The sequence below is a fragment of the Oryza sativa genome, chromosome 7 (assembly GCF_034140825.1).
Source record: "Oryza sativa Japonica Group chromosome 7, ASM3414082v1".
NCBI classification, from domain to species: Eukaryota; Viridiplantae; Streptophyta; class Magnoliopsida; order Poales; family Poaceae; genus Oryza; species Oryza sativa.
Genome location: NC_089041.1, coordinates 24,779,032 through 24,844,399, shown reverse-complemented (window position 1 = coordinate 24,844,399; position 65,368 = coordinate 24,779,032). Strand labels below are relative to the sequence as shown.

Genomic DNA, 65,368 nt, shown 5'->3' with positions numbered 1-65,368 from the left:
TATAATTTTCATTTGGCAAATATAGTGATTTCTTAATGAGAGGATGCATTTTACAGATGTTATTACTGTGAGTGACCTTTTTCATTTACTGTCAAATTTGTGCCATATAAATGAAGAGTTAGATTGGAGTAGGAGTAAGTTTTGACCATATATAGCTAAAAAATACTTACTAAAATACCAAAGATAACAATTATTGTGAAAAAAAACTAATAATGAGGTAGCAATGAAACCATGTTTGTCACCCTATATTAGTTACCTAGAGGACGAACAGAGGAGCTTGTAGAAACGACTCAAAATGGGGATGAGAGCGCGGAAATTTCCTTGAAAAGGATTATCATATCACTTGAGAGTGACACGATATGGTATCTACTACATTGGTCTTAAAATAAGTAAAATTTTCAACCATCACACACATATCAATAGAAAACAAAGGACTATAATATCCATACTTTATCAAATCTCAATACAATTATTTGTCACGTTGTCTATTACCAATACAATTATCTCCTACTTTCACAAAATCCAATGCAATGATTACTCTAAAAATAAACTTAGGGACTGAGGAAGTAGTTGTAACCAATAATATTACAAGTATATCACCATAACTCCTATAGACGAGTCTATCCGTAATTACTTGTGTTTGTTGGAAAAAGGCAATAGAAATATACTAATGCCTAAACACCGAAAACGACGATATATTTAACTATTTGCTACTCTTATGAGTGGCAATTAAAATTTATCCCTTAACCCATATATGTTATAGATCGCGAGTGGTTTTTAATTACCACATCTTAAAAGTAGCAAATAGTTAAATGTGACTATTTTCATCACAGCTTCCTTCCCAGGTCCCAACGTGCTCGGACGACTCAAAATCCCACCAAACAGCGGAAAAAACCACACGCTCCCGGACTGGTTTGGACTGATTTCGCAAATACGGCGAACGCGACGCACCCAGCCGCAAACCCCCCCCCCCCCCCCCCCCCCCCCCCCCCGGGCGCCGGCCGCCACCCCTCCGCGTGCAAATCCCGCGAGAAAGGCGGGTGTGAAACGCGAAAAGGCCCCCCTCCCCCCCCCCCCCCAACCCAACCCAACCCAACCCAAACCCCCCACACGCCTTCGCTTTCCCCTCCACGGCCACCGCTTTCTCTCTCTCTCTTTCTTTCCACTGTCCCCTTTCGCGGCCCCGCCCGCCCACAAAAACTCGTAAAAAAAACCCCACAAACACGTACACCCGCGCCCCCCGCACCCGCCATCCCCACCGTCCGCTCCCCAATCCCGCGGCTCGCCTCGCCCCAGGCCCCGCTCCCTCGTACGTACGGAGTACGTGTGCGTGGCCAGCGGGGGGGAGTTTGGGGCGGTCAAACGGTCGGAGAAGCGAGAAGCGATGGGTGGATTGGTGGCGTACGCGTGGAAGGATGCGGATAGCGAGAGCGGCGGCGGCGCGTGCGAAGGTTGGCTGGTTGGGCAGGGCAGCATGCACGCTGGGCTCTCTCTCGTCTCGCCTCGCTGCCGAGACGACGCAGGCGCGAGCGCGAGCGCGAGGCGTAGTAGTGTGTTGTTGTTGCCGTTGTTGCGTGTTGGTGTTAGGCCACACGTGCTGGGAGCCGAGATCTCGGTGCGGCGCGCGTCGTGGAGTGAGACGAGACGACACGAGACGCGGTGGTGTAGCAGTACTAGTAGCTCTCGTGCGGTGGTGTCGCGCGCGGCGGGCGTGCTGGATGGGTCGCGTTTTGTTTTTGTGGAGCACGTAACTTTTTGGGGGGGAGTTAGGTGACCTGTTTTGTCGTTGTTTGTGGAGAGAAACGATAAGACGGCCTGGCGTTGCATACTGATACTCTCTCATTCTCTAAATATTCTTAATTTTTTTAAACATGTTTAACCATTTATTTTATTTAAAATTTTTTTAAATATTATTAAAAAATAAGTAGTAGTATATTTAACGATAAATCAAATGATAGAAAAAGAATTAATAATTACTTAAATTTTTTGATTAAGACAAACAATTAAATATATTTAAAAAAATCGACGATATTAAATATTTAGTGAAGGACGGAGTACTTGCTAAGCTTTGGCCAGGGCCGGCCCTGGCCCTATACAGCCGAGGCGACCGCCGGGGGCCCATGATGGTGGGGGGCCAATACCTAATACTAGTAGTATAGTATTTTATCCGATGTTAAGATCAATGAATTTTATTCGGAATTAAAGGTGTTACAAGTGAGTTTGCCAGATTCTTCGATGTACGCGCCTGAGATTCTGAAGTTTGTTATGGATGCAGATTTCTATCCACATGTTTCAGTTGCCTATCAAATTCTCTTAACCGTACATGTGACGGTAGTTTCAGGTGAAAGAAGCTTCTCAAAATTGAAGTTGTTGAAGAATTATTTGAGATCAACTATGTCGCAAGAAAGGTTAAATGGCTTGGCTATGTGCTCCATCGAGAATGATATCTTGGACACTATTGATCTTAATACCGTTCTGCATTATTTTGCATCAAGAAATGTCCGAAAAAGTATCTTTTCATGGGAAGGAATTGATATGATGGATTTCTAATCTTCATTAAGTTAATAAATAATGATATTAGTTATAAGTTACAAATATATTATTATTTTGGTCGGCTTTATTTCTTGATAATTATCAGACATGTTAAATTTAATATATGATATTTTTACAAGTAAAATTAGCGTTTATATATATCATAAAATTTTATATATAACTTAGAAGACCCATCACGATAAATTTATCTAAGGCACTTAAAATCATAGGACCGGCCCTGGCTTTGGCATGCACGATCGGTCGATTGCTTGCTTGCTTGGCGGGCTTTGGAAGTTTGGAGTAAAGAAGAGAGACGGCGCAAAGGCAAAGTGGTGGTGAGCAGCAGCCACGAACGGGAGGAAAAGAAAAGAGAAAGTGGTCGTCTTTTTTTTTTTCTTCTTTACTCTACGAGCATATCAATAAGTTCCTGTTGCCCAAGCATATCAGGAACAGTGACTTCCTTAATTGCCATCGAGAAAACAACACAGCGCGGCGGTCGCCCCGATTGCGGGTACGCCCGATAAAATTCAATACGATTTTGCTATATCTCACTCGAAAGATTTTTTCTTATCTCTCACTCGATTTTCTCACTTAAATTTACAGTGCATTTTCTTATAAGTTACAGTGTAATTTATAAAACTTACACTGTAACTTTTGTAAGTTGCACTGTAATTTTTGAATCTTCGCATGTAAATTTTAAATTTTGTATTGGATTTGGTCTTTTTATCGAGGATATGGTAATTTAGTGTCCATTATGGTGTTTCTTAATTGCTTTTTGCTTTTTATTATATCTATCAGATTTTAATCCAAAGATTAAAAATCTGTGTGATACGATCGTAAAAATCTTTCGAAAGATGTATAGGTACTCCCAATTCAATATGGAGTACTATAGCAGGTTTTCAATACAGGAGTAGTACAGTTTTTTATCGTTAAACACTTTTTTTTCATACTTCCTCTATCTCATTTAAAAGATTAATGTATATCCATATTTATCACTAGAATTAGATTTTTTTTAGACAATTTTTTTTCATACTTCCTCTATCGCATTAAAAAGATTAATCGTATATCCATATTTATCATTAGAATTAGATTTTTTTTAGACAGGGAGAGTGCGTACTATGCCCATAAATATCTTAGGCCTTGTTTAGTTCCCAAAAAGTTTTTTCCAAAAACATCACATCGAATCTTTAGACACATGCATGAAACATTAAATATAGATTAAAAGAAAAAACTAATTGCACAGTTAGGGAAAAAATCACGAAACGAATCTTTTGAGCCTAAGTAGTCCATGATTAGCCATAAGTGCTACAGTAACCCACATGTACTAATAATTAGGCTCAAAAGATTCGTCTCACGGTTTCTAGGTGAGTTATGAAATTTGCTTTTTTATTCGTGTAGGAAAATCCCTTCCGAGTTCCGATATCTGGTCAAACATCCGATGTGACATCTAAAAATTTTCTTTTCGTGAACTAAACAGGCCTTTAGTAGCATATAGTGTTATTGTGTTTGGATGAGAGCAAATTTTATAACAGAATGACTGGTATCTCTAATTGTATTCTCATTATCAACTAGAGTTACAGAGTAGCATATATAATACATTGTCTCTAATACATTAGCTTTAATACAATATAAGTTTTTATTTTATTCACTTTCATCTAATCCATTGCTACCCTTCTCTTTTTTTCCCTTCCTTATATTTGTGAATATGATGTCTTTTTCATGTGGGGTGACTCATTCTCTCTTTTTACTTTTTTTGCCTATCTCTATGTGCCATCTCGAGGCTAGTGTACAAGCATGGATGGAATGGTCATATTTTAAATTAGATGAATGGGATGATATATTTCTAGTGTTCTAAAAATCAACTATAGACATCAACTTAGTGTTAGGCGAATAGTAGCCGTCACGACTTACCCCTAGTCGGCAAGTTAAGGCGGGAGATTTGTCTCGGCAGGCACTAAGACCATGTGGGCGTGTAGTAGGCAACAAAATGAGTAGGCGTTTCATCGGGAAGGAAGAGATCATGAGGAGGCGAGAAAAGAGAGGAAAAATCAAGAGGATGGAATGATTAGGGTTGGAAAGGAAATGGGAATCATACGACTCCGATTTAACGGTAATATATCAACTCTATTGGCCCATGAAAGCCAATAACAAGGATTATACTAGAGTTTTGTTTCTTTCCTGTTCACAGTTCACCTTTGCCTTTCTCATTCTCCTAGCAATAGACGACATGCTATGGTGGTTATGCACAGTGCACGCCAACGAAAAGATCTGGCTTGGTGCCCTACTTTTTTTTCTCTCTCTCTCTCTCCCTCGCTTTCTTCCTCCTCTCTCTGCTCTCGCCTTCTTACCATCTCACATTCCTTAAGGCCCCCTTCATTTTGCTCTATCTCAAACGGTCGTTGGCGCTAAATAGGGTTAGGCACTAGTTGACGCTTTCTTGAATCATATATACTCTAAAATTATTGGGGCATATAATTTTTTTTCAATATTATTTAGTCTCTCGTTGATGTTGCACCCTAAATAAACAAAATTCATCAAATCATGCCCTAGGATGTCAATTCTTACTATATCTTTCTTTTTACTTCAAAGGTCCATACACTGGCCCGACAATTCTAATTTATCAATAAAAATACAATTCAACAGAGTTTTTTTTAAAAGATTTAAAATGGGTGAAGTAAATCTATTTTATTTTCTCGGAAACGAGTATCCTCTTCCCCTGTGTGAAGGAAAGAAAAAAAAAGAATAATATCAGAAATGTTTGCTTTACTTGGGCCATAATCGAAACATCGAATACAATGGGAGCGGATACCAGCCCAACGTAAAAAAAAAAAGAAAAAAGAAGAAGAAGTCCACACCTCTCCCTTTTTCCGTGCAAAGGGTTTAGCGATCCGGAGCAGCAGGTGAGGCTGCGTGGGGTTTCTCTCGTCGTCCCCGCCGCGCCGCCGCCGCCGCATCCTCCGGGTGGGTTGCCGCCGCCGTCGGTCACCGATCCTCCCAGTCGAGGTGAGCACCTACCGTCTCCCCTCCCCTCCCTCTCGATTCTCCGGTCTCCCTCCCCACCCACCCAAATACCCAATCCTCCCAGCAGTTTTGCCATCTCGCCATCGACGTGATCTGACGAGCGAGGCTCAGGGGAAGAGCAGAACAGCCTTCCTCCCTCCCCGACTCGATTCGCTGCTCCTCCTCTCCTCCGGTCTGATGCATGTGGGAGGACAGTGGGAATGTTCTTTCTTCTCTTTCTTTATACAAATTTTGCCATAATATAATTATATCCGTTTATAGTGCTTGAACCAAACGCCGCCTTGGTTGAGAGATGGCTTTCGCTGGTAGAGTTGTGAATGCGCTCAGGAGGACTTCGGTCTCGTCCAACCCGTCGCTGCTCCAGGCAGTAAGATGCATGTCCTCAAAGCTTTTCGTTGGAGGTATGTTCCAAATTTGGATAATCGAACGCACGTTTCTGATGCCATTGATCGAAATATCCGATGTCATTTTGATCTACATGTGATTTTGTAGGACTTTCGTATGCCACAGACGACACCACCCTCAAGGATGTGTTTTCTCACTACGGCGATGTTCTTGAAGGTTTGCTTGTCTGATTACTATACGACTCACACACTGATTTTTATGGCTTGTATTTACTTGAAAGCATGTCGGGTGAGTAGTTAATGCTTTCTGTTTTCTTTGGATTGGATTCAGCTAGGATCATCATTGATAGGGACACAGGAAAGTCAAAAGGGTATGGATTTATAACTTACACATCAAGCGAGGAAGCTGCGGCTGCCGTTACTGCCATGGATGGCAAGGTGATCTTTCAGATAATATGGCTTTGTGTCTGTTTGCTTTCTGCTATATATACTGTGCATTAGCATTACCTCAACTGTAAAGCAATTCAAGACTTTAAGATGCGTACATTCACTTGAGGAATAACTTGTTCATCCCTCAAGCTTCAACAAATAGCTTGATTTTCGCTGCTATCTTTTTCAAGGCACTTGGCAAGTGCTGAAATCATGTATACTTATCATTTTTTTTGTTTTATTTGGTCAGAAGAGGCAACACAATTAAGCTATCGCCATCCCAAGCAATATTGAGTTTTGCAATTAATTAATCTCAAAAAGTAAAATGTTAATTGGCACTAAACCACTAACCCACCCACTGAATACTACTGCATTTAGCCTCTCTGGCTACATTTGAAATTTTTTGATGATTGCCATGTTTAGATTTCAGCTGACCATGTTATCAAATTGTTTTCCTTTTAGCATATACCGTACTAAAACGGTTCTATTTACGTGCGGGATGTATAAGAAATGGGCTTAGTTGACCCTGATATGCTAGAGTCAGGACTCTTGGACACTAAAGCATTATTGCTGAGTCCACCTCCAATGATCCATGGACACTACCAGAGCTACAAAATAGTTCAGCTGTAAATCATCTGCACATTAGAGTGTGTCTATTTATGAGATAAATGTTTTAAATATTTAGAGTGTTTGTATTTCTTTAATATTTGACAGGATACAAATCATCATAATTGAACTACAAATTTGTTTTGGTAGTCTGCTTTGTTGAGACTTCATTCCTAGGTAGATTATTGATGTTATAAGGGTATATTGTTTTTCAAACATAATATTCGTCTTTTGTTGTAAATATTAAACACTTCCCCTGATTTTAGGATCTTCAAGGACGAATTGTAAGGGTCAGCACCGCCAATGACCGTGCTGGTGGAATACGTGGAGGTGGTGGATTTGGCGCTGGTGGTTATGGAAGTGGCGGTGGATATAGCAGTGGTGGTGGATATGGTACTGGTGAGTATGGCAGAGGTGGTGGATATGCTGGCAATGGTGGATACGGTGGCAGGGCTTCTGAATATGGTGGTTATGGTGCTGGGGGATACAGCAGTAGTGGAGGCTATAATGCTACCAGTGTTCTTCATGGAAATGCTGGTGGCTACGGTAGCTCTGGTGTGTCCCATGGAAATGCTGGTGACTACAGAAGCTCTGATGTTTACAATACTACCAACACCTATGGCGCTGGCAACTTCAGCCATAGTGGTCAGTCCGGTGGCAGCTTCGGTGGAAACAACGGTGGAATTAGTGGTGGATGATTTGGTGCCGCCGGTAGCAGCAACCTCCACAACTCTGCCAACTTCAGCCATGGTGGTCAGTCCAGTGATGGTGGCAGCAACGGCGGCAACTCTGCTAGCAACTTTGGCCAAGGTGGTGGCTTTGGTGAAAACAGTGGTGGATATAACAGCGGACAATTTGGTGCCGCGGGTCACAGCAATGGCGGCTACTCTGCCAGCAACTTCAGTAATGCTAGCTTTGGTGCAAACAGTAGTGTATTTAGCAGTGGACAATCTGGTGCCACCGGTCGCAACAACGGTGGCAACTCGGCCAGCAACTTCAGCCTCGGTGGCAGCTTTGGTGCAAACAATGGTGGAATTAGCAGTGGACAATTTGGTGCCGTGGGTCACAGCAATGGAGGCTACTCTACCAGCAACTTCAGCCGTGGTAGCGGCTTTGGTGCAAACAGTGGTGGATCCAGCAATGGACAATATGGTGCCGCGCATGGCAACAACGGCAGCAACTTCAGCCACGGTGGCGGCTTTGGTGCACAAATGGTGGGTATAGCAGCGGACAATTTGGTGTTGCGGGTGTTGGAAATATGGTCATAAATCGGCATATTTTAATCCAAAATGTTAAGACAATAATCATGGCATAAACAGTGTAGGGTGATCTAGTGAGAACATGTAACAGTAGCAAACTATCATGCGCATCATGAATATCAGGAACAAGAGCATAGCATATCAGGAACAAGAGCATAGCAGTAACGCAGTAGCATGCTAAAGACATCATGAATATCAGGAACAGGAGAAGGATATACCCGAGAATGGCCCTCCGCTGGATTGTGAGGCAGAATTGCCTCCGTTGGTGTTGTTGTTCGCGGCACCGGCTCCAGGCGCACCACCTCCGGCTCCAGCTCCAGGTGCGCCATCTCCTCCAGCAGCTCCAGCAGCAGCTCCGGCTCGAGGCGCAGACATGGCGATGGCGAGGATGAGCAGTCGTGTGGGTAGCACTCCCCAAAAACCTGATCACCCGCCTACCCGGTGTAGATCTCAGGCGAAGGTGTGGTTTCGGAGGCCCTGCTCCTTCCGATCTCTCGTGCGCGCAAGCGATCAGAAGCGAGGAGAGCAGCACAGGCGCGGAGGAGGAGGAACTAACACCCGGGAAGGAAGGAAGCGAATCGTTCTGATCGGACTCACGGCAGTCGTGGGAACGTGGGTTAGTGGTTGCAAAAGAGTAGCGACGTGACGCACGCACGCACGCATGCCCGCCAGCCACGGCCTCGGCCCGGCCCGGCGCGCGCGCGTGTGGCTTTCCGACTCCTACCTCAACCAATCAACAGGGAGCCTCCAATAACTCCCTATTTAGGTTGAGATATTCCTCGCTTAAATCCTGAGGTGGTATTATTATCCTTAACACTTATTATGGGCCTTTGAGATTTAATAGAATATATTGGGTCTAGCCCAATTATTATAACAATCCCCACCAAATTTCAAGGCTCATAAGAAATGTTTTCAATGTTGTGCCTGTTTGATATACCAGGGTTTAGGTGGAGACTGTTAAGTTGAACTTCCACCTAGGAAATGAGCTACATCAGACCACAATTGAACAATGGACTATGCCTTGAATTGTCAGTTTTGTGTGATCAGGTTTCACTCAGAACCTTGACTGGTACTGGGCTGCCGTTCGCATCCCCTCTGTTTGGAGCATATAAGTCAAACTCCAGGCCTTTTATGAGTATCTAGAGATCGCCCAAACCTCATAGACTGTGACTAGTAGTCGAACTCATATAGGTGTGTTCCTTCTGAGATGTTCTGCAGGTCAACATCTCTGCTTGGAAAAGCCACTCGGATCACATTAAGGCATGAGCCATCCTACCATGCAGGAAAGAAGAGAAGTACATCATAAAAATGAGCCATTTTCAAGGGTCTCTTCTCTCAGTCACACAATAGTTTGTTTCGCCATCCAAATTCACGGGATCTCCGATCACAATGGACAGGTTTCCACTATTGTGCAACCTTAGGTGGGTATCAGGCCCATTTCCCTCGATGCACTGTCTATCACATTACGTGGTAGCCCCTTGGTAAACTGATCTGCCAGATTTCTAGCCGTTTGGACATAGTCCAATGCTATCACTCCGGAGTTTTTCTGCTTTCTGACAGATTTCAGTCTTTTCTTGATATGCCTAGATGACTTCATGTTGTCCTTTGAACTGTTCACTTTAATAATCACTGTTTGATTATCACAGTTCATTAGGATAGCTGGCACTGGTTTTTCAACCACCGGCAAATCCATCAGGAGTTCACGAAGCCACTCGGCCTCAACTGTCGCAGTATCTAGTGCTGTAAGTTCTGCTTCCATAGTTGACCTCGTTAAGATGGTCTGCTTGCAAGACTTCTAGGAAACAGCACCACCTCCAAGTGTGAACACATATCCACTTGTGGCTTTTATCTCATCAGCATCAGATATCCAGTTTGAGTCACTATACCCTTCTAGTACTTTTGGACACTCGGTATAGTGAATTCCATAGCTCATAGTGCCCTTTAGATAGCGCATTACTCTTTCCAGAGCCTGCTAATGATCATCTCCCGGATTTGAGACAAACCGGCTCAGCTTGCTTACAGCAAATGAGATGTCAGGCCTCGTTGCACTAGCCAAGTACATCAATGAACCAATGATTTGAGAGTATCTCAGTTGATCCCTTGCTATTCTTTAGTTTTTCCTTAATAGCACGCTGGGATCATAGGGAGTAGGAGCTGGCTTGCAGTCACTATATCCAAAGCGACTCAAAACCTTGTCTACATGGTGGGATTGCACAAGTGTAATCCCACCCTCATCTCCTCTATGTAGTTTGATGTTAAGAATAACATCAGCCTCTCCCAAATCCTTCATTTCAAAACTCTTGGACAGATAGTCCTTGACCTCCTCAATCACATTAAGGCTAGTCCCAAAGATCAATATGTCATCGACATATAAGCACAAGATCACTCCTTCTCCCCCACCATAGCGATAGTACACACATTTGTCAGCTTCGTTCACTACGAAGCCTGCAGATGTAAGCGTGGTGTCAAACTTCTCATGCCATTGCTTAGGTGCTTGCTTGAGGCCATACAAGAATTTTAACAGTTTACACACCATTCCCTCCTGACCTTCTAGTACATATCCGTCTGGTTGATACATATAGATCTCCTTCTCCAGCTCTCCGTTTAGGAAAGCTGTCTTAACGTCCATCTGATGGACGAGAAGACCATGAGAGGCTGCCAGAGCAAGTAGTACTCGAATCGTGGTCTAGCGAGCAACTGGTGAGTATGTGTCGAAGAAGTCCTCGCCTTCCTTTTGGGTATAACCCTTGGCCACAAGCCTTGCCTTGTACTTTTCAATTGTACCATCAGGCCTAAGCTTTTTCTTGAAAACCCATTTGCATCCTACGGGCTTGCACCTATATGGACGCTCAACGACTTCCCAAGTACCATTAGACATAATCGAGTCCATTTCACTGCGTACTGCTTCCTTCCAGTAGTCAGCGTCAGGAGATGAATATGCCTTTTCTATGGTTCTTGGGGTGTCATCCACGAGGTATACAATGTAGTCATCTCCAAAGGATTTTGCAACCCTGTCTCTTACTCTTGCGAGTATCTACAATGTTGTCCTCCTCAGGATTTTCCTCAGGCGTTTGATCATTGTGTTCTATTGGTGCAAAGTGTCCATGGGGCATGACAGTTTCTTGACTAGAAGTGCTAGGTGTATGTTTCATGGGAAATTCATTCTCAAAGAATGTAGCATCTCTGGACTCAGAAATTATACCAACATGCATGTCGGGTACTCCAGAGTTTACTATTAAGAATCTATAACCCACACTGTGAATAGCATAACCAAGGAACACACAATCAACAGTATTTGGTCCAAGTTTCCGCTTTTTGGCTATAGGTACATTTACCTTGGCCAAACAGCCCCATGTTCGTAGGTATGAGAGATTTAATTTCTTCCTTTCCCATTCCTCGAATGGTGTTACTTCCTTATGCTTCATTGGAATTTTATTCAGGACATGACACGCAGTCAAAACTGCCTCACCCCACCATTCCTTGGAAAGCCCCGCAGTGTCTAACATGGCATTCACCATCTCAGTTAGAGTACGGTTCTTTCTTTCGGCCACCCCATTTGATTGGGGTGAATAGGGAGGCGTCCTCTCATGAATAATTCCAAACTCTTCGCAAAAGGATGCAAACTCATTGGAAAAATACTCTCCACCTCTATCAGACCTTAACCGTTTGATTTTCCTTTCAAGTTGGTTTTCTACCTCAGCTTTATAGATTTTAAAGTAATGCAATGCTTCATCCTTTGTTTTCAATAGATACACATAATAAAATCTAGTGCAATCATCTATCAGTGTCATGAAATATTTCTTTCCCCCTTTAGTCAACACGCCGTTCATTTCGCACAAATCGGAATGAACAAGTTCTAGAGGTGCCAAATTCCTCGCCTCAGATGCCTTGTGTGGCTTGCGAGGTTGTTTCGATTGAACACAAGTATGGCACTTGGAACCTTTGACCAAAGTGAATTTTGGAATTAAACTCATGTTAGCTAAGCGCGTCATACAACCGAAATTCACATGACAGAGTCACGAATGCCACACATCAGACTCATCATTCTCGCTAATATGGTTCACAGCATTATGATTATTACACATGTCATTCAAAGAAAAGCGGAACAAGCCTCCGCTGTCATAACCTTTTCCAACAAAAGTCCCATATTTAGATACGACACATTTATTGGACTCAAACACAAGTCTAAAACCTTCTCTACACAATAGAGAGCCGCTAACAAGATTCTTCTTTATTGAAGGGACATGCTACACGTTCTTCAGCTGCACGGTCTTTCCCAAAGTAAACTTCAGATCGACCGTACCAACACCATGAACAGTCGCAAGCGACCCGTTTCCCATCAACAAGGAGGAACCTCTCCCGACCGGATAAGAAGAAAACAGAGAAATGTCAGCACATACATGAATATTAGCACCAGTGTCCACCCACCAATCAGGTGAGTGGAAAACAGAGAGAACTGTAGGTAATATTTTACCGTACCCAGATGTTCCTCCGCCCTCGCTAATGACCATGTTAGCAGACTTCCTGTCTTTGCGCTCAGGACAGTTCTTGGCCCAATGCCCAGACTTGCCACACACAAAGCAGTCTCCCTTCGCCTTTCCCTTGCCTTTCTTCTTAAAGTTGGTTGCAGCCTTAGGTTTGATATCAGCCTTAGAGTAGCAAGGGTTCATTTGGCTCCGGGGCGACCAGAACTGGGGGAGAGCTGAGATACGCCTTCAACTGAGTGAGGGCACGTTCAGCTTCCTCCGTCCAAGTAAACGGCCCGGAGCGTTTGAGGAGCTTAAATAAGGGTAGCGCCTTCTCTCCCAGCCTCGATATGAACCGACTTAGGGCGGCCATGCAACCGGTGACGCATTGCACATCCCTAAGCTTGCTGGGGGGGCGCATCCGCTCTATAGCTCGTATCTTCTCGGGGTTGGCCTCGATGCCTCGGGCAGAGACCAAAAACCCGAGAAGCTTGCCCGCAGGTACACCGAACACGCACTTATCGGGGTTCAGTTTTATGCGGGCGGAGCGGAGACTCTCAAAAGTTTCCGCTAGATCCGAGAGTAAGGTCTCTTGGTTGCGCGTCTTTACAACCAAGTCATCGACATAAGCCTCAACATTACGTCCTATTTGGCTACCCAAAGAAATTCGAGTAGTACGTTGAAAAGTAGGACCTGCATTCTTTAACCCGAAGGGCATTGTCGTATAACAATAAGTTCCTATGGGGGTAATGAATGCAGTTTTTTCCTCATCCTCCCTAGCCATGCGAATCTGATGGTAACCAGAATATGCATCTAGAAAACACAAAAGATCGCACCCCGCTGTGGAGTCGACAATCTGATCTATGCGAGGCAGGGGGTAAGGGTCCTTAGGACATGCCTTGTTAAGGTCGGTGTAGTCGATGCACATCCGAAGCTTGCCGTTCGCCTTGGGAACGACCACCGGGTTCGCCAGCCACTCCGGATGGATGACCTCGCGGATGAATCCGGCCTCCAGAAGACGCGCCACCTCCTCGCGGATGAAGGCTTGACGTTCCGGGGCCTGCCGCCGTACTTTCTGCTGGACCGGCCTTGCGCCCGACCGCACGGCGAGACGGTGCTCAATCACCTCCCTGGGGACCCCGGGCATATCCGCCGGTCTCCATGCGAAGACATCAGCGTTTGCCCGCAGGAAAGAGACGAGCGCGTCTTCCTATTTGCCGTCCAGAAGACCACCGATCCGTGTGGTCTTGGACGGGCCGTCGCCCAGGGCAACCTCCTTGACCGGGACCTCGTCGCATGTGACTATCCGCTGCCTCGGGGCGGCGGCGGCGGAGGTGCCAAGCCTCTCGTCGCCTCCCTCGGGCTTGGACGCGGCGGTGAGGTGGTCCGCGCGCTGCTCCATACAAGCAAGCGCGACTTTGAGGTCGCCATGGACAGAGATGGGGCCACCGGGGCCCGGCATCTTCATCTGGAGGTAGGCGTAGTGGACTGCCGCCATGAACTTCACCAACGCGGGCCTCCCTAGGACCGCGTTGTAGGGCAGACTGAGGTCCGCCACATCAAAGTTCACCCGCTCCGTGCGGAAGTTGGCGGATCCACCGAAGGTGACCGGGAGGTCGATATGACCTAGCGGCCAAGTGTGACCCGGCGTCACACCGATAATCGGCTGGGACGGCCGGAGCACCATCCCCGGGGCCTTGATAGCGTCAAAGGCTGCGGGGGAAAGGATGTTGAGGGCTGCTCCCCCATCAATGAGGACACGCCCCAGCTTCACGTTGCAAACAGTGGGGGAAACCACCATTGCGATCTATCCTCCCCGGGCAACGCACGGTGGGTGGTCGGTCTGGTCGAAGGTGAGGGCAACCTCCGACCACCGCGCCCGGCGCGTCGCCTCATGAGTAGGGGCCGCGGCCAGAAGCTCTCGCTTCATGGCCTTGAGGCTCCGGCGAGAAACGTGAGCACACGCTCCCCCATCGACAGTGGCAATGGTGGCCCCAGGCTCTTGGAAACCTAGGTCATCATCGCCGTCATCGATGTCCTCGGCGGGGGCCTTCTGCTTGGCCTCACTTCGCCGATTGCCGGAAGGAACCGCCGGGGACTTGCCCTCTCGGCGCTCCTGCCTCCTCTCCTCCTCCCACTTCCTCGTCAGCTCAGCCAAACTTTTGACTGCTCGGCAGTCCGCGAGGTCGTGAAGGGAGGTGTTGTGGACGATGCACCACTTGCCGGTTGGGCGCTCCCTACTGGGAGCGCCGGCCTCCTTCTTTTTGTCGCTCGCAGGCCTCCCCTTTCGGGTGGCCCGCGAAGCGCCCTCGACGGCGAGGACATGACCCTCGTCGTCGGAATGGGCTGACCTCTTCTTCCTCCTCCTGTCACGCCGCCCTGTCCGAGCAGCGGATCCGGGGGCGGCCGAAGCTGCCACACCGGAACCGGAGGGGTTCCAGGTCCATGCCTCTTCCTTACGAGCCACTCGGTCCGCGAGCTGAAAAAGCTCCGCGGTAGTCTGGGGCTCTTTGGAGGCGATCTTTTCGAGCATGCGGTGCCGCACACCCCCCCTGAACGCGTAGATCACCGCGTGTGCAGGGATGCATGGTATGGTGTTGCGGACTTGACAAAACCGCTGAATGTATGAGCGAAGTGACTCATCATCCCTTCGCTGGACTGCATGTAAGTCCGCTTCTTCACCTGGGCGCGGATATGTGCCTTGAAAGTTCATGGTGAACTGTTGGCACAAATCCTCCCAAGAGTGGACGGACGCGGGTGGCAAGTTCATTAGCCAACCCCGTGCCTGTCCCTTCAGGGCCATGGGAAAGAAATTCGCCATGACCCTGTCGTCACCCCCGGCGGCCTCGATCCCGGTCGTGTAGACCTGGAGAAACTCGGCGGGGTTGACGCTCCCATCATATTTTTCGGCGATGGTGGGCCGGAACCTTGGGGGCCAACGGACGTTCCGAAGGCTCGCCACAAAGGCTCTACAACCGACACCACCAACCGGGGGCACGGAGGGCTGATCCCCGCGTCCGTGTTGATGTGACACTCCGGACGAGGAGGCGTCCTCCGTTGCGTGGGCAGCACGTCGGCCATTACGCCGGCGCTCGATACTGATGCGGGCATCCGGCCCCCCACGCAGATCTTCCTGGGTCGGAGGCGCTGACGAAGGAGTGGCGGCCGAATGGCGAGCAACAGCCGCCGCTCGCCGCGCCCTCCGCCTTGACGACACGTAGCCGGTGGTAGCAGCGCCAGAGGTCTTGGTGGCGGAGGACCGCCCTCCAGCACTTAGGCGCTGCCGTGCCATCATGACCAAGTTGGCCACGTCGTCCAGCCAACGTTGGGCTGGAGTCTTCGGGTCAGGGACAATGGGCGGGTGACGTAGGAGCGCGCCCGCAGCTTGGAGCGTGCCCTGGGGCGTGCTGCCGTCGCCGTAGACGAGGAGGCGACGCTCCCCATCTCGCCGCCCTTCCCCATCACCCGTGGATGTCGAAGTCGCGGATCCTTCGGCCCTCTCGAGCGCCTCCTCCCGCCTAGGACTTTGGCGTGGAGGGGGCGGTGGAGTACGAGCTCGACGGCGTGGGTTCGGCTCCCCGTCGTCACCGCTAACACTCGGAGAGAGGTTGTGCACCTTTGCTTGTTCGGCCATTGGGCTGAACAGGAAAAGCTTGGCACATACGAAAGAATGCGAGAGTTTAGAAAAACACACGCAGAGCCCCCTACCTGGCGCGCCAGATGACGGAGCGTGGGGCTCCTCACCGGGAGACCGCGCAGGCCCCCCTTTGCCGGTTCGGCCGGGGGCCCTGGGTGAGATTATAAGCTCCTAGTCTGTGTGTGGAAGGTTCGCGAGAATGGAAACACACAAGACACGGGCGATGTATACAGGTTCGGGCCGCTGAGAAGCGTAATACCCTACTCCTGTGTTTTTGTGGATCTATGTATGAAGAAGCTACAAAAGAGCTGGAGAACCAGAGAGCTCTTACTCTCTCCCTCTCTGATCGTTCTGGATCCGAAAATCAATCCCCCTTCTAAGTGGGCAAGGTCCTCCTTTTATACCTCAAGGGGATACCACATGCACCATCTCTCTCTTTTTTGTGGGGACTTATCCTATCTTTTCATAAACAGACGGAGACTTGTATGGTTGCTGTCCGAATGACCTTCTGATGGGACAGCCCATACCTACCTCCACTTCCGCCGGAAGCAGGCGCGACGTGGGAACATGGCTGTCTGCTGACGACATGATCAGTGTCAGACCGGTCACAAATCGGTCATTCTTGTCCACCACGCGTCAGTTTATCAATCTGCATGTTCGCCCCTCTTCATACAATGTCTTGCTTGTAATGGTTAGGATGAAGCCTGGTATATATCTGACCGGGACCAACGTGCCATCTCCAGGAGCTAACACGCCGGCTCCGGCTAGGGACGAGTGCTTGGAGGCTCTCATCCTGACGGGATGGGGCGAGGCGTGCGTCAGACCGCCTGTCGCCATCTAACCCACGATCTGATCGGTCTGTGACTGGTCACAGACCGGATAAACGAGCGCGCTGCACTGCGTTACATGCGGCGTGACGCGCTTGTCCAAACCGCAATAAATGTGGTTAGGTGAGCCCCGCTATGCTCACCTACCCCATATACGTGGCGCAAAACCCACAAGGGGTCGGGGCGCCTCGGCCCTCGGGGCCGAGACGGGAGCGGTCCGACCCCTCGGGGAGACAAAGAGAAGGGCGGCCGTATCACCCTCGGGCCCGACCCCCCCCCCCCCCCCCCCCAGGGGGTTAGGCCACGTGGGTGATCGTGTCTGCCTCAAGTCTCTAAGTCATGATACTCCCGGTCCCATGTCACCGACACCCGCCTACCCGGTGCAGATCTCATGTGACGGTGTGGTTCTGAAGGCCCTGCTCCTTCCGATCTCTCGTGCGCGCGGAGGAGGAGGAACTAACACCCGGGAAGGAAGGAAGCGAATCGTTCTGAGCGGACTCACGGCCTCCTTATCTATTAGGAGAGAGACAGTCGTGGGAACGTGGGATCGTGGACGCGCTGTTGCGGAGGCAGTCGTGGGAACGTGGGTTAGTGGTTGTAAAAGAGTAGCGACGTGACGCACGCCCGCCAGCCAGCCACGCCACGCCCTCGGCCTCGGCCCGGCGCGCGCGCGCGTGTGGCTTTCCGACTCCCACCTCAACCAATCAACAGGGAGCCTCCAATAACTCCCTATTTAGGTTGAGATATTCCTCGCTTAAATCCTGAGGTGGTATTATTATTCTTAACACTTATTATGGGCCTTTGAGATTTAATAGAATATATTGGGCCTAGCCCAATTATTCTAACAGCGGGTGGCATCAACGACAACAACTCTACCAACAACTTCAGCCACGGCGGTTTTGATGCAAACGGTGGTGGTGGATTCAGCGGCGGACAGTTTGGTGCCGCGGGTGGCAACTCCAGCATCAAGACCGCCGCTAGAGGATTTGGTGGCAGCCGCGGTGGCGGTGGCGGGGCCATGGGCTATGGAGGTAGCCAGGTTCAGTACAATATACGGGAGCAGTCGAGCATAAATGGCATCGTTTGATTGCTTTGACACAAATGTGCTAAATCTCTTTGGATAGAGGAGCATCGTCGCTTTTGATAGGGGTATAATATAAAGCTAGCAAAGTAGCAATACTGGCCGGGCTTCATTTTGCTCGCTGCTTCAAGAGAAGTGGAGTAGTACCATGTTGACAAACGGTTGCAGTTTAGTGAGATGAAAAAGAATGGAAACCGTGTAGCTTTTGTTTATCCGTGATTCTATTTGTATTATGCTTTCATTACTTGACAGCTTGTTCCGTTGTTGGCCGATCGCTGCATGAGCACGGCGATGGCGGACGACGAGCACGGCGCACGGCTGATCTGATGAGCTCCCGTGCGATCCGGCTTGGACGTACCGTCGAAGTGGCATTCGATGGGAGATTCAGACTCCAGATATGCGCGACGTTTTCGTTTGGTCAGTGTGTTTCATAGTTTACTCTGGTCTATCACGTAGCCAAAATTTAATTATTGAAAAAAATTAATTTTGAAACTTAATTTTAGAGTTGATTTTGATAGTATTTGTATCGTGAATATTTAAGTATTGGTTTTTAAGTCACTATGAACCCATAAATTTATTTATTTATGGTTAATAAGTGTTATAACTTGTAATCAGCTATCGGTAAAACAATAAATGAGAGAAATTGGCAACATGAAAGTTTTTGAAAACGCTATGGCTCGTGCGCCCAATGCCTAACCAAATATCGGGGACTTGTTCTCATTCATCTATACTATATCTTTACCCACTTCTCTCTTTCTGGGACTCCATCGAGAATGCGTCAAGCCGTGGCTATCATGTGATATTTGAAGGTTGCGCGGCTTCCGTTCGCCTAAGCAGTGGCGACGATGTAGCTGAGGACCGGAACCGATGACGAAGCCTCGAAGGGACCGGTGGATGCCCACTTCGGTGAAGTAGAAGAGCCCTGCCGCATTTTGGTATGGATTTGTAGCTAAAATTGAAGGAGTCGATGGACACATGAGTGAGGAAGAAACTAGATCTAAACTGGTAAAATTCATTTTTTTTAATGTTTCAGGTAATGTACCTTCATAATTTTTAGGGTTGGATTAAAATGTTGCATAAGGTTACTTTCATGTTGTTTTACGTTTTTGTCTTTGGTTTTTTCATATCCGTTGATGTTTCAGTGGTTGAAGCTTTATGTTTCATCGGTGAAGAATGAAATGTTTCAACCTTTGATCCAAGTTTGTTTCGCCATTTTAATAAATTAAAATATTTTTGTTGTGTTAGTGTTGATTTGTAGTCGCGTCGAGATGTTCTAGTGCTCTCGTCCTTCAAGTGGTCTGTGCCTTGCAGGCGTGCAAAACTATGCCATGAGTTTGAAGCACCGGAAAAATCGGCAGCACTGGAAGTTTTAGTGTCTTGAGCAGTTTGTTCCTGGTAGCGGCTACTTTGGTTCTCAGCAATGTTTGTTGATGGCATGGCATCAAACGGTTATCTTAGGTTCAAATAATATTAAATTTTATTACGCAATTCAAACACAAAAGCTGGAATAGCTCAGTTGGCTAGAGCGTATGGCTGTTAACCATAAGGTCGGAGGTTCGAGCCCTCCTTCTAGCGATTTTTTTAATTTTTTCACTAACTCACACAAAATTTACCTTTTTACCATTTTTTTAATTTTTTTCACTAACTCACACAAAATTTACCTTTTTATTCACTACCGAATTTTTTCATTTTTTCACTAACTCACACAAAATTTACCATTTTTTAATTTTTTTTTTTATTTTTTCACTAACTCACACAAAATTTACCTTTTTATTCACTACCTCACTCAATTATAACTCACACAAAATTTACTCAATTATAAATCACACAAAATTTACTTTTTTTTCATTCACTTATGTTTTTTTCACTTTTTCACTACCTCACTCATTTTTTCCCCTTCAATAACTCACTTAAAATTTACCCTTTTTCATTCACTTATGTTTTTCTTTCACTACCTCACTCACTCTACCTTTTACTTCCATCAATAACACACACAAAATTTACCCTTTTTTTCATTCACTTATGTTTTTTTTCACATTTCCCTACCTCACTAGATTTTTTTTCCTTCAATAACTCACTCAAAAATTACCCTTTTTCATTCACTTATGTTTTTCTTTCACTACCTCACTCACTCTACTTTTTTTTACTTCCATTTATCTCAGTCAATTTACCTCCTTTTTATTTCACTAACTCATTTAATCTACCTTTTTTTCATTCACTTAACACTGTTTTTTTTCTCACAACCTCACTATACTTTTTTTTCAATAACTATCTCACTCAATCTATCTCCTTTTTATTTCACTATGTTTTTTTCCAATGACTATCTCACTCAATCCACCATATTTTTATTTCACTACGGACCTAATCTTTATTTACTAATAGACATATTCTTTTTCCTTTATTTTCATTAGCATGTTTTTTAAACGGCTAATCGGTATGTTTCGTACGAAAACATTTTATACATAAGTTGCTTTAAAATATCAAATAAATTTATTTTGTAAAATATCTGTTTTCTCACTAGCTCACTCAGTATACTTTTTTTCCCGTTAATTACCTCACTCAACCTACCTCTTTTTTCACTACCTCGATCATCACACGGGTCCTTTTTCAAACGAACCCCTTCTCAATCTGTTATTTTTCACTACCTCCAATCACAAGGATCTGTTTTTTTCTTCTTCTAAATCATACGGTGTCGCTTTTACGCAACAACCAACTACAGAATCCATCAGAAAAAGGACCGAATATCCCTTGCACTAATCTTGTACCGTCTCTCTCCAATTCCACCGAACGAACCAACACAAGAGCTTGTGCGGCTCACCGTTCGTCCTTCCACACCCACACCTCCTCGCGTTCGCGGCCACCGTTGCACGACACCCCACACCTCCTAACCTGTCCAGTACAAATCGTGTCTCTCTCCTGAGTCCTGAGCACGGCACCCCATACCTCATACAACTCTACCTCCAAAAGAAAAGGGAAATCACAAGAAATCGTCATTTCCTCGCCAGGTAACAGCATGAAAAACCAGGCAACATCGACTAGTGTTTTTTTTTCCACCCCAAAACAAACCAATCCGGAGAGCACCAATGAGACAATGACCAACCCAGGGTACAAGCGCTAGCTAGATTCTTAACAATCCTAGGGAAACTTGATCGGGTCCAGATTCCCCAATTGGCAGGACATTCACGAGGCCTCTACATAAGCCCCCGTGGTCCTGAATGATCAACGCACTATCTTTACAGTCCTGCAAACCTACTCATCATTCCTCCTACAGTCCTAGTACGCTCCTACTGGCTGTACAAACTAAGCGCGTAAGTGGCTAATCTGCAAACCCACTTATAAGTGAAAATAAGTGGATTCGTGGGTTAGCCACTTACATGCTTAGTGCAAAACTACAAACCATAATGCATAGGGAAGCAGCCTTCACAGGCCTCTGGTAGCTGCAGTGTTGATGTAACTAGCGGCCGCATCTGCATCCAGGTGCTTCCCTTCCATTAGTCCCCTTATCAGGGTGGCGGAGTAGGTCTTGGATGGAGGACACAATGGCAGCTCTCCGGATCTGCATCGCTCTACGTCTGATGACGGGCATCTGCAGAGAGAAAGAAACACTTCGTGTTAGACACAAGCGAAGTGCTTGGATTGTGAGACTTATCTTACCGGTATATTTCAACTGCCATTCAAATGGTGCATTGAGTTGCAAGTAATCTATATCGTAAAAAGGAACTTAAAGGTACAGACACTTACGTCATTGTAAGAATTGGAAGGTTATCCTCCTCCCCAAGGTAAAGTACATTGGAGTACCAGCTATCCTGCAGGGAATAGAATTCAACTATCAGATATGCAAAACATTCAATGCAGAAAGCAAATGATAGGGAATGAAATACTGTAGTTCCAAGTCATGCCCATGACTGCCCATAGTGAGAAATTCTTGCTTATCAAGTGATTGTTTCACTACTGCTTACGATGTCCAAAATACACTCTGCGGAATTTTCTTGGTCTAGACTAGCTCCCGGGAAATACAAACAATTCAAAGCCCAGAAAAATCTGACAGCACTAAGAGGTAATTGGCATTTCCTTGCTATAACCAACTCACCATTAACAGTTGGCACACCACTAACTTCTATAAAAATGTCATCTGGGCACAAGTGGCAGATGCGGTCATGGTGAACTGAGCGCATTTGGTAGGCCTTTTATCAGCATGCTGCTTATGTCTAAGCACCCAACAATGATGTTTGTAATGGCGGCTATGCATTCAAAGTTAAATAGTTGCAAGAACAAGAGCATGCTTGTTGCAGTTAAATCAAACCTTAATAGGTGCAAGGTGGACACCCTTGTTTCTGGAAACAAACTCTATTTCAGACAAGCCAATCAAAGGAGAGTCAGGAGACTCAGTTTTTCCACTTTCGCCGTTCTCCTTCACTAAACGATTCTCTTGAAACAATACATCATTGAACTGCTCGAGCCTGTACAAAAAAGATAGGCAAATTATGATGAGATCCAGAAGATTAACTGAAGATCATACCCCCACAGTGCCTAACTCAAAGATTGATAACAGGTAGGCAGATGCTACAACATACATACGTTATTTTATACATGCAGACATAGGAGTTCTCAGTGTGGTTTATCTCAGGGTTGAGAAAAGCAACACCACCAGTTCCCCAGCAAGGAGTAGAGGATCTACCAAAAAACAATCTATGAGGCACAGTCTTCCACATGGAACCTCTTGGTGGGCTTGTGTCATGAGATCCAAAACATGGTATATTCATACCCTCAGCCTGTCCAACATTAAAATAAATAGCAAATCCATCATGCAGAGCATGCTGCTTATCAAAAATAGGAAAACTAGGAGAATACGTTTTCACTTTACCTTTCCCCCTTGGATGTAGCACAGAAACCTTGGTGTCCACATGTTTGAACCAAAGCTGGCATACCAAACATATACTTTTGACAGTTCTGATCTCCAAGTAGAAGATAGAGATGATATTCCTTCAGTTGACACCGCAGCAGATCCATCATTTTGTGGTTCAACTGAATCAGTTGGACCTTCAACCATTACATTACTTGAGGTGGTCTTTGTTGCGATTTTGTCTTCATCAAGGTTCAACTTTGAGAGGCTTTCACTTATAATACCATAAGTAATTTGAATAATATTGACAGAAGCAATAGCATCAGGGAGATCTTCAACTTCAGAGTCAGAACCAGAAGAATACAGCTGATCATACCAAAAGTGGGGGGAAACAAAAAGGTGAATTAGTCAAGGGCAACACAATGTTGATATTTCCCTACAATTTTGTCTTAGCTATACATTAAGCCACCATGCAGCAGGCCAAATATGTTAATGAATCAAAACCAAGATCATTAACTCAATACAAATTAAGATGCATGATGTTGATAAAGTCGACCAGTGTAACTGTGCTTTGTAAGAGTTGAGAGGCATGAAGCATCTCCAGGATATGGGTCTATGCATGATGTATTTTTTAAGCATTTTTAAACAGTTCATCAAAGTACAGGCTGTAAGCAAGTAGCCTATCAATTGAAATGCATAACAGAGTTGATACAGCCCAGCATGTATTTTTCTTTGGAGTTAAGCTACAGTACAATTGTTTTTGTAGCAGAAGTCATCATGAATACACAGTGCAACCTGCAACTATTGTTATTACATGTCTATATAAATTAAGTGCTAAGAAAAGGGTGCCAAACTCCTGGCAAACACAAGTAAATCCAGGGTTAAGCGATGGTGCATCTTATGTCAGAGCAAATTAATCTGGGATTAGACCAAGAATATCCCAAGTTAAAAGTCTTTAAGATAAGAAAAATAAGTATCTACCTCAATTTGTGAGGGCCTACTCCTCAATGATATATTCTCTGGCAATCTATTACTCAGAACAGGCCAGAACGTCTTCAATTCATCACGTACCTGGTCAGTGGTGTGGGGGAAGGAAACATAATTACAGATATCCACAGTAAGGAATCAGACAGCAATTAATGTAAGCAGACCATTACCGCTTGTATAACTCTCCATGAAGATTCAAACGGTTGCATATCAGGAGTGTCAAATCTGAACTTGTCTCCCAACAAAACTTTAGCACAAGCACTAACTGAATTTGCTATGGATCTAAGGTTATAGCCTCCTTCAAGAGCCATCACTATCCTCCCTTGGGCAAAACCTAAGAGCTGCAGGTTTTACATACAGAATTAAATATTACTATTTTTTAAAAAATAATAATAATAATAATTTTAGCACAGCCCAGTAGACATAAAGAGATATGAAGTAACTGGAAGAGATCAAATGAAAATATCCTAACAGCTAACAGCAGAGAATACCAATAAGAAATTACTAAGGAAAAAGTTACATAAAAAGTTTCTGGTTGCTGTGTTGGAAAACTTCGATATTATTAACCTAACCCAGCTGATCTGAATGTTATTCCTTTAGAGACAGGAAAATGCATGGCGTGGTGAAAGCCTAACTGAATGTTATTTTTCTGCAAGTGCTTACCTTTGTCAGTAGCAGAGCATATCCATTGGGAGTGATGCAGCAGCCACCAAGAGGATCACCCAGTGCTACCCAAAATATCAGTGTAGAGAAAAAATCAGAACTAGCGAACAACGGCACATATATGATCTAGTACTGTATTAGATATACCAGAAGTTTAGGCTCTGTTATCATGTAGTAACAGTCTTATAAAACAAACTCTTAGAGATTTTTTTTTCAATATTTCTGCAGCAAAGATCTCATTTATCATTCCACAACGAAATCAGATATAATAGGTTGCAAGCTGCACTATGCTACTAGCACAAGCAGCGGTCAACTAGCTCATAGAGATAAAATTGAGAAGCTATAAATTAACACTATATAAACAGTTTCATTCAAGACAAAAGGCTGCATTTTTATTTTATAAGTTTCTTTTTAAAGTTAGTATGTTGCTGGCACAAAAGAGTTCTACGAACTTTTAAACTATATACCTGCATCAAACCCAGCAGACACCAAGACTATATCAGGGTTAAATGCTTCAGCAACAGGAAGTAGTACATGGTCCCATGCAGCAATATAATCTGCATCACCACATTTTCCATGTTCCCAGGGCACGTTAATGTTGTACCCTTTACCATCTCCTTCCCCAATGAAACAGTAAGATGCATCCCCTTCAGCAGGATAGAAGCTGCCATAATCAAATCTACAAAAGAAACATAGGACACAAGCATCATACACTAAAATGAATAGGTTCTCATCAGACATACAATTGATTATGCTTCTGAACCAGTACATCTCTAGCTTTGCCATAGGACCAAAGCAAAACAATTAATGTTTACAACTGCTCTAAAAGATTCCTTGGGGAAAACTCGACTTAAGCATTTACATTTCTGTAATGCTGCCTAAATTATTCAATGTGCACCATGTCATCCAGCAACAGATATTATTTGGGTGATGCCATTTTCTTTTCATTCGAAGAGCAATAATGTACGATAATCAGTGTGGATTGGTGGAATGCGGGATTCAATCCTATTCATTAAAGGAAAAATAATACATTTACTATCTGTCCATTATAAACGGGTTTGTTAGGACCATGGAAATAACAGAGAGTGCCCTTAAATTTCTATATTAATTAGAAGCATTCAATGCTTCCATAGGGGAAAAGATATGTTTGGCAAAGTAGTACAACCATTCAAAGTGCGGTAAACCTCCAGAATGAAGGCAACAAAACTGCCATGACTTTACTTAGTACTATCATAGTATCATGTCATGAAAGTAATGATGCTACTAAAAAGACCCAAAAAAAACTATAAAGTCCATGTCAAGAGGCTGTCATACCTGTGAACTGAAAAGAACAATACACGAGGATCACTATAAAACATCTTTTGTGTGCCATTTCCATGATGAACATCCCAATCGACAATCAATATCTTCTTGATACCTAAGTCAGTCTGCAACAAAAAAGGCAAATAGGAACATGAGTTCACCTTCTCATTCAACTGCATCTGATAAAAACATTCCTGTTCCTATATAGGAAATGACGAAGGGAAAAAAAAAAGGAGAGCAGATTTTGGTACTAAAAAAATAGGCAAGTTTCAACAACATACCCTCTCATTTAAGAGATAATCAGCAGCAATTGCTACATTGTTGAAGAGGCAAAAACCCATTGCCTCATTATGTTCAGCATGGTGACCTGGAGGTCGGACTAGAGCAATAGCAGAACTTAACTCTCCTGCAGCAACCTTCTCAGCTACCTATTTGCCAAATGAGTTGATTATTTTTTGCAGAGCAATCAGCACAAGGAAAGAGCAATCAACTACACAATAAATGTTCATGTCAAATGTTGAATCACCTCAATCACAGAACCAGCTGCAAGAAAAGCAGACTCTGAGGAGCCCTTGTTGAAGTAAATGGAATTAAATTTTCTAGCAATCTTGTTTCGACGGGAATCATATTCTTTTGAGCTGATACTCCTCATCAGCTTGATATGGTTCTGGCTATGGACAGAAGCTATATACTTGTCCTCAGCTTCCTTCGCTTTCATGATCATGCACCTGGGAGAAAACTATGCTACATTACATCCAAGGAAGCTTTGCCAGCAGCAAAATTATAAGCCAGTCAAAGCAATGAGCAAAGTTAAGTGACCTAAGTTGTTATGCTAATGTTTAAGCTTAACCAAGAAGTATCATCAAAGTTGCTGTGCAGCGTAAATCACACAAGTTTGCTACGATTGCTTCAGTACTGTAGTTCAAGCCACAGCCTGTACCAATACATCTCCCCCCCTGATTTTCTCGGGTACTTCTAGCATTTGGGATGTTTTTACCTAAGTACACAATTAGAGTCACCATTCACCAACACATACCGTCTCGAGACAAAATTTGCGCGAACCCTAGGTTCCGTGCTAGAACTGAACGGAAATGGCTACAGGCATGCCGCGGCTCCCCTACCACAACAATTCGGCCGAACCATGAGAGCATCGAAGCCGCCGCGCGCGTCGCCGATCCCAGCAAAATCACGCTACTCCGATCCGACTCTCCCAAGTCCTTAAGGACAAAAAAGAAAAACGCCGCGAGCGGCGGGGGGTGGGGGTATACGTATACCTGGAGGCGACGCCGTCGGCGGAGAGCTTGCGCCAGATGGCCCGCAGCCTCTCGGGGTTCTCCGGGTGCTCCTCCCCGTCGGGCGTCGCGTGCGCGCACATCCTCTCGTCGTACAGCAGCCCCACCCTCGCCGCCGCCGCGGCGGTCGTCGCCGCCGCCATCCTGCGCCGGCGAGGCGAGACGACTCGGAAGTCGGAAGTGGAGGCGAGACGACGATTCGGAAATGGAGCGGGGGAAGAAAGAAAAAGGGAGACGTGTCACCTCTCCTCTGATTAGTGGTCATCCTGGCCTTGGGTGAGTGCGAGAGTGTGTCAGTAGGTGGGTCCCATCTGGAAGTGGAACGCGTGTCAGTAAGCGGGGCCCACCTGGAAGTGGTAAGCTGGCCAATGCCAGTAGGTGGGCCAACCTAGAGGTTCTGAAGTATGAACTCCTTACGTGGTTCTAAAATTTAGATCTAGGAGTTGTATCTGAAATAGAGTTATGGAGCTGTCAAAACTCAGCTCCACCTCTCTAGTTTATTTTGTAAGAGACCTCCACCTAGCTCTACTTCTATTTTAAGTGGATCTAGCTTCAGGAGAGATGTAATTGGAGCTGGAGCTGTGGTAAACAGGCTCATAGTACTCCGTTAAATAAGTACTACTCATTTTTAAACTGTTGAACAATATATATTCATTGCGAAATTTTTTAATATAAGTTGCTTTGAAATATCAGATAAATCATTTTTTTTCAAATTTATAATAATAAAAACTCAATTTACCATGCACTAATACTTTTTTTCCGTATCCTTAACTTTATCTTCGTCTTCATTACAAATAAACACCAAGCAGCGATCATTGTAATAGCGAGTATAAATGCCCACCCCCTCTCTCTCTATCTGACAGTTTATTAGAGCTCATGCTACAATTGACTATAAATTTATACTATTATAGGACTCCCTTTATCCCAAAATATAAGCAAGTCAAATATTTTTAACTTTAACTATTAATAGCAAAAGAACAAAAAAATCAATTATATAAAATTGATGCTATTAAACAAACTATCATACTAATATACAACTATTTTTATTTAAAACATTTTACTTTTATAGATATTGTTGGTTAAAATAGCATCTCGAAGACTGTGACGAGATCCAAAAATGCTTATATTTTGGACGGAGGGAGTATGTTTTTTTCTCTCTTTTTCATTTAAGCATAATTTTGATGTGACAAATGTTATATTCTACTCGCATCACCTTATTATACTTGTACTAATACGCGAATATGTGTGCTCTAGAAGAAGGCTCCATAGGTCGTCATCGTCTCACCAAAGTAGAGAAAAAAAATATCCGTGTGCTTGCTGCTATTTAGGGCCAGTGGTTTTGCTTGCTGCATCGAAGGAGAAGCAATTTTGCAAGGTGAGGCATGCGAGAGAAGGAATAGCAAAGTTAACGAAAATTGTTGGTGGAGAGAAAAGTAGACGTGGATAAGATATTCGCTGTCTCTATTCGTGGATGAACATGCATGGGTGAGGACATGAGTAATGTACCATGTCCTCAGCCTATAGGCCCAACCTCCACCTAAGCAAACGTATAAGAAGAAACTTATGGAGCTACGATCCATCAGATTAATGCAATGCAGCTTATTAAGATGGCCCCAAAGTTGACATTATATATTAACTCCATCTTTCTTTAACTTCACTGCATAAAATTTTACAATATTACACATTTTAAGATAAATCCCTCTCAACAAAGAAAATAATTTATAAATAAGTCATTGGATCCACAGATCAGCTTATTTTCCTGATCTTTAAATCCCTTCATCGTACGCCTTCGTCTCCTACTCAATCGCTGCATTGCGCTCCACCCCAAAATCACACTGCTCCTCCGCCGACGCCCTCTCCTCGTTGCTGACTATCACCCTTACTCATCGCGGTCTATGCCTCTCTGGTCATTACCAGTGCTCGCTGATTTCCTGATGATGTCAATGAGATTGCTCGGGCATGTGCAACTCGCGGGACGACGAGGTCAACCAAGTCATTTGTGACAGCAACGGCTCTCCCAAGTGCTCGCCGGATTCAACCAAGACCGTCCTCCTCGGTGGCAGCGGTGGCACCTCCAAGTGCTCATTGGGCGGTTTCCCCTGGTCAGTTGCCCTCATCCTCACACACTCCTTCCACCGCTGTATACACTATCTCTTCACATTTCTTCCTCATTTCTTCGAAGCTACACATAGCTTTCAACTGCTAAACGGTACTTTTTTTTGCAAAAAGTTTATATACAAAAGTTGCTTTAAAAAATCATATTGATCTATTTTTGAAAAAAAATAGCTAATTCTCCATTAATCACGCGCTAATGAATTGCTCCGTTTTTCGTGCGCTGAAAATGTGTTCCCAACGCTGAGAAACAAACCTAGCCCAAGAAGACTTCGCTCAAACCTCTAGCATGGCGTTTGAGGCCTCGTTGTTTACTTTATGGCTTATAAGCCAAAGCCAAAAATTAAATTTTAAAACTTAATGTTGAATCTGATTTTGATGTTTTTTGAAAATTTTAACTTTTAAATCGCTAAGAACATAGTATATACAAAAGTTTTTACTTATATATCCATTTTAATCGCTTATGGCTTATAATAAGACATAAGCATGATCAGGCTGTGTTTAGAGGTGGGTGTTGGGAACTATCTCCTATCCACAGAAAATGGAGCGGTTCATTAACACGTGATTAATTAAGTACTAGCTAAATTTTTTTTCAAAAATATATCACCATGATTTTTTTTAAACAACTTTTGTATAGAAACTTTTTTAAAAAAATACAATGTTTAGTAGTTTGAAAAGCGTACGCGCGGAAAACGAGAGGGGAGTGTTTGAAAAGCGTGCACCGTTTAGCAGCTGAAGCTCGAAACCATGACGGTCAGGGCGCCACATGCCCACATGTGCTCGTGTGTCAGTTGGTGGGTCCCACCTTAAAGAAGTGGTATGCGTGTCAGTAGGTGAGCCCCATGAAGGCTTCGAAAGTTTGAACTCTCGCACTCGCACTCGCAGCGTACAGCGGGGCCGACGATGATCATGGAATTGAAGGCCAGCTGCCGATCGATGGATGTTGAAGGCCTCCTCGTTTGGCTTTATTTTCCTAATAAATCAAAACGATTTATTAGAAAATAAAAATAAATTTATAGATAAAACTTTTATATATATGTTTTTTGTGACTTAAAAATCAATGCTGAAAAGAAACTACATTAAAAATATCTTAAAATTAAGTTTGAAAATTTAAATTTTAACTTTTTCTTTAGCTGATTAGGCCATCCGATGAAAACCCGACGTGTTTTCACGGACGTCAGGCATGCCTCCTTGCCATGGACAGTGCGATGTCAATGTTAGCCGCCATGCATTCACTGTCATCATCGATCGGCTCGTCGTCGCCGTCGTGGTGGGGGAAGGCTCCTTGCCTTACCAAGGAGTAGCAAGGTGATTGGCAAGAAGAGCATCGTGTCGGCCGCGCGCCGGCGTACGTCAGCACCAGGGCGCCGGCCGGTGCCTTCGATCTGTAGTGCTTGTTCTTTTTTCGGCGGGTGAGCTGTAGGACTTGGTATAGCACGTACCGGTGGATGGATCGATCTGCATATGATTTCCCAAACTGAAGTGCATCATCCGCCTGACGCCGTGTTTAGTTCCAAAATTATTCTTCAAACTTTTAACTTTTCCATCACATCAAAACTTTCTTATACATATAAACTTTCAACTTTTTCGTCACATCGTTTCAATTTTAACTAAACTTCTAATTTTAGTGTGAACTAAACAGAGCTTGAGTTTAATTTTTATCTGCTGCAAATTAAGGACAGCTGCCATGCACGGACGTACGTGAGGCACAGGACGCGGCCGGCCGGTGCGCCGTGCGCATCCATGCATATGCATCCACCATTCTTGCAAATGATGCGAGCCTCGATATGAATGAAACGGACGAAGCGGCAAACAGCGTACTCCGTACTACTTAGTACCGACGAAGCATATTGATTGTGTAGGTGTAACGTCCATTGTTAAGTGGGGATCCTTTGTTTAGCTGTTCCATGAGATACACTACAAATTAAATAATGTATAGACACGTACGCATGCATGCAAAGGGATCAACGTCATGAGAGAGTAGTTCGCTAAGTTTGAAAAGTACAACACGGTACAGATTAGCCATGCATAGAGAGCTTGGATAGTAGTAGTAGGTGGTTATTGCGATTGTTGAGCTTAGCGCCGCAGGTACATAAAATGAAACATGGCATGATGACACGTAGCAACGAAATATATTGACGCGAATACCTCTGCACGTGTAATGTGTGTGCAAGAAAATTGGTGACTCTTTTTTTTGAGAACTAGAGAAAATTGGTGACTCATGACAAGTACTGTGAGTTGTGACCGTACGTGAGGGGATGGAGCATTTTGGAGGCATTGAGAAGAACGTCGCCAAGAGGGGTTCGATATGTTCCTGAGACAGTCAATAAAGGAAATGATTATCCTGTTGGACCTATTGTGCTTGGATTTTTCGTCTTTGTGGTTCAAGAATAAACGGTCGTTACCATATATGCATGCAACACAAATTAAGTTCGTAAGTTATATAATTATATGTAATTTGTATTTGTATATATTGCCATATTGACCGATCTATTTAAGAACATCTACAAACTTAGAAAAGAAAGCCTCCACATTTGCTCTCACGGTCTAGATATTCTCATATTAATTGGAGAAAAAGAAAAATAGAGTTCATATAGGAATACAATTTAGAAATAGTTGAAATTCGGAATTAAAAATAAGAAATATTAGAAGAGAAGACTAGAGTCATGCCGATATAAATAATAAAAAATCAGATTTAAAAAATTATATGAGAGAAAATATAATAATGCTAGTTAAGAATAAAAAAACTCATATCCACGCGCTTACATGCTCATCCCAAGCTATCTTATTCATCTGAACATTTTTTTTGAGAGAACAAACTGGCACATATATAAATGGAGGAGACTTTGAATCGGGCGCACGATCTGGATTGGCAAAAGTTGGCGCTGATGGCTGCCACGTATACGTGCAAAACTACTTTAAACTAATTTTTCTCTTAATTTACTTATCCAAATCATGATCCGATTGCACCATTAAATTTGTTGCAATTAAATTTTCAAAATAAGACCACACATGGATATATTCAGACGAAAAAATTTTTAGCTTATTATTAAATTTTTTTTACATGTTGCACGATGTTCCACCAGGTATATCGGAATTGTTTCACTAAGTAGATCGAAAATGTTTCAATCGTTTAAATCGGATGTTGTTTCACCTTATATAAAAACAATGTTTCAGCAAATAGCGAAATAATGTTTTAGTTCACTGCAACATTAGATCTATACATAGTGAAACATTGTGAGGACACTTAGGTGAAACATTTTTGGTGAAACAAAAAATGAAACGAATCCACTTAGTAGAGGGTTTTTGATTTTTTACAATAGAGTTATGTGTGTGGACACGTGGTGGGCTAGGGGGAGCGCAGGCATGCACGTGCGCGGAGGGCGGGGGGAGCGCCCGATTTTTGCTCCCCCACCCGGTCGTCTGATGATAATCATTTCCATAAATAAATTGATGAAGTTACTCTAGATATCTTGCACTCTAACACACATGCATGTTGCCTCAGAATAATTAGCCGTAGGCCATTGGGAGATAGAGCGTCGATCGATCGATCGATCTGTGATTCATGGATCTCTGATCGGAGGAAACTGTGTACTATGCACCTACTGCTCGTGCTTGAGCTTGACTACTAAGAAAAAAAAATCCTTTAACAAAATGCAATAAGAGATGGTGCTCGAATAACCATAATTAAGTATCTTTACACAGTGATCTCTACTGACAACATATTCTACCACTTCTTTACTACTAAGTGACCTTTATGAGTTTTAAGGTTAATAGAAAAAATGTTCTTGTACGGGAGTTGAGTTGGTAGTTGGGGTTAACGTTTTAATTTAGCAGAAAACCGATCAAAACTCACCAAATTTGAAGGTTTGATGCAGGATGGGAGTAAATTCCGAGTGGAATTTTAAATAGTTTTCGAGAATTTTAAATTTTAAACGGTAAAGTGGAACGACATATGGCAAACGAAAATGATATACATACGACCCTGTTGTCCGGCTACCGTGTACGACTCTGACCACAAGGAAAGGCACAGACAGTAAAAGTCTTACTCCGTAATAGTATCTGACATGCGTAGTGATGCCGTAACGGAGTCGGACGCTAGTCCAACGTTGGAGTCGTATGTATAGCAGCGTTCTATAGCAAAACTGTCGTACCACCACGGGTCGGGATCCAATGCCCAATAAAAGGATGAATCATACTGATAGTATAAACATATATAAAGATCAGGTACAATAGCAGGCTATAAGCCAACTGCAAACATATTTTAAGAAGATAAATAAGGAGAGAGAAGAGTAGTGGGCTACAGATTTGTAGCCAGCTGTAGCACGGACTCCAAAACACAGTGTGTGTATGACATGTGGGACCAGGTATTAATAGTGTAGTATATAACTATTGTATTAATGAGCTATTAGATTGAATATATATGAATTGGAGCTAGTAGCTGGCTATACTCTAAAACGGTGTATGTATATCGATTTTAACATCAATAAAAAAACCACTTGTAAAGCGTCTCTATCGCTAATGGCTGCTGTGATCAAGGGGTCCACGCGAGGGAACTATGCATCGAAAAAGAAAGAGAGAGCGAAAGAGGACGCATGATTGATTGGAAACCTCTTTTGCATACCATTGTGAAACTTCCTTGGGGCAAACCTCCGATTAATAATTTGGCACGCAGCGCTGTGGCGCCGTCTGCAAAATGCGCAATGCCGGAGAGAAGGTACAAACCCTTCACAGCCTTAACAGTACCAACACATGTATACATGTTGTGTCCAGCAATGGAAATATGGCGCGGTTCCCACATGCAGGGCATATGCACCCGCGACAAAAATCATAGGCTAATAAAAAAAATTAATTTCATAAATAAAAGCTAATCCACGAGACAAATTTTTAAGCCTAATTAATCTATAATTATCAAAAGTTTATTATAGCATCACATTGTCAAATCATGACGTAATTAGGCTCAAAAGATTCGTCTTGCGAATTAGTCCAAGGTTATGAAATGGGTTTTGTAATTAGTCTATGTTTAATACTCTAAATTAGTATCAAACATCCGATGTGACAGGGACTTCACATGTAACTATTTGCCACTTTTCGACGTGGCAATTAATTATTTACCTATGGATCCACATGTGGATTCACGTGTCATTGAGATATAGAGTAGCAAATAGTTAATTACCCCCGTGGAACATTTGAATCTTCCACGCTCTCTCTTTCTCTTCTTAGTTTCTCAATTTCCTCTACCTCTTTTTTTTTATTAAAAAGATACTCCAGAATTTCACTTTAAACCAATTTTTATTACTTATATCATTTCCATCACTTATCTCTTGTTCCGACACATCATTTAACCGATGATTTCATTTCAGAATGGGTAATCTTACGGATATTTTATTTTGGACCGAGTAATCTCATTCTGTACTTTTAAAGTGAAAAATGTCGGTTAGATTTGATAAGAGTGCTCGCATTTACCATTAATTATTCTTTCAGCGATAGAATACGTACCCGTTAATAAGAAGACGTTCGTGGTGATTTCATCAATCTTAATACATACCGGCTCAATTTTACATAGTTGGTCATGAGGATAGTGTGTACGTGTGTGCGTTCTTATCGTGTGTTTCTAAAAGAACATTCGTAATAAAAAAAAGTGGCCGAAAATAAAAAATTTTATTTATTTATTCATTTTCTTTTCCTGTTGCTGCTCCTCCCATATCTCATCGCAATTTTCTAACGATAATAATTCAGATGGCCCCCCGCCCACGCGCCGCCGTGCGGTGCCGCAGCCGCAGCCACGCGGCCCTCGCTCGCCGTCCTCCCGCGCCCTATAAACGCCCGCCGCTTACGCACGCACCGCAGCAGCAACGAGCAACCGCACCCCAATGCCTCCGCTGCTCCTCGCCTCCTCCTCCTCCTCCTCGCCGGCGCTGGCGCCGCCGCGGCCGTCATGCAGGGGCCGCGTCAGGGTCGCCGCCGCCTCCGCCGGCGTGAACGGCCGCGCCGGGGGAGGAGGAGGAGGAGGAGGTTTCCCGGGGTTCCTCCCCGCGGCGGTGGAGCGGATCCGCGACGAGCCCGCCATCCGCCTCGCCAAGCGAATCGAGCGAGTCCCCGTCCAGGCGAGCTGCTGCCTGAATCCCTCCCCTCCCCCCCAAAACTTATCGAAAATGGTGTACCCGCTGATGAAACTGATGATGTTTCGTTGTTTTTCAGACTGGCTTCTCCCAGAGCCCGATACTTAGCAGCTGCGTGAGGCCGCTCAAGCAGCAGCAGGACAGGGACCCCGTCCTTCTGCTCCATGGCTTCGACAGGTGCGTGCATTGCAACTTCGTAAGCCTGAAACTTCTTGTGTATGTATTCGCCCAGTGACGGACGCAGGATTTTAAGACTGGGGTATTCACCTCAACAATTGCAAGCACCGTGTTCCTAGTGTTTAGTGGGATAGAGTTTGGGGATTTAAAGTTGTTGGCTACTGGGTTAGAAGTAGTGTGAGCCTGGAGTACAGAAAAAATGGATTGTTAATTAAAAAGTTCGAAGTAAATATATACATACGTGATATACCTATATACATCGATTTTGTTTCACAATTTTTTGGTATTCCCGGGAACCCCCGGCGTCCGCCACTTTATGTGCCGAATTCATTTCATGGTTCGACATGTGCCTAATTCTTAGGAAATCTAGTGTTGGCCACGGTATATGTGTACAAGAGTGTGGGATTAGCAGCCTGGACCTTTTAAAAGTATTAGATACAGTTCTTGTTTAGAGTGGAGGTACACCTACCCGTTGTTGGAGGAGGCTGGACTGGAGGCTTGGGCTGTGGACATTCTTGGATGGGGCTTCTCGGATCTAGGTATGATCCTTCTTTGCATGTCGTTGGTTTTTGTTTCATGGATTTGCTTGACACACACAGGTGTAAGTTGCAACACCTGAATGTTTCTGGATATTGTCTCATAGAGAAACGGCCACCGGGTGATGTAGCCTCCAAACGGGAGCATCTTTACCAGGTACATTATGTGTAGAAAATATTACTGCTGGTGTGCTTGTCGTTAATTTTTCATGTCATGAATTCACTTCCCACTTCCTAGTTGCTAGGCTCTGTTATGGCAACCAGTGTCTCTTGACTCTCTGTTTAAGCACCACATCACAACATAAGTTGCTTGTGATGTGGATATTTTGTTCAGAACATGTTTGTAAGTACTGAAGTCTTAGCCATGTCCACAAACTCATGCTTCACCTCAAAACAAGGACTGGATTGTCCAGAGTAGTACGATGTTACTATGCTTCTTTTTGGTCCGTTTGGAACGTGGGTATTTTACATGATATGTTCAGTTGTTTAAAAGCCAGTTCTTTTGACATTGTAGTAAGGACAAAGCAAACTGTCAAGTCAGACTGATGATGCTATGTTAAGGTTACAGTGCTATGATACTTACATCTTAACAAACTTCCTTTGTAGTTCTGGAGATCCTACATTAGAAGGCCTATGGTGTTAGTTGGACCAAGTCTCGGTGCTGCTGTTGCTATTGATTTTACTGTCAACTATCCGGAAGCGGTACAAGCATTCCCAGACTTACTATTTTCTACCTATTTGTAGCAAAAAGGACTAATGACAGAAGTCCTAAGAGAGTTTTCTGTATAGCTTTATGTGAAGCAAAATATATCTACTTTTCAGCAATTAAACTTTTAAGAAACACTACAACCTGAGAATTTTGTAATATGAGAAGATAAATTGATCTTGTTCATCACAGGTGTCAAAACTGATCTTCATTAGTGCAAGTGTATATGCTGAGGGCACAAGAGATATGACAAGAATGCCTAGATTCGTTCCATATGCTGGGGTGAGTATCGAGTTGTTTACTGAGCTGCATGCTATGCCTTATTTAATACAGAATGCTTCCGCATGTGGCATTTTTTTTATTGATGACTTTGCTGTGGCATCCTTATTTTTTGTTTCCTTATGCCAATATTACTTTATAGTTTCAAGTATGTTGTCTTTTCTTGATGATGGATATGGCTGTCCTCCAGAATCCTTTATGTTAGCATTATTGGTAAAAGAATGGAACAAATCAATATTGTTACATGTGTTTTTCTTGGTTCGATTACACTTGACTTCTTCTTTTTGCCCTCAGGTTTTTCTACTGAAGAGTCTCCCACTGCGGTATTTTGCTACTCTTTTGGCGTTTTATAAAATTCCAGGTGGTCCAGCTGGATTGTTTGACTGGGTGCAAGTAAGCGTCTATTGACTCTATAAAATTGTGCAAAGGCAACAATTACGTCCTGGTTGTGAGTCTGTTAATTTTCCTCAACTGGATTTATACTCGTATCTTCCAATAAATCTGCTTTCTCCATATTTTTCAAGAAACTGACATTGTCACTAAAATTGGTTACAGGCATTTGAAAATTTTGGCACTTCAAAATGGCAAAAAATAATTGTCCAATTTATCTTCACATATGCTGTAAAATTTCACTTTGTACCAAAAAGTCATATATTCCTGCCTGCACAATTTTGCTTCTGTCGATACTGCTTACAACTGTGCACAAACATTGCCATGAGTTATTCATACATTTTGTCAACAAGGAAGTTATTTCATTTTATTGTATTTTTCTTTTTCAGATTGGCCGTCTACACTGCCTACTTCCTTGGTGGGAAGATGCTCTTGTTGATTTTATGATGAATGGGGGTTATAATGTCCTAAACCAAATAAATCAGGTTCTTATCTATTAAATATCCAAATTACTTTGTTTTCACTGTTCAAGAGACCTCATATTTTTTTATTGATTTTGCTGTCTTCTTTCAATCCACAATGCTGTTACAGCTGCAACCTTTGCTGCAGAAAAAATGCTTGATAGTTGATGATAACTACTTTTCCTAGGACACATCTAAATACTCACAGCGTTTGTGTTCATAGAAGTTACTATCAGTGCATAATAATCTTTAAGATCACTGGCATAATGATAGGGAGGATAGCGTGACCTTTCTAGATCACATTCTGGCATGACGTAATGAAATTTGCTGGGTATCATTAGTGAAATTCTAATGATACTTCTGTTTCATGTACAGGTAAAGCATAAATGCCTGATTTTATGGGGAGAGGAGGATGGAATCATTAGCAACAAACAAGCATATGTAAGGTTTTTTTTTGAACACGAGGACATGCTATACATGACCTAGTTTTTCAATATATGAATATAAATGCCATGCTTTTTAATCTGTTACTGGCCATTCAAGGGAACCGGAAGAGCACTAAATTCCATGTCAACTTGCTGGCAGTATAAACTGGCATTTGTACATTCTCTTCCCGTTACTATATGTTCATTGTCTTTGTTTGTGTACGCTGCAGAGGTTGCACCAGGAACTCCCAGATGCAATTTTAAGGCAGGTACGGGAGTGTGGTCATATTCCTCATGTTGAAAAGCCAAGTGAAGTGTTAAAACATGTCCTTGATTTTCTCGGAACTGAGAGGAGGCCAGAAAAGGCAGAGCAGGGTTCTTCCTTACCATCGACAGTTGGGTATGTACCATCCTGCTGCATATATCACTGTGTGTGTCCTCATGAATGCTCATCATATCAATGCATTTGGCTTATTCATCCTGATGTCCCACCAATCTGCTACAGGACCTGCTGAAACAGAATTGGATCCTTAAGGCTAGGGTGTAGATGGTACATGTACACTGTTGGCTCAATGATGCACATGTGAGTCGGTCGATATGCTTGGGAAGTTGCAATGCTCTGTCCATGCTGTTCGACTCAGAAGATGCTTCACAGTAAAGTTGGAATTTGTTCTCAGCACATGTTCTGTCTTCTGCAAAAGGGGGGACAATAATCCTGTTGGAGGTGGTTCCGAGGCTGTGCCACGGAGATGGAAGAATTGGCATAGGAACATATTGAGCAGGACATCTCTGCTGATCAGCTGCTACTCACTTTTAGGTTGTTAGTCAGATAGTGTTGCAAAGATGTATCATTCCTTCCTCTGTTCTTTCTCGCTGAACATGTTGAATAAACTTCAAGTATGTTTAAGACTGTCTAGACTGGGAATATGAAAGCTATGTTTATCTTTGGGCGAAATTTGATACAAGACACTCAAGATTGGTGGTCTTGTTAGAGAATACTCCTAAAACTTGGGTTTGCTATGCGAGATGCTGAAAGTTTGTGATAATTTTCTAGCAGGCACTTGCATATTGCCCCATCGGTTGAAGAGACATAAACACATGAAAATATACACTTGCATACACTAAAATATTTTGCCCTCTGTTTTCTTGTCCCATTCTATGCTTCATACTACTATATGGAGCGTATGCACAAAGGGCCCAAGGTCCATCAGCCAACACCCACACTACACACGCTTGCTCCATCTATCTCTCGCCCTACAGTCAAATCATTGTCTTCTTCCTTTGCATCATGCCCGCACGTTTAGGCTTGTACTCCTAACTTATGGGACCAGCCGAAGAAAATAAATAGGGGTTCCAGAAGCTAGCAAGACTGGCCTATCAGCCTCAGGATGGGCATATGCGGAAAATACGCCAAATGGCATACTCCCTCCATCCCAAAATATTTGGCGCCGTTGACCTTTTTAAAAATGTTTGACCATTTGTCTTATTTAAAAAATTTAAGTAATTATTAATTCTTTTCGTATCATTTGATTTATCGTTAAATATACTTTTATTTATACATATAGTTTTACACATTTCATAAAAGTTTTTGAATAAGACGGAACGGTCAAACATGTTTAAAAAAGTCAACGATGTCAAACATTTAGGGAAGGAGGGAGTATTAGTGAAAAAAGTAATTTGTGATTAAAATTTTTACATTTATGTTTTTAAATGACAATGTTTGCTGCATCAGGGGGCCACCAGCATACTCCCTGCTCGGCCTAAACACCAAAGAAAAGGATGTCTTAAGTTTTCATAAGTGTCCCGATGGTAAAATACCATTCAAATGGTAAAATATCATTTGAGTGGTAAAAAGAGAAACTACCTTTCGAGTGAAAAAGTACCATTCGAGTGGGAAATTACCATTCGAGTAAGTTTATATTGTTAAAGCAAATCGTCTCTTTTAAGTGCATTCCTAACCAATGACAGGTACAATATCAAGAGCCAAGCAGGTGGAAAAGAGTGTTCGAACACCTAAGATAGAAAAGACGACCCAAGTTGGAAAACACTACTCGAGCAATGAAGATGCCAAAAGAAGATTCCATGGGGACCACTCTCACTCACTCCGGCCAGCTGGCACCAAAAGACCATAATGACCTTTCAAATGTACCAGATTGCCTCTAGAGTTGTTGACATAGCAAGAACATAATTGTAAACTCACAAAGGCCCATGGGAGGCAAAGTTATAATATCACATGTACGGCTGTGGACTATATAAACCAGCCAAAAGCCTATAGCAAGACAAGACATAATTCAATAGAGAAATATTCACCATAAAAGTTATGCATTTTGTGTTCGGGCTCATTTTCCAGGATAGACGGGAAAAGGAACTTTCCCGTTTATCTCCAAACTTGTCCATGACCTAAGGTTACGACAATGTTGTAAAAGAAACTATGATAAAAAAAACTCAAGAAAACAACTTTAAAATTAAGTTAAAAAATTTAAATTTTGGCATTGGCATATGCTGATTGGGCCAAAAATGAGAGCCTATTTGAAAGAGTTTCCAGTAGCTAGAGTTTCATTCAGAAAACCACCAATCGTGTTTGGCCAAAAACAAGAAAGGGCCAGGCCACCTAAACTGCACTGCACTGAAGGACAGGAGGAGAAAGGAATAGAGGATCGGAGGATGAGCACGGTGTGCGTCACCGGAGGCGCCGGCCACATTGCGACATGGCTCATCAACAAGCTGCTGTGCAGAGGCTGCGTCGTGCATGCAACCCTGAGGAATCTTGGTAATAATCTTCTTCCCCATCCCCACAGCTCGCAACCTCGCTGAATTTCCAGTTTGCAGCATATGAAGCCATCCGCCATTAATTCGGTCATGATATTGTTTTCAAGATAATATAAACTTTATTGAACTCAGCCAATTACATTAAGATGATACAATCGTACTGAGATCACGGTCTTATGGATGGAGGGGATGAGAAGAAGACGAATCTGCTGATGAGGATGCCCGGTGCCGAGGAGCGGCTGGTGCTGTTCGAGGCGGACATGTACGACGCGGCCACCTTCGAGCCGGCCATCGCCGGCTGCGACTTCGTCTTCCTCATCGCCACCCCGATCCATCACGACCCTCGCAGCACCAAGGTACACACAACAACAAATGCATTTAGGCAGCTCATCATCGAGATTCGAGAGGCTTATATATAGAGTCCCGCTCCGGTGCTTTCTACCTGGAGTAGAAAGCAATCTGAGCCGTTGATCATATTTAGTTAGAGGGTTGAGATTTAGTTCTACTCCCACCATAATTAATAGTAGTAGAAATTTGGAAGGGCATATTTGTCCAGAATAATAATTCGCGTAGGGGTATTATCGTAGTTTATCAGTATCTAACTCACCCTCTCCCTGCGCCAACCCGGGCCACTACATCGCACTCGTCACCCTCCGCGTCGCCGAGGAGATGCGGCCACCGCCGCCGCCACCGCCGGCGCGGGCCGAGCAGCACGGCACAGGCACGGTGCGGGTGACGCGGGTGAAGCTGCTCAAGCCACGGGACGCGCTGCTCCTCGGCCAGGCCTACCGCCTCATCACCGTCGACGAGGTCACCAGGGCGCTGCATGCGAAGGAGAAGTCGAGGAGGGCGGCAGCGCAGCATTACCTAGAATCCAAGCCCGCCGGCGCCGCCGGTGTTAGGATCAATTCTGGCGGCGACGACCACACGCGGCCTATTAGGCCTGCACATTTATATATTGTTTCCTGCAGATGCAGTTGGTAGTAAGACAAGTGCTAGAAATTTGTCAAGTTAGGTGCCAACACCTGAACTTGAGTTCCCCTGCAATGAACAAGGTTTGGTCGTTGAAGAACTGAAATGATTGACAGAACAGATCATCAAAGGGAAACTGGAGCATCATGCCATGTTTGTACATGGCTGCAAATATGTTCTGTTGGGGATAACTACCCTAACTTGAATTTATTTTCCTTTCTTGATGAATCCTACTCTCTCATGTCCCAAACACAACTTTGATGTCCTAAATTATAATGCTATCAGGAAAGCAAGTGCTTTTCGAGCCAAACCTACTCATAGAATTTCCATGTATCACCCATTTATAAACACCAATCCTAAAAAGTTTTAGATGCTTGGCTAGCACATCTGTCCAAGACAACATGGGTTTATGGCTGTACAACAAAGCACCAGAAAAAAAAAATCAACCATTGCTGGTTGGTTGGCCGATACAGATTTCAGTAGGTAGAATGCTAGAATATAAAAGAAAGAGCCCCAAATTCCATGGCAGAGAGCCACACAAATCAACGCACGTGCACCACGGAGGAGTGGTCCTTCTCCTGGAGCTTGGAGATGACGAACATGTACAGGTCGCGCACGCGGCGAGGCGCTGGTAGGGCACGCCGGCCGCGGTCACCGCTTCTGCTTCCTTCGCGTCGAGGGACGTCCGATGTGTGCAAGCAGAGCGAAACGATTTTCCCCTTCAATCAACGCTAGCAGCGCCACCGCCGCCTGCCGGGAGTAGCGATAACCCTTTTTTTTAGGAGTAGCGATCGGACTTGATGCGAGCGATCGAGACAGAGAAATATCCCATGCCAAAATTACCCCTAATCTGTATTAAGAGATTACTAATCTACCCTTTAAAATAAAGGGTCGAGATTAATTCTACTTGTAGTAGAATACTTTAAGTAGAGAGCACCGGATAGTGGACTATTGAGTGCTCTGTTTTAGATTAAACTTTACACTACCAGATGACAATAATTAAGATGAGAGGTTGATTCGCATGTTTTTGTTTTGCAGTACAAGAACACCACCGAAGCGGCCGTGGACGCGACGCGCATCATCCTGCAGCAATGCGAGCGATCAAAGACGGTGAAGCGGATCATCCACACGGCCTCCGTCACCGCCGCCTCGCCGCTCCGGGAGGACGGCGGCGGCGGTGGCTACAAGGACTTCATCAATGACTGCTGCTGGACTCCTCTCAACTTCTCCCACCGTTACAGCAATGCCCTGCTGGATGTAATCATCTAATCCAGGCATTTTTCATACGTTTTGGGTTTTGGTCTAAGAGAAACTTCTTCATCAAATTTACAGTAAAACATAGTGTAGCATCTACAACAACCAAATTACAAATTAGTTTCGTTAAATTCACCGTTAAATATACTTTTATATATGTTTTTTAAAAAATGCTGGTATGTTTTTCTATGAACTACTAGTAAAATCTAAAACGACTTTGGACACTGTGTGGCGACGAATTCTACTTTGATTCGTTTGTAGGCGTATCTCTCATCCAAGACCCTCTCCGAGAAGGAGCTGCTGCGTTACAACGAGTCGGAGAGGCCGGCATTCGAGGTGGTGACCTTGGCGTGCGCGCTCGTCGGCGGCGATAGCATCCAGCCCTACCACACGCTGAGCATGCATCCCGGTGATCGTGTCGCCGCTCACCGGCCGTGAGCTCTCCCATGGCGTCCTCAAGTTCAAAAAGGCCTCGCTGGGCTCCGTGCCGCTGGTGCACGTCGACGACGTCTGCGAGGCGCACATCTTCTGCATGGAGCAGCCGTCCATCGCCGGCCGCTTCCTCTTCGCCGCCGGGTACCCCAATATGCAGGACTACGTCGATCACTTTGCTGCTAAGTACCCGGAGATCGAGATGAAGCTCAAAGAGTATGTATTTAGAATCTCGATTGATGATTATTAAATTGATCTCCTTGATCCTTTTTAAGTAATATAACATGTATTGTGTTTGCTCGTGTGATTACGTAGGGTGGTAGGGGAAGGCGTGAGGGTGAAAGTGGATACAAACAAACTTGTGGATTTGGGGTTCAAGTACAAATATGAAGTGGATGAGACACTGGATCATAGCGTGGAATACACTAAGAGGATGGGATTACTTTAAAGAAATTCTACATAACGGTATATACCTTTATAATGAATAGCCGATGTCATCGTGGTACCTAAGTACCAAATCTGGTACTTATATGGCATCATGTCTGGTAGGAGGTATCAGATCCGATATCTATCTAGTATCTACGATATTGTGCTGATGTTTTGCTAATGTTAGTATACATTAGCTATTTCGTTGGAACGATATACCGTTGTGCAGTCTTCCGCTTGCTTTAATGTATAGCACCTTATCTTTTTTTTTTCAAATAGAAATTGTTTACATTGTTTATCTATGCCGTATAAGACGCATGCCAATGAATTTGTTGTTACCGAATGAAAAAATATGTGAGGACTAATGCCAAGTTGGCAACATACTCACTTATGCTTTGAGACCTACCAGCCACGTGTTGTTGGCCAGGACCAAATGTGTAGGGCTGTGTTCTATTTCAATAACGGTACTATTGGACATTTGGACTATTGATTGGGAGATGTATTTTAGTAGCTCTAGTGGACGTTCTGTTTATTGTACGCCAACTAGATAGTTACAAAAAATTTTCAAAAAAATTAACAAGATAGATCAATATGTAATATATCACCTCACAAACATGCAAGTTCAAATTCAACTTCTACAAGTTGTAACAAAAACAACAAATTTAATTATATATATATATATATTAATTTGAGTTATGTTTGTTATTTGTGTTACAATTTGTAGAAGTTAAATTTTAATTTGCATGTTTGTGGATTGATATATTACATATTGATCTATCTTGTTTGTATTTTTTTATTTTTTTTCATAAACGTTTAGATGACATGTAATAAATGGGTGGATGTCCACATCCACTCGAGATGTTAAAACAGTTTCCCTATTGATTGTGCTCTTGATTCATTGTTCAGCTGTTCAGTTGTCTATTCGAAACACCGATGGGCAATGAACTGGAGTATTATTATTGCTCAAGTGTGTCGTGCGTAACTAATGTGCTACTACGTCCTTGTCTGCTGAACAGTCCGATCCAATGATCTTGATCCATCTCTGGTAATATATATCATGACATCATCCCCGCCGCCTCGAGCTGAATTACCCGGAGTCCCATGCATCCATCCGTGGTCCGTGGATCGCATCTGCTCCACCAACGGGCTCCTGCTCCCCGGGGCTGGAATACGTGCCACAAAGAGGAGGGAAAAGGAAAGAGTCCGACTCGCTCAACTTGGTCGCAATTTGATTCATATTTCTTAACCATAACATTGGGTATAACGATTCCTCCAACTATTATAATCATGTAAAACAATTCCGTCGACTATTATGATGGTGGTTTTTTTTTTCTGACATAGATTTTACGTCGTAGCTTGGTTATTAGAAAAAATGAAATAAAGTAGGGTAATCTTCTCTCTCTTCTTCCCTCTCTACCCCCTCTCTCTAACTCTCTCCCTTGTCTTCTTCTCGGAGCCGAGAGCCTAAGAGGCTTACATTGTCGGCAACTACACGCCGCTGACAGCCCCTACTACCAATGGCCACAACGACACAATGGTGGCGGCAGCAACGATGGCATCATCTTCATCCCATCTACCAACATTAACAAGAGACACTTCACCCTCGACTTCGTCCTGACACCAACTCGTGGCAGCTCGTTGACGATGTCTCTAGCGTGGCCTCTCCATCTTGTCCACGGTGCCTCCGACACCAAGTCACCAAGAAGATGACTGGGTGGATGCAGCATTGCTTCCTTGACGTCATGGTGTGTGCCGAAGAGGAGCCACTAGATGAGCACCTCCCTAGTTGAAGATGACTGGGTGGATGCAGCATTGCTTCCTTGACGTCATGGTGTGTGCCGAAGAGGAGCCACTAGATGAGCACCTCCCTAGTTGAAGAGGAGGGGAGTGCTCAGGGTCAGCAGCGGCCACTCTCCTTCGTTGTTGCGTCGTCCGCAAGGAGAGGGGACAGTGGGGCCTCCTGGTCACTCAAGCTCCATTACACCGGGTTCGAGACCTCTCGTGGCGCAGATGGCATAATATAGGAGGAGGATCCGGTGGTGGTAGTAGTGGTCCTAGAGATTACACCTGGGGGGCGGGAGGGAAGGGAGGATCGCTAGTGCTGGAGTCAGCGTGGGGTGACACGATCTCGAGCCTGGTGGCCACCGTCGTCGGCCCGCTTCCTGTCCTGAGTCACCGTTAGAAAATAAGCAGCAACAGAATGACGCCCTTCCTTGCGTCCGATGGCCATGGCACCCCAATCCCCTCAGAGAGAGGAGAGGGAGGGACAAAAGAGGGGGAGGAACCGCTGGTGCCCTCCCAGCTCCCGACTCGCTACCGCCCTCCTAGAAGACAAAACTGCCGCTAGAAGCGTGATGGGGAGAAAGAGAAAGGGAGGAAATAAAAAGAGGAGAGAGATGAGGACTTACATATGGGTCATACAATTTTTTTATTTTTACTTTTTTTTCTAATTATAATGCCATGTAGGATAAATACCACGTTAACATGCGCCACGCAAGATAAAACTATCATGCAAACCACCTGGGAAGATAAATTGAACTGATATTGATAGTTGAGGGAGTCGTTATACCGGTTTTTACGGCTGAGGGATACGAATTAGATCTATATTATTAGGGACCCATATTAGACTTTTTCCTAGGATAAACTCCCCCGGCCCACAACTCCGCAGGTGAACGCCGTGCGTGCAAGCGGCAGTGTGCAGGGGCCTGGCCGCCCGGGTTGCTCGCGTCGAATGGCAGGGTTAAAGGCCTGTTTGGTTGCTGCCCTGAGGGCCCTTTCCACCTGCCTGGCCTGATCCACCTTAGGCGTGCAATTAGCCTCGTCCAAGCGACCAAAATAGGTGGCCTGAGCTCCAGGCGGCAGCATCGATCGGTTGATAATCACCGTCGTAATGCCTGACGAGAATACGCGATGATGCAAACCACCACCGCCTCCTTGCTGGATTCCACAATCGTCGTATTGTGTTTGGTCCGTGCGATGCAATCAGAAGAAACTTTTTTTTAGGGTTTCCAATCAGAAGGAATGATCTATAGATTAATGCTGTCTAATGGGAAGTGTTATAAACACTTTTTTACTCAAAGCACACTGTTTTGCGCCTACTAATTTTCCTCAGGCACGTTTAGTTCAGGACTTCAACCAAACAACCAACTCAAGGATGCCCCATCAGGCAACAAGCACCAAAATTTCAGGGAACTCTCAGGCGCCACTTTTCCTCAGGCAAGTAGCTCACGGTAGCAACCAAACAGTCTCTGCCGCGACAACACCCGCGCCCCCGCCACGCTAGCTGCTACTCCCTCCGTCCCACAGTACAAGAGATTTTGAGTTTTCGCTTGAAACGTTTGACCACTCGTCTTATTCAAATTCTTTTTGCAAATATATAAAACGAAAAGTTATGCTTAAAATACTGTAGATAATAAAGTAAATCATAAATAAAATAAATAATAATTTTAAAAAAATTTAAATAAGACGAGTGGTCAAACGTTGTAAGCACAAACTCAAAATCCCGAGTACGTACTACGACTACGACCCCAGCGCCTGACTCCGATGCCGGTAGCCTAGAACAGATCCAGCCATACGTACATGCAGCAGAATTTGTTTCGAATTTATTCATATTTTTTTTAAAAAAAGAAACAGCTGAGTTTGCTGTAATATAGAGTAATGATCTCTTTTTTGGGTGAAGATTATTTTAATTTTATTATTGTTATATAATTTAGTTAAGGTGAAATTCACTGTGAGGATTCGTTTGGATATATATTTTTCTAGAAAATCATGAGCTACAATTGGTAGTTCGATCATTTCAAATTAACATGCGAGTTTTTTTTGAAGAAATTTCTTATACAACTTCTTTTGTATTTCCAAAACCAAAATAAACTTAAAACCCAACTCAAATACGAATTTGTATTTTCAAAAGCGAACGAACTTAAAAACTGACTCATATGCGGATAACATATTAAAGTACCGGAAAAAACATTTTTAATTTTTATAATAGTATAAAGATAGAGATAGAGATAGCGATAGAGATACAGATAAGAATAAAAAAAGCTTAGTTTGGAGTGCGGTGATTTTCTCAATGGACACAAGTTGACCAGAGGCGGTGGGCTGCTAGTTTGGCAGTATTATGCATAAATACAAGAAGCATGTCTTGAGAAACAGGGCGTTGCTTGTTGGCGCGCCAGCTGCTCCGGCCCAGAAAAGCCCACCAGCCTATTTTTTTTCGCGATTTGTTTTTTCTTTTTATTTTGTGATTTTTTTTCTTTTTTCTGATTATTTCTTTTAATCTTTAGCGCACTTATTTTTTTAAAATGTTTTGAGTTGAAAGTTTTTAAATCTTAACTTGAAAAATTTTTAAATCTGATTTGAAAGTATTCAAATCTCGAGTTGAAAGTTTTCGAATTTGAGTTGAATATTTTCAAATCTCGAGTTGAAAGTTTTCGAATTTGAGTTGAATATTTTCAAATCTCGAGTCGAAAGTTTTTAATCGGAATCGAAAGTTTTCATATTTTTTTAAATCTAACTTGAAAGTTTCAATCGAAAGTTTTCATATTTTTTTAAATCTAACTTGAAAGTTTCAATCGGTTAGTAGAAAAAATCTTCCGGAAAAAAGAAAATCATATCTTAATTACTATCATTATTTACTAATAACTTAGTTAGTTAGGCTAAACTATCCGAAAACGGTCGCCACCAACGCGTGCGCGTTAGCTTTTCCGTGAGAAACACACATTGCAACGCCTGCGAGGGCCGTTTCCACGCCACATGCATTTTGTTTCTTCCACGTTCAAGATACGGACTCCTAGGACGAACAAAACGTATTTTTTTTTTCTTATTAAAACCATTAACATCTGTATCAAGCCCGGTCTTAGTTTTTTCTCTATTTAAACCGGGCCGAGAGAGTCACAGACACCACCATATTTGACTGGACTGGAGGAAGAAGAGATCGAACAACAACAATCGATCGAGGAGAGGTCGTGTGACACGATGAGCAGCAGCAGGCCGGTGTGCGTCACCGGTGGCAGCGGCTACATCGCGACGTGCCTCATCAAGAAGCTGCTGCAGCGAGGCTGCGGCGTGCATGCGACCTTGAGAAATCTCGGTACATCTTACCCATCTCTTCCTCACTTTCTTTCCAAATTCTTGTTGATTCATTCATGGATGCATGCATGGTTGGTGATCATGCATATATCTGACGACAGGAGATGAGAAGAAGACGGCGCTGCTGAGGAGGATGCCCGGCGCGGCGGAGCGGCTGGTGCTGTTCGAGGCGGACATGTACGACGCCGCCACCTTCGAGCCCGCCATCGCCGGCTGCGAGTTCGTCTTCCTCCTCGCCACCCCGCTAATTCATGATCCGCTTAGCACCAAGGTAACCCACGCACGCAGTGCACACTGTCTGGAACTGAAAAAGAGAAAAAAAAAAGGAAAGGAAAGGAAAGTTAAGTTTATCATGCAGCACTCTGGTAGATACAGATGCAGAGGCAGGGTGTAATTTTATTTCATAATAATGGATCCTTCCTTTTTAAAAAAAAAAATTAAATGCAGAAGCCTGGAATTAATAAACTCCAACGATGGCCTGAGTTTAAGATGGATATATCATGGATTATTTGAGTGTTCTGTTTTTTTTTAGAATTCACTACTACTAGTTCTAGGCATGCAGTCAGTAGCAGCACTAGGTGCATTGTGCAACAACAATTAGCAGGATGAGAGGTTGCTGTGTTTGTAAGTTTGTTAATTGTTAATTATGTTTTTATATTATTGCAGTACAAGAACACCACCGAGGCGGCTGTGGACGCGATGCACATCATCCTGCAGCAATGCGAGCGGTCAAAGACGGTGCGGCGCGTCATCCACACGGCCTCCGTCACCGCCGCGTCACCGCTCAGGGAGGACGGCGAGGGGTACAAGGACTTCATCAACGAGTCATGCTGGACTCCTCTTGATCTCTCCAACCGCTATAGCAACGTCATGATGGATGTAATCAGCTACCCATTCTCCGTCAAAAAATATATGTTCACATATCTATCTATCTATCTATCTATCTATCTATCTATCTATCAAGGAGCGTATCCATCCTGCAACTAGTATATTACGAACATCATGCACAACAGCTATAACAAATTAAATGTTATCAATTTCTTTGAAAAGTTTGCACATACTTTTAATAGTACTACACATATATGTAAATTATTTTCAAATCCATTATATTTTAGTGATAAGAAATAAAAAGAATTCTAGTAATTTTAAAAGTATAAGTAATCCCTCCATTTCATATTATAAGTTATTTTGACTTTTTTCTTTTGGTCAAACTTATTTAAGATTTGATTAAGTTTATAAAAAAATAGCTACATCTATCACACTAAATTAGTTTCAATAAGTATGACATTTAATATATTTTGAAAGAATAGTTCTTTTGTGTCGAAAATACTTGAAAATGTTTGAATGGAAAAAAAAATCAAAACAACTTACGGTATGAAATACAGGGAGTATATTTGAATATTGTCTTATCTATCTATCTATCTATACTTAATTATAATTTGATACTGGGAGAGATTTTGCACGCTAAAAAAGTTCTGGTTATTTCTTAGATAGATCATGTTATTATGAACATAGATCTTATTGACAATTGTACACTAGCTTGAGTTGTAAATTTTCAAACTGAATCTCTCATACATGCGGTTCAAATATGAGAAATGATAGATCATCACATGAATTGTGCTTTTGTAGGCTTATGTTTCATCCAAGACACTCACAGAGAAGCTACTGCTGAGGTACAACGAGTCCGAGAGCAGGGCGTTCGAGGTGGTCACCCTGACATGCGCGCTCATCGGCGGCGACACCGACACCACGCAGCTCTATCACTCGCTAAGCATCCCGCTGATCGTGTCGCCGCTCACCGGCCAGGAGCTCTACCACGGCGGCCTCAAGTCCCTGCAAGCGCTGCTGGGTTCTGTGCCACTGGCGCACATAGACGACATATGCGAGGCACACATCTTCTGCATGGAGCAGCAACCATCCATCGCCGGCCGATTTCTCTGCGCCGTTGGGTACCCCAACATGCAGGACTATGTCGACCGTTTCGCTGTCAAGTACCCGGAGATCGCGATAAAGCTTCAAGGGTAAGTGCATTGTTGATTTGTTCTCTCGATCTTATGTTTTCTTTATAGGATATATGAATGTGTCATGTATGTACCGTACTTCCTCCGTTTCACAATGTAAGTTATTCTAGCTTTTTTCACATTTATATTGATTTTAATGAATCTAGACATATATATGAATCTAGACTCATTAATATTAGTATGAATGTGGAAAAAGTTAGAATGACTTACATTGTGAAACGGAGGGGGTAGATCTTATATCTGTTTGTTTGTGTGGTCTGTGTTAGGGTGATTGGGAAGGATGTGAGGGTGAAAGCGGATACAAACAAGCTTGGGGATTTGGGGTTCAAGTACAAGTTTACGGTGGAGGAGACGTTGGACAGCAGCGTGGAATGTGCCAAGAGGCTGGGATTACTTTGAGCGTGCCAAGCAGTATAATTTCTGTCCTAATGTCTGTATTTGTTCCGGCCCTTTTACTCCAACCGTATCTAAGAAATGTACCCTAAAGCTATCAGAACATTGTTCATCGATAATATTACCTCCGTTTCAGGTTACAAGACGTTTTGACTTTAGTCAAAGTCAAACTGCTTCAAGTTTAACTAAGTTTGTAGAAAAAATAATAACATTTTTAACCCAAGACAAATTTATTATGAAAATATATTCAATTATTGATTTAATAAAACTAATTTGGTACTAGTATTACAAATATTACTATATTTTTCTATAAACTTAGTCAAATTTAAATCAGTTTGACTTTAACCAAAATCAAAACGTCTTACAACCTGAAACGGAGGGACTACCATATATGCGCTCGACAGCTAGAGCCATCGCATTTGCCATCTTGTCATTTGACAATGTCATTTGCTGGAGCCTGGAGGCCCTTCCACTCCACCAACCGTCTGTCTATTTCTCCTTTTTTTTTTTCAGGCCTCATCTTTTTCTTATGCTTATACTTATCAGGTAAAATTTAAATTTTCAACCTTAAATTTGGAGCTGATTTTGTGCTAAGAACACACGTATATAAGTTTTATTCACAAAATACTTTTCGTTTGTAAAAACGATGGCTCCGTTCCGTGCATGCTTCTCCCACCGTGCGCTCCGGCGCCGCAAAGCCGAATTGGCCAGAGTCCTGTCCATCTCTGGATTTTTTTTATAGTTTTTGTACTTTTTATTTTTTTTATTTTGAAATAAACTCTTTTAAAAACTTATTTTTAACATGCAAACCTTTTGTCTACGCCAGACGCCCGGCGTGATAAAAAAACACTTACACACCACTTGCAATGGGCGTAACAGTTTTATCGAGCAGCGTGACCAAAGATTGTTTTCACGCCAACGAGACCAGTGTGAAAGTATTGTGTTGTGACGCCAATTTGCTTGACATGTGCAAAAGGTTCAGATGTTAAAAATAAGTTTCACAAGAGTTTGATTTCAAAATTAAAAAGATTTTTAAAATAAAAAAACTACTTAAAAAATAAGTAAGGCTTCCGTAAATATTTTCGTACGTCATTAAGCGTGGGTCCACATGATATTTCGTCGCTAATCACGATTCGGAAGCTGACAGCGATCTCTTAAGCCCGCAAATAAAAGAGAAAAAAAAAAGGAGAAAGCCCATCCAAAGCAGATCGGATTTGTGGATTAGTGGAGAAATATTGCAGCCCATCAAAAGCAACAGCAGGCCGGCCCAGAAAAAAGCAGTCGTAGCCACCAGCGAGCCCACCGAGCAGAGGAGCTACAGCCCAGCACAAGCAGGAATAAAGTTTGGACTCATGCCTACCAGGTATCGGATAAAAAAAAGATTTTATAACTTAAAAACATGTAATCACCACAAAATTTAAATGAACTATTTACCAACAAAATAAATTATTTTTAAAAAATAAAAAACAATCATATGTGTCTTTCTTTTTAAAAAACATGTAATCACCAACAAAATGACTCGTGTTTACATCCGGATTTTTTTCCCTCATCAATTTCTCATTCGCCGTAGGACATCTAACCACATCACTTTTTTTCCATTCATTGTATGATTTATTCTATTGTTTAGAGTGAAAGTTATTCTACGATACACCACTTCTTTTTCTTTCCATTGATTGTACCATTTCCTTCTGATTTTTTGAGTGAGTGATTATGCAATTGGAGTGCAGTGAGGTTGATCTGATAACTAGCAAAAAATATATCTTGTACTATGGCTACTCTTTACAATATGAAAAAAGTTTATCAATACCGAGTACCATAAAATAATAATGTATTGCAACTGACTCATAATAATACATGACAAAAAAGTAAATATTTTTTGTGGTTCCAAATTTTAGTATCCATGTTAGTGGATTTAGAGCGGCAAATAATTATATCATGTTAGCGTCTTATTTGCACAGGAAAGGCATGATTTGACTATATAGACCTCAATTAACCTGGTGACTTTATGCTCCCACACACTAATTACTTTTTTTTTCTTCACTCAGGCAACGCATGGGCATTTTGCTAGTAAAAAAAAAATTGCATCCTTGTACCGTCGTCGTCCGCCGCTTGGTCCGCCTGCCCGCGCGAGTGGAGAAATGGCCGGCTCAATGGCTCCGCCGCGGCTGCACCTGACGGGGACCGGACGTAGCGTGTTGTCATCCACGTTTTCGGTTTGAAAGATTGGTTAATGATCAACAATTTGAAAATGAATTTGGAGGTCTAACAATCAACAGTGTTCACTTGATATATTGTTCAATGATCAGCATGGCCAGGATAGAGATGTTTTTTGAAATTTTCTGTAACAGCGAAATGTGTCGGGAATACACATCTTGTTTTTCAAACATGAACCTCGTTTCTCCAGGCCATGATAGATGTATGCTAGCTGCGGCATGTTTGTCCTGGGACGGAATTCTCGAATCTGTTCAAAAAAAATTTAACTTTTAATGAATTGGTACAGACACGGTGATCCGATTTTTTTTTTCTAAATCTGAAATATGGTTTCAAGAAATTCTGGTTTGGTGTAGCGATGGTATGAATGCAAACCTGTGGTCAGAGATCGGATCAGATATCGCACAACTAGTTTGGTAAGTATAAATGCAAATCGTGGCACATGTGGCCACAAAAAAAGGCTGTCCCCGCCGAACACTCACATTGTTTAGAGCATGTAAAACGGTTTTTATCAGTGGTCTCTATATTGCTATGCAAATAAATTTGATGACATGGATGAAAGAGAAAGGAGGAAAGAGAAATATGATTGTTATGCATGACAGCGGCTCAGAGTTGACTCTTAGCATTTATTTATTAGAGCAAATTTCGTTGCATGGTGGTGAAAGAAATGAAAGAATAGTAAGAAAAATATTTTGATACATTAATGATTAGAGACCATATTGTCATCAACTATTGTAAGATTTTAGTCTCTAGATAATGCAGAGCTCATGCCTGACTCTACCTTTATACATGCCCTTACACTGTTTTACCATATTATAAGCTGTTTTTACTTTTTTTTTCCTAACTAATATTTTTAATTAAAAAATTGACTATTTTTATAGAAAATATAATAATATTTTTAATACAAAACAAACATATTATCAATGTATATATTCAACATAATATTTAATTAAACTAATTTAATGTTGTGAATATTAAAATTTTTATAAACTTAGTTAAATCTAAAGAAGTTTATAGCTAGAAAGAAAGTTAAAATGACTATTAAGCCCTTGTTTAGTTCCAAACATTTTCTTCAAACTTTCAACTTTTCCATCACATCGAAACTTTCCTACACACGTAAACTTCCAACTTTTCCGTCACATCGTTTCAATTTCAACCAAACTTCTAATTTTAGTGTGAACTAAACACACCTTAATATGAAATGGAGGAAGGCTGCGTTCTTTCTTCTTATGAACAGTGATTACGGAAAACGGAGCGATCCATTAGCACATGATTAATTAAGTATCTGCTATTCTTTTTAAAAAAAATGGACTAATATGATTTTTTTAAGTAACTTTCGTATAGAAACTTTTTACAGAAAAATGCACCGTTTAGTAGTTTGAAAAGCGTGCTAACGGAAAACGAGGAGGACTTTGCTGAAAAGAACGCAGCCGAAGTAGATTTTGTTTCCCAAACAACTGACACTGACACTAAGTTCAGTCTTGTACGTTATTTGCATTATTTAAACAGGTTGAGAGAGGGCCATAGAAACCAAACGCATCTGATCTGAAGGAACAGAACGAGAAGCAGAAGCGATGACGAGCAGCAGCAGCAGCAGGGTGTGCGTCACAGGAGCCAGCGGCTACATCGCGACGTGCCTCATCAAGAAGCTGCTGCAGCGAGGCTGCGTCGTGCATGCGACCTTGAGAAATCTCGGTATACTCTCCCCAATGATCTCTACTATTCTCTAGCTAGATCACCTCTATATTTTCCAAAAATCTTGTAGCCATCTGCAAGCATAAAACCAACACAATTTACTCCCTCCGTATTTTAATGTATGACGCCGTTGACTTTTTGAACAACGTTTGTTCATTCGTTTTATACAAAACTAGCAAAGGCCTTTTTTTAACCCTTTTAGAAGTCTTTGCAATACTATAACGTAGAAATCATTTGGCTAACAAAAAAGAAATCACGTGTTGATTTACTGTCTCCTTTTTTTCCTAGTGGAATAATCAACAAACACACATTCTTTATCGAACTTCTAAATGGTATTTTTTAAAAAAAACTATATATGAATTCTTTAAAAAAATGTTTTACATTCTTTTCTTTCAACTTTTATAATAGTTAATGCATTAAGTTTTTTTTAATCTTCAAACAATTATCTCAAATTATTCATGTATTTAACCATTCCGCATAAAAAGAGCGCGATAAGGGCTTATTTTATCGTTTGCTCTTCATCTTGTCATTCCAATCATATTTTGAATTTTAAAATTGATTTTTAAGTTTTTCATGGTATTTTATTTTTCAACATTGATTTCTATGTCATTAAGAACATATGTACAACATAATATAAGTGATTTTGGATGATGTAATATATCACAGTATAATAAACTAACATGGTGGCCTGCGCAGATTGCGCGGCTAGCATCATTATATTTTCTATCATATAATAGTATATATATTTTCTCATTATATTATTTAAATATATTAAAATGACAACATAATTTTAAATTTTGCAATAACTTTACAAAACTACTAATGTGTAATATTCATATTGTATTTTATATACTTGTTAGTTATTAATTATTTTTAATATCAAATTTTAGTTATTTGTAAATTATATATATTCATATATAGACTCTATACTCGTCTTTTAATATATTATTTTAATTCCGAATTTTCTGTAAATTGTATTTCTATATAGACTCTATGATCTTCTTCCAATATTATTTATTTTTATTTCTAAATTTTTATTATTTCTAATTGTATTTCTATGTGGACTCTAAACTCATCTTTCAATATTCTTTAATTTTTAATTTCGAATTTCAGTTACGTCTAAATTGTATTCCTATATTGACTTTAAACTCTTCTTCCCATATTTTTCTTAATTTCGAATTTTAGTTATTTGTAAATTGTATTTTTATACGGACTCTAAACTCTACTTTTAATTTCATTATGTTTATTCCAAATTTTAGTTAGTTTTAAATTCCTATATGGACTCTATACTCTACTTCTAATATTCCTTATTTTTTTAATTTCGAATTTATTTTTTTCTTAATTGTATTTCTATATGGACTCTATACTTTACTTCTAATATTCCTTATTTTTAATTCTGAATTTCAATTATTTCCTAATTGTATTTCTATATGGACTATACTCTACTTCTAATATTTCTTATTTTTAATTCCGAATTTCAGTTATTTTCTAATTATATAGTTATTTCCTAATTGTATTTCTACATGGACTCTATACTCTACTTCTAATATTCCTTATTTTTTAATTCCGAATTTCAGTTATTTCCTAATTATATTTCTATATGGACTCTAGTCTCATCTTCTAATATTCCTTATTTTTTAATTCCGAATTTCAGTTATTTATAAATTGTATTTTTATATGGACTCTAGTCTCCTCTTCTAATATTCCTTATTTTTTGATTCCGAATTTCAGCTATTTCTAAATTGTATTTCTATATAGACTCTGTTTTTTCTTTTTCTCCGATTAATGTGAGAATTTCTAGGCCGTGAGAGCGAACGTGGAGGCTCCTTTTTCTATTCCTTTAATAATATAATAGATTTTTGTGCAAATATGAAAAATATTTATGTTATGCTTAAAGAACATTTGATGATGAATCAAGTCACAATAAAATAAATCATAATTACATAAATTTTTTGAATAAGACGAATGGTCGAACGTTAGATAAAAAGTCAACGGCGTCATACATTAAAATATGAAATATGGAGGTAATACAAATTTTCATGGCTACGTGATTTGATAGGAGATGAGAAGAAGACGGCGCCGTTGAGAGAGCTCCCTGGCGCGGCGGAGCGGCTGGTGCTGTTCGAGGCGGACATGTACGACGCCGACACCTTCGAGCCGGCCATCGCCGGCTGCGAGTTCGTCTTCCTCCTCGCCACCCCGCTGCAGCACGACCCTCGCAGTACCAAGGTACACACGGCTGCTAGCCTCGAATGCTATCGTGGAAAAGATGAAATCATCACATACCGGATCTTTTTTACATGGGCGAGATAGCAACGTCTTTGATGCCGTGACCTTCCATGGGGGAGTATCGTTTCCAGAGTCTCGTCTTGGTGGTGTTGTCGTAGGCACGACGGTGATTGGTCACGCATAGCGGAGGGTCGTTTTGGTGCTAGGTTCCTCGATCTAAATAGTTTGTGATTGTGTGGTTAGCACGTGGTTCTTGGTCGTGCACTTTGGTGTACTTCCGATCTCAACTGCTTCCGTGGATTTTTTTGTTGTAACTTTATTCTTCTTAATATATTCGGATAGCCTCCTTCGGTCTTTCGGTCTTTCTGGTGAAGAAAAATATTACACAGCTACTTAAAAATGATAATCTCGATCATTTACTTTTGTAATAATGAAAGTTAATGACTTTCAGACTCTGCACCAAGTGTCTCGATGGCTTTAGTAAATGTGAATAGAGGGATAGTGGACTATTGAGTGCTCTGTTTTAGATTAAACTTTACACTACCAGATGACAATAATTAAGATGAGAGGTTGATTCGCATGTGTTTTGTTTTGCAGTACAAGAACACCACTGAAGCCGCGGTGGACGCGATGCGCATCATCCTGCAGCAATGCGAGCGGTCAAAGACGGTGCGGCGCGTCATCCACACGGCCTCCGTCACCGCCGCGTCGCCGCTCCGGGAGGACGGCGGCGAGGGGTACAAGGACTTCATCAACGAGTCATGCTGGACTCCTCTCGATCACTCCCACAGCTACAACAACACCATGGTGGATGTACTATCTCCGTTTCACAGTGTAAGCCATTTTAGCATTTCCCATATTTATGTTAATGTTAATAAATCTAGACATATATACATCAATATAAATGTGAAAAATACTAGAATGACTTACATTGTGAAACAGAGAAAGTATGTAATTAATCAACTACGCATTTCATGTTGACAAAGTAATGAGCAAATATAAAAATTTATCTCTCCTTCAATATAAAATTTATATAGTTTAAAATTTATCTTAAATATATTATAGCTTCTCTGTCTGTTTTCATGTTTAAACTAATCACAGTAATCCCTCATTTGATTTCTCTACAAACTTTCTCATCTAATTAAATCAATACCAACTACCCCTTTTAATTTCATATCTATAGCATTGAGAAACTAGATCTAAAAGTATGTATATTTTAGGATGGAAGGAGTATATATATCATCTATATAGATATTAAAAGAATTCAACAGCATAATATATCATTATACTAGTACAATCAATTAAACAGTACACCCAAATTCGCAATCATCGTCAGGAATATTTCTTTCGTTTAACCGAGTGAAAATGGCATTTCAACATATGTTAGTAATTCTCAGACTTCTGATTGGTGATTTATTAGATACCATAGAGCAAATTAACAATGGTACATGCAGTACGTTTTTTTTTTTGATACTTCAAATGGCTTTATAGGATTATTCTTCATCCAAGACGCTCACAGAGAAGCTGCTGCTAAGGTACAACGAGTCCGAGAGCAGGGCGTTCGAGGTGGTCACCCTGGCGTGCGCGCTCGTCGGCGGCGACGCCGACACCACCCAGCTCTACCACTCGCTCAGCGTGCCGGTGATCGTGTCGCCGCTCACCGGCGACGAGTCATGCCACAACACCCTCAAGTTCTTGCAGGCCCTGATAGGTTCGGTGCCACTGGCACACATCGAGGACATCTGCGAGGCGCATATCTTCTGCGCGGAGCAGCCGTCCATCGCCGGCCGCTTCCTCTGCGCCGTTGGGTACCCCAATATGCAGGATTACGTCGATCACTTCGTCACCAAATACCCAGAGATCACGATAAAACTCAAAGAGTACGTGTCTTTGACCAGTGATTTATTTGTTATTTTTCGTTCTTTAGATAAAATTGTACTCGCTTCGTTATAAAATATAAGCATTTTAAACTATAAATCTGGATACATGTATGGTTTATATTTATAGCTAAATTTTTTTTATATTTTAGGATGAAGATATAGGATGTGCTATATAAATGTATATCATATATATGTGTGGTCTCTTTGTTAGGGTGGTAGGCAAGGACGTGAGGGTGCAAGCGGATACAAATAAGCTTGTGGATTTAGGTTTCAAGTACAAGTATGGGGTGGAGGAGACGTTGATCTGCAGCGTCGAATGCGCCAAGAGGTTGGGATTGCTCTGATACGGATGAACTGCGCACCGACCTACTACTATAATCACTAAATACCCATGCTTACAAAATATATATACCATAGTACGTTTTAATGAGGAAAAATAAATAAAATATAGTTTTGCCTCAGCTGTGTTATTTCCTGCTTTGCTGGAAGGATTGCTCACTTTGATCATGTGTATACGTGACAACACATTTATATTTGATATATATCATAGAACAATAAAAGCTATGGTGGGAAGAGGTAGGGTCACAGATTTCAATATGTCACCACGTATCACCACGGAATGAGATCCTCGGCGTTTTAAGTCAGAGGCGTACGGTACTCTAACTTGGATATTTTCAGCCGTCGCGAGTGAACGTGAACGATCACTATGCCATAGTAATATCTAAACAGTAACCTCAAACAGTGCATTTCACTGTTGCTATAGCATTAAGTCAAGACACTGTTTTCTATTGTAGTATGTGACTCAAAATATTGGGCTCCTCTGACGTACGAGCCCAAAGTCAGAGGAGCTGGATCCGTATCACCACTGCAGTAGTGCAGTCTAAGGGCCATGCTCTTTTTCACTCATTAGCTAATATACTTCCTCCATACCAAACTATAAGAACCTATGATCCGATGGGATAAGAAGTATATCTAGATTTGTAATAATATGATATATATTATCTGATCCTTAATTCTTATATTTTAGAACGGATGTAATAGATTACTATGGACATATTTCCCAAGACACTTAATGACATGATTTTTTTTTGAAAAGCTTTATATATAAAAGTTGTTTACAAATATAAAAAAACATTTTTCCAAGTTTATATTAGTTAATACTTAATTAACCATGCGCATCCAATCGGTCAAACCAATACCGTGTTTAAGTATTCCCTCCGTATAAAAATAAACCAACCCTGAATAGAATATGATATTTTCTAGTATAACGGATCTAAACAAATGTACATCTAAAACTTTTATCATACTATAAAAAGTTCTATTTTATTATAAATTTATTTAATTTGTTACGGAGGGGGTAGATATGTTTCGTGATGTGGCTGCGATCGAGCCGGCACAAACAAAAACATGTGTCGTTGATTCAAATGTTCACACTATCCTGGTGTGGCTCCCAAAACTTCAGAGCAATCAGATGGAGGCTTGAACACTATTGTGGGAAGGCACAGAAAACACGTCACGTGCACGCACGAAACACTTCGGAGAAGAGAAGAAAACGGAGGAGCGACCGACTTCGTCGCCCACACGTACGGTCGCTTGAATGCGGCCGAACGTACGGTTGCGTTTTACTATCTCTTCTTCTCTTGCGAGCTGCCACACAAATTAATGGAAAACTATTTCAAACTCTCGACGTTTGCCTATCATCCAAATAATTACGATAGAATTCAACGAGATAGTGAGATAGATTAATACTCCCCTCTATTTTTTAATAGATAACGCCGTTGACTTTTACTCACATGTTTGATCATTCGTCTTATTCAAAAGATTTTATGCAAATGTATAAGATATAAATCACACTTAAAGTACTATGAGTGATAAAACAACTCATGACAAAATAAATTATAATTACGTAAATTCTTTGAATAAAATGAATGATCAAACATGTGAGAAAAGGTTAACGGCGTCATCTATTAAAAAACGGAGGTAGTATGTGTTAAATCACATCAGAAACATACAAGGTTAAATTTATATATGCTACAAACATATAGTGTGAACAATTATACATGTTAATCACTGAAAATTAATGGTATTATAATGGTGTGATCGTGCCGGCAAGCCCAAAGAGCTGCCTAGGATTATCGGGCCATGGATCCGCTCATCCGCCACCAAGCGGTAGTGGGAGATAACAAATCATCATCATCATCGAAATCTTTTGAAAGGAGTATAGATTTTTCGAGGGAAATTCATTCGACAAATGTACAGCAAATCGTTTTACAAAGCACTAACCCCTTTGGTCAAAATTATTTGATGCTGGAAGCATTGACCATTCATGACTAGAGATATAGATGACCATAGCACCCGAGGCCCAATGGCCTGGCCATTTGGCCCGACCCAGACACGGCCCGATTAGGGACGTGTCCGGACCGGCCTGACCCGATAGCTGGGCCCTGCCTGGACCGATGCCTTGGCACGGTGGGCCAGCCTGGCACGGCCCAATCCAATGAGGAGGGAAGAAAAGTAGTTTAGGGACTAAAATTATACTTAATGCAGCCATATAATTCACGGCCCAAGAGTGAAGAGATGCAAAATAGACTTATCATAATCGTTTAGACATGGCCTAAAGAACTGAGGGACGAAAATTAGACTTTTTTTTGAAGAAGCACGATGGGCTATCGTGCCTTCCGGCCGGCACGACACGGCCCGAGTTGTATTAGGTCGTGCCAGGACCGATGCTTCAACACATGGGTCAACACAACACGGCCCAGTATGTTGGTCAGACCGTGCCGGCCCAATAAATCTTTGACCCGAGCACGGTCATGCCTGGGCTGGAGCTGTGCCAGCCCGACTAACCTCGGCCCAGGCACGGCCGGGCCTGAGCCGTGCCGCCCGTTTGGCCATCTATAGTGGAGGGTAACAGATTCACCACTCATCATCATCATTGAAATATTTTAAAAGGAGTATATATTTTTCGAGGAAAATTCAATGGACAAATGTACAGCAAAACGTTTTACAAACCATTAACCCCTTTTGGTCAAAATGATTTGACGCTGGAAGCCTGGAAGCATTGACCATGCATGACCAGAGAGAACACCACAAACTACTTTGGTTGCCCGAGGCCACCGTATTAGACCGATGTACTTTCGTCCTAAAATATAAATATTTTATTTGTTCAGATTTATAGCTAAAAATTATTATATTTTAACGGATCTAATGGTATAATTATTAATCCACGAGAGATTGAGGAGAAACCTGAGATAAATTAATCAAGGAACAATCCTGTAAAGCTTCATCTTGTCGATCCACGCCTCGAACGACCTGAGCGTGTTCCGGAACCCCAGGAATCCGTGCTCCTTGCTCTTGTTCATGGTGTCGACGAACTCCCACTTGTCCATGAACAGCGCGTCGACGAACCACCAGTTGGCCACCTCGCCGAGCTCCGTCGCCACCAGCTTCTCCTCCGCGACGATCTCCGCCCACACCGCCTCCTTCCCGGCCATGGCCGCCGTCAGCCCCACCCTCCTCTCCTCCCCCTCGTACCCCGCCCACTCCACCCCGAACTTCCCGGCGAGCACCGGCCACAGCTGCTTCCACTTGTAGATGTCGCCGTTGCTGCAGTTGAACGCCTCGTTCTTCGCCGCCGCGTCGGCGACGGCCGCCCAGATCTGCTGCTCCGCGACGAGGTCGGCGTCGGACGCGTTGCTGAACCCTTCCCACGCGCCGAGGGAGCCCGGCCACCGCAGCTCTCGGCGCTCCTTGCGGCAGATGGCGGCGTAGACGCAGAGGCTGCACACGACGTTCATGGCGCTCCGCGGCGAGAACCCGAAGATGAGCGACGGGCGGTGCACCGACCAGGTGACGGCGGCGGCGCGGCGGGAGGAGGAGGAGGAGGAGGAGGAGGTCACCGCGTCGAAGAGGACGTCCTCCTGGTCGTAGTAGAAGTTGGGGTAGTCGTGGCGGGGCATGTCCTCGGAGAAGGGCGTCTCGACGGGGAGCTTGCCGATGGACTCCGGCGGGCCGATGTAGTGCTTGCTCCCGGTCTGGAGGGCGACGTGGGCGAGCGCCGGGCAGGTCGGGACGACGGCGGCGAGCACGTTCCGGAGCATGCCGGCGTTCGCCTCGCGGCTCCGCGCCTCCGCGAGGTGGGGAGCCGCCAACGCGACGTAGAAGACGTGGGTGATGTCGGTTAGCGGCGCCAGCGCCTCGGCGACGGCGGCGGCGTCGGCGAGGTCGACGCAGAGGTGCGTCACCGCGGCGGGCGGCGGCGGCGACCACGGCGGCGGCGGGCGGCGCGACAGCGCGTACACCTTCCATGGCCCGCCGGGGGTGTCCGGGAGCGGGAGGATGTCGACGAGGGAGGTGCCGACGATGCCGGTGGAGCCGACCACGAGCGCCACGCTCCGGAACGGCGGCTGCTGCTCGCCGCCGCCGCCGTCGTGGCGCTTCCTGGCGGCGCCGATGGCGCCTGCCCACCACCAGCTCATGCTCATCGGCGGCATCGCGCGCCGATGACGACGGACACGGTGATCTCTCTCTAATCTGGTTTGATTTCACCACACAGCCTGATCATGTACGTGCATGCGACGAAACAGCAACGAACACTTTAATTAGCATGCATGCAAATGCAAGCAGGACAAGGCAACGGCACCGATAATTGAGTTTAGGACAGGAACGTAGTACCAACTAGCAAGGCCACCAGCACAGGGAGTACAGTGCTAGTGGACTCATCTAATATGCTAATATGGTATTGGTACGGCCGCGTGCGTTCTCATAATATTTTTGAAATTTAATACTATATGATGAATTAGATGCCTGCTATATATAAATACAGTAAAACTGCAAAACACTCGCATATACGTACACCATATTTATATAAGCACATATGAGATATTGAGATAGCATATAGAAGTATTAAGATGATAAAGTTTTTTTTTCGAGGGGACAGGCAGGGAGTTCGTACAATTCACCATAGAATAAGAGAGTTGATCTAGTTTATAAGGAAAACCAGATCTAAAAACCTTACAACAATACGGTTAATTAAAGAAAAACCGGCGAAAACCTAGACTTTAACATACTGATCCTAAGAACAGCAGCCCAATGTAACGTCCCGCCCTCCCCCAGGCCGGGCCCACTTACATTTGATAGCTTTCATAGGTCATAGACTGCCCGCCCAATGTAACGTCCCGCCTTCCCCTAGGCCGGGCCGTCCCGCCTTCCCCTAGGCCGGGCCCACTTATATTTGATAGCTTTCATAGGTCATAGACTGCCCTCACAGACCAACACATATCTTTTCTGCACACTTTGTCCTCACTCATGTGCACCCGGGAAGAATTTCCCGGTCGGTCACCCATCCCAAATTGCTCCAGGCCAAGCACGCTTAACCCTGGAGTTCTTTGGAGATTGGCTTCCGGAAAAGAAGTTGCAACTTGTTGATATGAGTATTCTATTAATCCTATTAAGCCCTAGGCCGGGATGTTACACCCTCACCCCCTTAAGAGAGATCGACG

General features: G+C 42.9%; 6 protein-coding genes, 1 non-coding gene and 1 pseudogene across 8 annotated transcripts; 6 read left to right on the top strand and 2 right to left on the bottom strand.

Annotated features, from left to right (window-relative positions):
• Positions 1-5,403: 5,403 nt before the first annotated feature.
• On the top strand, positions 5,404-8,335 carry LOC4343831 (glycine-rich RNA-binding protein 2, mitochondrial). The gene is made up of 5 exons (XM_015790086.3): positions 5,404-5,535; positions 5,815-5,954; positions 6,046-6,114; positions 6,229-6,335; positions 7,199-8,335. The coding sequence occupies exons 2-5, from the start codon at positions 5,846-5,848 to the stop codon at positions 7,628-7,630; spliced, it is 717 nt and encodes a 238-aa protein (XP_015645572.1). The 5' UTR covers positions 5,404-5,535; positions 5,815-5,845; the 3' UTR covers positions 7,631-8,335.
• Positions 8,336-19,703: 11,368 nt separating this feature from the next.
• TRNAN-GUU (transfer RNA asparagine (anticodon GUU)) lies at positions 19,704-19,777 on the top strand. Its single transcript has one exon. It is a non-coding gene; the product is annotated as a tRNA-Asn (tRNA).
• A 1,444-nt stretch (positions 19,778-21,221) lies between these two features.
• LOC4343829 (histone deacetylase 5) lies at positions 21,222-27,501 on the bottom strand. Its single transcript, XM_015792187.3, has 13 exons — positions 27,272-27,501; positions 26,524-26,725; positions 26,279-26,425; positions 26,010-26,122; positions 25,163-25,374; positions 24,696-24,760; positions 24,203-24,373; positions 24,027-24,116; positions 23,067-23,411; positions 22,781-22,974; positions 22,506-22,662; positions 21,944-22,008; positions 21,222-21,788 (listed from the first exon to the last, which is right to left on the bottom strand). Exons 1-13 carry the CDS (start codon positions 27,430-27,432, stop codon positions 21,623-21,625), a joined length of 2,088 nt encoding a protein of 695 aa, XP_015647673.1. The 5' UTR covers positions 27,433-27,501; the 3' UTR covers positions 21,222-21,622.
• A 7,748-nt stretch (positions 27,502-35,249) lies between these two features.
• LOC4343828 (alpha/beta hydrolase domain-containing protein VTE7) lies at positions 35,250-39,452 on the top strand. The gene is made up of 11 exons (XM_015789461.3): positions 35,250-35,508; positions 35,603-35,700; positions 36,142-36,239; positions 36,344-36,393; positions 36,843-36,938; positions 37,135-37,224; positions 37,516-37,614; positions 38,001-38,096; positions 38,448-38,513; positions 38,728-38,897; positions 39,003-39,452. The coding sequence occupies exons 1-11, from the start codon at positions 35,275-35,277 to the stop codon at positions 39,010-39,012; spliced, it is 1,107 nt and encodes a 368-aa protein (XP_015644947.1). The 5' UTR covers positions 35,250-35,274; the 3' UTR covers positions 39,013-39,452.
• Positions 39,453-41,078: 1,626 nt separating this feature from the next.
• LOC107276433 (NADPH HC-toxin reductase 1-like) lies at positions 41,079-44,648 on the top strand (annotated as a pseudogene).
• A 4,554-nt stretch (positions 44,649-49,202) lies between these two features.
• LOC4343827 (NADPH HC-toxin reductase 1) lies at positions 49,203-51,995 on the top strand. Its single transcript, XM_015790283.3, has 5 exons — positions 49,203-49,439; positions 49,540-49,709; positions 50,105-50,317; positions 51,068-51,459; positions 51,726-51,995. Exons 1-5 carry the CDS (start codon positions 49,325-49,327, stop codon positions 51,856-51,858), a joined length of 1,023 nt encoding a protein of 340 aa, XP_015645769.1. The 5' UTR covers positions 49,203-49,324; the 3' UTR covers positions 51,859-51,995.
• A 3,576-nt stretch (positions 51,996-55,571) lies between these two features.
• Positions 55,572-60,328, top strand: LOC4343826 (NADPH HC-toxin reductase 1). Its single transcript, XM_015789849.3, has 5 exons — positions 55,572-55,758; positions 57,818-57,987; positions 58,585-58,821; positions 59,479-59,867; positions 60,079-60,328. Exons 1-5 carry the CDS (start codon positions 55,638-55,640, stop codon positions 60,209-60,211), a joined length of 1,050 nt encoding a protein of 349 aa, XP_015645335.1. The 5' UTR covers positions 55,572-55,637; the 3' UTR covers positions 60,212-60,328.
• A 937-nt stretch (positions 60,329-61,265) lies between these two features.
• Positions 61,266-64,487, bottom strand: LOC4343823 (3-oxo-Delta(4,5)-steroid 5-beta-reductase). 2 transcript variants are annotated; one of them, XM_066312240.1, is made up of 2 exons: positions 63,114-64,487; positions 61,266-61,514 (listed from the first exon to the last, which is right to left on the bottom strand). In XM_066312240.1, the coding sequence occupies exon 1, from the start codon at positions 64,358-64,360 to the stop codon at positions 63,128-63,130; it is 1,233 nt and encodes a 410-aa protein (XP_066168337.1). In that variant the 5' UTR covers positions 64,361-64,487; the 3' UTR covers positions 61,266-61,514; positions 63,114-63,127. The 2 variants fall into 2 exon arrangements, with proteins under 2 accessions (XP_066168337.1, XP_015645334.1); XM_015789848.3 differs by lacking the exon at positions 61,266-61,514 and adding an exon at positions 62,803-63,009.
• Between the last annotated feature and the right edge of the window lie 881 nt (positions 64,488-65,368).

Bases quoted from the DNA above. Each gene is read 5' to 3' on its own strand.
- LOC4343831 (XM_015790086.3), top strand. From the start codon at position 5,846: ATGGCTTTCGCTGGTAGAGTTGTGAATGCGCTCAGGAGGACTTCGGTC. The intron at 5,955-6,045 runs GTATGTTCCAAA...GTGATTTTGTAG, and splicing joins CTCAAAGCTTTTCGTTGGAG to GACTTTCGTATGCCACAGAC. The intron at 6,115-6,228 runs GTTTGCTTGTCT...GATTGGATTCAG, and splicing joins CTACGGCGATGTTCTTGAAG to CTAGGATCATCATTGATAGG.
- LOC4343829 (XM_015792187.3), bottom strand. From the start codon at position 27,432: ATGGCGGCGGCGACGACCGCCGCGGCGGCGGCGAGGGTGGGGCTGCTG. The intron at 26,726-27,271 runs GTATACGTATAC...GTTTTCTCCCAG, and splicing joins GCCGACGGCGTCGCCTCCAG to GTGCATGATCATGAAAGCGA. The intron at 26,123-26,278 runs GTATGTTGTTGA...TTTTTGTTGCAG, and splicing joins ATTATCTCTTAAATGAGAGG to ACTGACTTAGGTATCAAGAA.
- LOC4343828 (XM_015789461.3), top strand. From the start codon at position 35,275: ATGCCTCCGCTGCTCCTCGCCTCCTCCTCCTCCTCCTCGCCGGCGCTG. The intron at 36,240-36,343 runs GTATGATCCTTC...ATTGTCTCATAG, and splicing joins ATGGGGCTTCTCGGATCTAG to AGAAACGGCCACCGGGTGAT. The intron at 36,939-37,134 runs GTACAAGCATTC...TGTTCATCACAG, and splicing joins CTGTCAACTATCCGGAAGCG to GTGTCAAAACTGATCTTCAT.
- LOC4343827 (XM_015790283.3), top strand. From the start codon at position 49,325: ATGAGCAGCAGCAGGCCGGTGTGCGTCACCGGTGGCAGCGGCTACATC. The intron at 49,440-49,539 runs GTACATCTTACC...ATCTGACGACAG, and splicing joins TGCGACCTTGAGAAATCTCG to GAGATGAGAAGAAGACGGCG. The intron at 51,460-51,725 runs GTAAGTGCATTG...GGTCTGTGTTAG, and splicing joins ATCGCGATAAAGCTTCAAGG to GGTGATTGGGAAGGATGTGA.
- LOC4343826 (XM_015789849.3), top strand. From the start codon at position 55,638: ATGACGAGCAGCAGCAGCAGCAGGGTGTGCGTCACAGGAGCCAGCGGC. The intron at 57,988-58,584 runs GTACACACGGCT...TTTGTTTTGCAG, and splicing joins ACGACCCTCGCAGTACCAAG to TACAAGAACACCACTGAAGC. The intron at 59,868-60,078 runs GTACGTGTCTTT...TCTCTTTGTTAG, and splicing joins ATCACGATAAAACTCAAAGA to GGTGGTAGGCAAGGACGTGA.
- LOC4343823 (XM_066312240.1), bottom strand. From the start codon at position 64,360: ATGCCGCCGATGAGCATGAGCTGGTGGTGGGCAGGCGCCATCGGCGCC.